The sequence below is a fragment of the Acartia tonsa genome, chromosome 6, assembly GCF_053477335.1.
Source record: "Acartia tonsa isolate MP-2025a chromosome 6, ASM5347733v1, whole genome shotgun sequence".
Taxonomy (NCBI): domain Eukaryota; kingdom Metazoa; phylum Arthropoda; class Copepoda; order Calanoida; family Acartiidae; genus Acartia; species Acartia tonsa.
The window spans coordinates 7,595,073-7,657,964 of record NC_137265.1 but is presented as its reverse complement, the minus strand read 5'-3'; the positions used below and the strand labels follow the sequence as shown (position 1 = coordinate 7,657,964).

General features: G+C 34.1%; 7 protein-coding genes and 1 long non-coding RNA gene across 10 annotated transcripts; 7 read left to right on the top strand and 1 right to left on the bottom strand.

Moving 5' to 3' along the window:
* Positions 1 to 6,937: 6,937 nt before the first annotated feature.
* Positions 6,938 to 9,087, bottom strand: LOC145321708 (uncharacterized). Its single transcript, XR_013880385.1, has 2 exons — positions 8,839 to 9,087; positions 6,938 to 8,407 (listed from the first exon to the last, which is right to left on the bottom strand). It is a non-coding gene; the product is annotated as an uncharacterized LOC145321708 (long non-coding RNA).
* Positions 9,088 to 9,372: 285 nt separating this feature from the next.
* LOC145321707 (uncharacterized) lies at positions 9,373 to 13,381 on the top strand. 2 transcript variants are annotated; one of them, XM_080163253.1, is made up of 3 exons: positions 9,373 to 10,936; positions 11,288 to 11,614; positions 11,867 to 13,381. In XM_080163253.1, the coding sequence occupies exons 1-2, from the start codon at positions 10,782 to 10,784 to the stop codon at positions 11,592 to 11,594; spliced, it is 462 nt and encodes a 153-aa protein (XP_080019379.1). In that variant the 5' UTR covers positions 9,373 to 10,781; the 3' UTR covers positions 11,595 to 11,614; positions 11,867 to 13,381. The 2 variants fall into 2 exon arrangements, with proteins under 2 accessions (XP_080019379.1, XP_080019378.1); XM_080163252.1 differs by lacking the exon at positions 11,867 to 13,381 and having other exon boundaries at positions 9,375 to 10,936; positions 11,288 to 11,661.
* A 12-nt stretch (positions 13,382 to 13,393) lies between these two features.
* On the top strand, positions 13,394 to 16,482 carry LOC145321881 (uncharacterized). Its single transcript, XM_080163525.1, has 4 exons — positions 13,394 to 13,804; positions 14,272 to 14,824; positions 15,315 to 15,470; positions 15,891 to 16,482. Exons 1-4 carry the CDS (start codon positions 13,765 to 13,767, stop codon positions 16,480 to 16,482), a joined length of 1,341 nt encoding a protein of 446 aa, XP_080019651.1. The 5' UTR covers positions 13,394 to 13,764.
* Positions 16,483 to 16,774: 292 nt separating this feature from the next.
* Positions 16,775 to 18,221, top strand: LOC145321706 (uncharacterized). The gene is made up of 3 exons (XM_080163250.1): positions 16,775 to 17,397; positions 17,626 to 17,849; positions 18,064 to 18,221. The coding sequence occupies exons 1-3, from the start codon at positions 17,189 to 17,191 to the stop codon at positions 18,204 to 18,206; spliced, it is 576 nt and encodes a 191-aa protein (XP_080019376.1). The 5' UTR covers positions 16,775 to 17,188; the 3' UTR covers positions 18,207 to 18,221.
* A 189-nt stretch (positions 18,222 to 18,410) lies between these two features.
* LOC145321704 (uncharacterized) lies at positions 18,411 to 20,758 on the top strand. 2 transcript variants are annotated; one of them, XM_080163248.1, is made up of 3 exons: positions 18,411 to 18,814; positions 19,092 to 19,721; positions 20,132 to 20,758. In XM_080163248.1, the coding sequence occupies exons 2-3, from the start codon at positions 19,551 to 19,553 to the stop codon at positions 20,756 to 20,758; spliced, it is 798 nt and encodes a 265-aa protein (XP_080019374.1). In that variant the 5' UTR covers positions 18,411 to 18,814; positions 19,092 to 19,550. The 2 variants fall into 2 exon arrangements, with proteins under 2 accessions (XP_080019374.1, XP_080019373.1); XM_080163247.1 differs by having other exon boundaries at positions 18,411 to 19,721.
* A 757-nt stretch (positions 20,759 to 21,515) lies between these two features.
* Positions 21,516 to 26,077, top strand: LOC145321703 (uncharacterized). Its single transcript, XM_080163246.1, has 4 exons — positions 21,516 to 22,755; positions 23,087 to 23,173; positions 23,660 to 24,001; positions 24,317 to 26,077. Exons 1-4 carry the CDS (start codon positions 21,516 to 21,518, stop codon positions 25,126 to 25,128), a joined length of 2,481 nt encoding a protein of 826 aa, XP_080019372.1. The 3' UTR covers positions 25,129 to 26,077.
* Positions 26,078 to 26,102: 25 nt separating this feature from the next.
* LOC145321705 (uncharacterized) lies at positions 26,103 to 28,003 on the top strand. The gene is made up of 4 exons (XM_080163249.1): positions 26,103 to 26,238; positions 26,464 to 26,595; positions 27,100 to 27,210; positions 27,406 to 28,003. The coding sequence occupies exons 1-4, from the start codon at positions 26,156 to 26,158 to the stop codon at positions 27,488 to 27,490; spliced, it is 411 nt and encodes a 136-aa protein (XP_080019375.1). The 5' UTR covers positions 26,103 to 26,155; the 3' UTR covers positions 27,491 to 28,003.
* A 1,418-nt stretch (positions 28,004 to 29,421) lies between these two features.
* On the top strand, positions 29,422 to 31,829 carry LOC145321702 (uncharacterized). Its single transcript, XM_080163245.1, has 3 exons — positions 29,422 to 29,914; positions 30,148 to 30,215; positions 30,541 to 31,829. The coding sequence occupies exons 1-3, from the start codon at positions 29,898 to 29,900 to the stop codon at positions 30,786 to 30,788; spliced, it is 333 nt and encodes a 110-aa protein (XP_080019371.1). The 5' UTR covers positions 29,422 to 29,897; the 3' UTR covers positions 30,789 to 31,829.
* The last annotated feature ends 31,063 nt before the right edge of the window (positions 31,830 to 62,892 follow it).

The window sequence follows — 62,892 nt, the reverse complement described above, 5'->3', positions numbered from 1 at the left end:
AAAAATTAGATAAACCCTACCATGGACCTACTAGAAGCTTCACCAAAAAGATAATCATATAAATACATTAGTTCACAAGACCCTAAGCTACAGAAATACACCCAGACATCCTTTTACTTTAAAATTAGGATATAATACCAATTGCCGCGCCTACAGAATACTACAGGAACACTTCAAACTGAAGCGCTTATCATGATTTTATTATTTTATTATTCGTAGAAAGTTGTCTAAAATACAATATGAAACATGATTCTTCAGTATGACTGAGAACCGGTTCTAATTCTGCGGATATTAAGCAGTTTCGAAGCCATACTGTAGAAGTGGAATTGATAGAACACTTTATATGATATGTAATATTACAAGCTAATTTGAATCAAGTGCTTCCAATTAAGGGTTACATAGATCAAACAAAGATTAACAGACGCTTTCACACAACATACCCTGGTGAGCACTTTGAACCCCCCACCCCTGATATTCTGTAATGAATTGAAATTAAGGAGAGGGAGGGGGGGGGGGAAGGATTTTTCATATGTTTGTTGGTTGTTACTTTAGGGATAGGATATATAAAACTTCCCCAACCCTACTTCTTTTTCACAATTTTTCTGATCTGAAATTCACTTTGACCGTTTGCTCATCTATTATATTTTGTGCTTGGTTACTTATGGGATGCTGTCTTCCTTGTTAAGATAAAATTTTGATATTTTCTTTATTTCTTTTGTGTGTATGTGTTATAAGTTCTGACATATAATACATCATAATTTGTTTCTTTGCACTATAAACAATAACAACTCTTTACTTTTCTTTTGAGTTTAGCTTTTCTATATTATCTTTATGTCTGTATGTTTAAAGTTCTGAGCCAATCGAGTTCTCCATTTGAGGGAAGCTTCACTAAGTTCCTGGATGAATTAGGCTATTTTATAATTAGATTTGAGTCTTTGGATGAGTTTAGGCTATTTTTCTGACATTACTTACTCCTTCGAATACAAAGCCCCTAGATGCTAGTGGTGCAGCCGCTAGTGTATGTATAAGTTCTGACATATCATACTTCATAAAAAAAAGCCGTTTGTGATATCTTAATGGAAAAAACATACCTACTTGGTCTAATAATTAATAGTAACCTTATTATATTTTTATTAAGCTATGCTCCTTTGGATAATGATATCCATATTTAATAAACCTTATAACATAAAGGAAAGGGTTTTTCAGGGAGAGAGGGGACATTGGACTATAAATTATACTTGTACCCAAAGTTTTATATGCACAGTCTCTTATTTGCTGTATCAAAAATTTGAGGTATTTGCACTAATCTTTAATGGTTTGTATGAATTAGCAGTGTCTAAACTTAGTTTATATCTACAGAGATGGTATTTTTGTTGATTATAATTTGGGGCATAGATCGATTATCATCCAATGTCTTATCCCTTAAGATCCCTGATGTTATCACTCAAAGTTAAGTAATGAAAAACACCGTTATATCATTTTTGTTTTTAAGATATTAGTCTAAATCTACCGAGTTTTAATATATAAATCACGAACTTTTTTGAGAGTTCGAACAATATTATTTTTTATTTAAATGTATTTTTTGATATTTAAGCCTTCTATGAGTATCCCTAAACTACCAATACAGTGATACCCCCCGCCCCCCCCCCCCCTTCTTTATTTTGATATAGATTGAGAATACGCGGGGATGTATTTATTTCTTATGCCTCACCCTAACCCTGTGGGGCATATGATGTGCCCTAACCCTGCAGAGCGACCAAACCTATCATAACCTAAAGTTACCTGACCTAAAATAATAAACAAAACTAAAACAAAAACTACTTCCATATTTTCAATTTATTTTAAAATTGAAAATAATTTAATATTTTTTATTCCTTTAATATCAAAATTGATTATATAATTTTCAGTTTTTCATAATATCTATTATCTAATGTGTCAAAATTTGATAATAATGATGCAAAAAAAAGTGACATGTTAGTTAACTTTAATTGCATTTTCAAACTAACATATTTTATACTCAGCCCACTCTGTTTTTCCTTTCACTCTCTCTCTCCTCTCTCTTTCTCTCTTTCTCCCTCTTACTCTCTCTCTTATTTAACACTATTCAGCCAGCTAAAAGTGAGGAATATGAGTAGTTTATCATTAAATTAATTGGCTTTTTTACTGGTCTCTTTAGAAGACTTAGTTCTTTTTCATATTCTTTAGATCAAAAGCTTATAAATTTTATATTCAAATACAAAACTTCCATTCCATATACAACGACTTTCACATTAAAGCCATAAATACTTTACTGAATTATTAAATAAATAAGAGGCAATAAAGAATCAATTAGATTTCTTATGATAGAAAATAGTTGAATTTTAAGACTTTCTGGTAGTTGCCCATTATTAAAAGGTAAAACAATCTTTTAATTTTAGAGAATTAATATTGACTGCTTTAATTAAATAACAATCCACTCATGACCCCAACCATCTTAAATTCACCCTTTCCTCTCTTTATTCTTGGACCTTTGATCTTTAATGAGAAATGCAGTTCAAGAACTTAACAAATTCAAAGAATATCTATAATACAAAGTAGCTTGATGTCTGTCCGTCCGTCCGTCCGTCCGTCTGTCTGTCCGTCGGTCTGAAGCTTAAGATCTCGGTAACCACTCAACCGATCGGATTCTACTCTTCAGGGTATATACCTATTGGTCCTGTGGTGGTTTTAAGCTATTTTCTTGGGGGGTGGGACACCCCCAACCCCCTCAAAAACAAAAAAATCCCCCCCAAATTTTTTTTTATTTCTTTTTTATTTTTATTTTTTTTTTTCATTTTTTTTTTTTTATTTTTTTTTATTTTTTTATTTTATTTTTTTTATTCTATTTTTTTTTATTTTTTTTTATATTTTTTTTTTATTTTTTTTTTTTATTTTAGAGGCTAGGGGCGAAGCCACTAATAACCATATAGAGTAGTATAAGAACTTAATAAATTCAAAGAATATAACCATATAGAGTAGTGTAAGAACTTAATAAATTCAAAGAATATAACCATATAGAGTAGTGTAAGCACTTAATATAATACAAAGAGTATATATATAGAGTAGTGTAAGAACTTAACATAATACAAAGAGTACACATATATAGAGTAGTGTAAGAACTTAACATAATACAAAGAGTATACATATATAGAGTAGTGTAAGAACTTAACATAATACAAAGATTATCTATATATAAAGTAGTGTAAGAACTTAACAAAATACAAAGAGTGTACATGTAAAGAGTAGTGTAAAAACTTAACATAATACAAAGAGTATACATATAGAGTAGTGTGAGAACTTAACATAATACAAAGAGTATAAGTAGTGTAAGATCTTAATTTAATCCAAAGAATATACATATATAGAGTAGTGTAAGAACTTAACAAAATACAAAGAGTATACATATATATGTTTAGTAGTGTAAGAACCTAATATAATACAAAGAGTATACAAATATATATACAGAGTAGTGTAAGAACTTAACATAATACAAAGAATATTCATATATATAGTAGTGTAAGAACTTAATTCAAATAGTATACATATATAGAGTATTCTAATAATAAAGGTTTTATATAATAGTCTATTACCACCATTGCATCATAGTAAGTATAGTAAGATGTAAGACAAAGTGAAATAGAGAGTGCAAATTCTTGCAAACTATTTATTTCAAATTTGCACAACAAATAATTGAAAGGTTACTTCTGCGGTTTCAAAATAGACTCATTTATTTAGTTTCTATTTAACATTTGTAATTAAAAATAGGTTCATTTAATTCTATTATTAGTTCTATTACAATTTTAGTTCTAAAATTTTTCTATATCAAACTATAAAAAAAAATCTATCCAATTTTCAACAGGTTTAAGTACATTTATTCACAACTTATTTACAAAATACTTATTTAAACTAGTAGTTATTTACATTTTTTTATTGATGTTTTTTATTCCAAATATGTTCAGTTCTAAATAATTTATGATTTAACTCAGTCAACATTTATTTCCAAAACACTTATATACATTTACAGTTTCATTATATGTTAATTTCAATATTATTTATGACCCAAATAACTTTTGTACCATCTATTTACAAAACACATATCATATATACAATTTCATAACATGTTTATTCACATATTATTTTAAATATTCATTCCTTTTCTTTAAGTTATAGCTTACAAATATGTTAATAGAAAATTGTTTATAGTTTAATTCAATTGAATTTTCTAGCTTCTATTGGTTCTGGCAACATTATTTAACAATTTTTATTAACACTTCTTTACATTTACAGTTTCATAACATGATTATTCAAATATTATTTATGATCCAAATAACTTTGTACCTTTGTACTTATTCACAAAACTTGTAGTTTCATTCAATTTTTTATTTACAACTCTGTTAACATTTAATGTTTTAAAACAGGTTACTAAAAATAGTATTTCCCGTTCTATGACAAATGCAGGAGTCCCAACATCAGAGTGGAGAAATGCAGAAGTGTTAAAATACTAATTTAATTAAGTTTTTCTATATAGGTTAGGTTAGGTTAAGATATGAATATATAAATAAGCCCCCTGCATTGGTCAGACATTTTAAAACCTGTAAGATAGTTTGAAATAGGTTAGGTTAAGTTTCCACTCCAACATTTGTCCTATGACTGTATTTCCAACTTATTTAGAAAAAAAACATTTTTATGCAGTTTAAAATTAGTTTCTAACAACATCCATTTACATTTGTATTTGAAGAAAAAATTTCAAATATTCAATAACTTTTTTTCCTATAAGTTTTAGCTTACAAATAAGTTCATAAAAATTGTAAATAGTTTAATCCAATTAAATTTTCTAGCTTCAAACTTGTTCTGGCAATGTTAATTAACAATTTTTATTTACACATATTTAAATTTACAGTTTCATAACATGATTATTCAAATATTATTTATGATCCTAATAATTTGTAGCTTTAAACAGGTTCTGGCAACATTTATTTACACAACACTTATTTATATTTACAGTTTCATATCATGTTTGTTCAAATATTATTTACAACCCTTTTGTACCTATGAACAGGTTGGCAACATTTATTGGCAACTTGTTTTCAAAACGCTTTTATTTAAACTTGGAATTTTAAAACAGGTTCATACAAATATTATTTACAACCATAATAACCCTAGTACCCTTGAACAGGTTAGGGCAACATTTTTTTTACAAAACACTAATTTTCATTTGCAGTTTCAAGAGAAGTTAATTTAAATATCAATAACATTTGAATTTATAGCTTTGAACAGGATGGCAACATTTATTGACAACTTATTTACAAACCCAGGTTCTACGAAATACCAGAAAAAAAAATCGTTTTACCAGAAAAGTGTTAAAGCTGGTCAACCTGGTATAATATACCAGTTTCGTGGTAAATTTTACCAGCAAAAATTTTAGCCAAAAAATTAGTCAAATTTTACCATTTTTTTTGTAAAATTTGACGAAACAAAAAAACCCGTTTTTTGTGTTTTAAATAAAAAACAGCTCTTCATAATCAGTTGTAGTACTTTAAAATAATGACTTTTATACAATGAAGCCTAAATTTAAATTTTTTTTTTTTTTTTCAATTTTACCACTTTTGGAAGTTTTACCAAAAATGTGGTCAATTTTACAACTCTATTTTTCAGGTTAAGTCCGAATTTTCGGACTTAGACAAAAAAACACAATTTGGTCAATTTTTACCAAAAAGTTGGTAAAATTTGACAAGGTATTTTTGTAGGCTAAGTCCAGATTTTTGGACTTTGCCAAAAAAAATGAACTTGGTAAAATTTGACCAACTTTTTGGTAAAAATTGACAAGGTAAATTTTTAGGCTAAGTCCAAATTTTTGGACTTTGCCAAAAAAAAAAACTTGGTAAAATTTGACCAACTTTTTGGTAAAAATTGACAAGGTAAATTTTTAGGCTAAGTCCAAATTTTTGGACTTTGCCAAAAAAAAAAACTTGGTAAAATTTGACCAACTTTTTGGTAAAAATTGACAAGGTAAATTTTTAGGCTAAGTCCAAATTTTTGGACTTTGCCAAAAAAAAAAACTTGGTAAAATTTGACCAACTTTTTGGTAAAAATTGACAAGGTAAATTTTTAGGCTAAGTCCAGATTTTTGGACTCTGCCAAAAAAAAAAACTTGGTAAAATTTGACCAACTTTTTGGTAAAAATTGACAAGGTAAATTTTTTGGCTAAGTCCAGATTTTTCCAAACAAACATCCTTCTACTTAATGATAAAAATCGGAAATAAAATATAATGAGGAAATATTCAGACCTAATACTTTCCAAACAAAGCATCCTTTTACTCAGCACTATTTGCTTTCGTTATATGGAATATGAAATTAATAAAATATGATGATAATGATTTTATTTAGAATTTATTTCATATTATAACATAACAGGTCATATAGATATTATCCAGGTCAATACTGAAACTACAAAAGATTGGCATCCAAGATAACAACAGTCTACTACTGATGCCTAAATGTCGATTGATAACAGTGCCACCTGGAGAGGTAAATTGTAATGCTGCTTTTATGGAGATTAATGTACTGAAGAACAATCAGGCAAGTCTCCTACCTGGAGGTACTCTGACTATTTGGCTGGAAGTTATAAAACCTGGACCTGAAAGTGCAGTATCCTGTCTCTCTGGTGACCTGGAGAATTGTTTTGAGGATCCAGAGTTTACTGATTGTTTGATAGAAACTAGTACCTCCAAATTAAAAGTGCACAAGTTTATACTTGCCTCAAGATCTCCAGTATTTAAGGTAGGTTTTTCCATTCTTACTTGTTAATTAAATTCTTGTCAATATTTTTAGGTAAATTTTTAGGCTAAGTCCAGATTTTTCCAAACAAACATCCTTCTACTTAATGATAAAAATCGCAAATAAAATATAATGATGATAATGATTTTATTTAGAATTTATTTCATATTATAACATAACAGGTCATATAGATATTATCCAGGTCAATACTGAAACTACAAAACTTACTAGTATCGTTTCTGTAAATAACATTTTTTAGAATTTTAGCTTGTGGAATGTTTGGAGCTCTCGAGTAGAACTTAATTAATAAACACCGATTGGGCGGATTGTAATCAATACGCTTTATATGTTAAAGTCAATATTTTTTAGAATTTTAGCTGTGGAATGTTAGGTGTCAACATTGTCGTCATAATAAACACTGATTGTAATCAATACGCTTTATTTAAGTTAATTTTAACTGACTAACAGAATATTCTCTGTTCAACATTGATCGTCATAATAAAACTTATTAGTATCGTTCTGTAAATTATTTGTTAATTTTAACTGACTAACATATTTTAACATATTTTCTCGGTTCAACATTGTCGTTATAATAAATAATGAAATTTTTTGTATAATCTGTGACTGTTACATGTTGAGATGGAACTCTAGTTGTTCTCCATGGAACTGCAAAGCTCCACGTACTTCAAAACTGGTTCAACTCCAAAATCCTGAAAAAGAATATTCATTTTTAAATTAAGCAATTAAAGGATTAACAAATCAAAAAGGCCTTACAAAAAGGAAAGTTAACGGTTTTGGGAAAATTTCATGGAGAAAGTAGATACAGCTTGTGTATGTGCCTGCTTATTAGAGAAAGTTTAATTCAGTTATCAATACATAACCAGACTGAGAGAAACTAAGAATGTCTTATAACGGGAATTTGGAGTTATGGTATGAATTAAATAGTCGTATGTTAGTACTAAGAGAGAGTCTAGAGATTAGAGCCAGAACTGACAATGTCGAGATCCAGAGGGAGGTTTGTAAGAGGTTATATCAACATGGATGGATTACTACACATCTTAATCGCTGCCGTCCTTCCCCTCTGCTGCCCGCCGCTGCCCAGGCTGCCGAACTGGCAGCTGTTCTTCACGAAGTAAACATGCACGAGGATGAATGTAATGCTGTTTAGATTTTAATAATATCCTGAATGTACTGTTTCAATAATATAAAGTAGTAAAATCTAATTTTAAATAGCTACCTATCTAGTACATTATTTTTATGTATTAACTTTTGTCTAACCAGTTTAATATCTATCTAATAAATTTAATAATAGCTTAATTGTTAATATAATTTAGTATACAGTTTCATAAAGGTAGTTCGATGTGTGTCTGTGTATATTAACTTCATATTTGTTATGCTTGTATACATGGAAACTACCTTTTGGGGCCGAGGTGTTGCCGTAGTTGCGTGTAGGATTATTCCAACTATCTTTTATTACAAATAATTAAACACTTACTTTTAACGGATGAATTTCTGATGGCAACAGCTTCATGTTGGTGCAAGAAATGTTCCACGGTCGAATTGCGGTCAGCTTATAATCAGAGAATACACCCAGCTGTGTGCGAAGCTAAACCTGAAAAAGAATATTAATTGAAATATAATTTATATATATTTTTAATATTATTTTACATAAAACACATCTTATAATATCTTTCTATTAAGGGTATAAAACTTCGTTACGCTTAAAACAATCATAAACCTTAAAGGGCGAATATAGGTTGGATATAATATGAGCTTATTTCAAAGGTGCTATTATATAAATTATAATAAATAATTTAAAGATAATGACATATCTAATTGTATTAGTCTGTTTACAGCTTATAAAACCTGTCTAACTCAAGATAATATTATGTAATTAGTGTGGTTCCCTAAGAACTCAAACACTCTACCGGTATCACACAAGGCTTCGTAGCAAGGTTGAATTAAAAAGGTTTCGTTAAAGGATAGTCTTAATAACATGGCCTAAAATATCCATGTTCTTATTAAAATTATTTTAACACTTACTTCTATGTAAACCATTCACTAATTGCAGCGCCCATATATTTTCTCACGAATCTGATTCCTGGTTAAGTCTGAAAAACAATATTAATTGAAATATAATTTGTTAATATTTCTATTATTATTTATATATATTAATAGTAGAATACTTTAAATATTAAGAATAGGATAAAAAGTCGTTCTTATATCATATATCAAAAAGGTTTAAAAAATTATAAAACAAACAGTTTATCGAAGTAGCTTAAAACCATGCGTAAGGTCCTATAAATTATATTGATTTTTTTATTACATTATTTAAAACTTACTTCTATGTGAGCCAATCTTTAATTGCAGCGCCCAAATAGTTATTTCTGATGAATCAGTGTTGCTGAACCTGAAAAACAATATTCAATTTAAATATAATTTATTAATATTTCTTACATTCATATATATTAAACCCGGATTATTTAATATTAAGAATAGGATAAAAGGTGTTTCTTAGATCAAATCAAAAAGGTTTAAAAAAGGCTTAAAACAATTATCCTATTATATAAATATATTAATATTGTTCTCTTTTACAACGAAGCTTTTTATTTATTTTAATCTATAGCTGAAACTCAAATTAAAAATAGGATGAGGCCTCGACTTTTCTCTTCCTACTTTAAGTGCCCCTAGAGGCTTCTAAGGGGCATAGCCGCTAGTAAAACTTAAACCGTTAATCGAAGGCAGCCTAAAACCGTACGCTCAAGGTCCTATATTATTAATGTTTTTATATTAAAATTATTTAAACACTTACTTTTACGCAAACCACTCTTTGATTGCAGGGTCCATATACTAACAGCCAAGACTGAAGGTGGACACGTACTTTTTTAAACATCTGACTATCATCTCTTTGATTGCAGGGTCCATATATCAACACTAACAGCCAAGACTGGTAGACAAGTACTTTTTTAAACTTCTGAATATATAGCTCTCTAGGAGTTCTTAACTGACATTCATATAAATCTTGTGACATGGACCATCTCCTGTCAATCATACTTGGATATAACACGTATTTTCTCTAAGAGACTTGAACTATAACACTCATTGTTTACAATAGTTTTCAATCGGTATAGCGGCATTCATGCACATGCTCTGTACAGGTATACAACTTTATATTGAAAAATATTTCTTTTATATCCATTGCAATATATTTTTTTATATTTTATCGATGATATTTCATTTAAGTCATTGCCAAAAATATATTACATTCACATTAAAAAAAATTTACATTTATTTAACTTTCGTAACCCTGTTTTCAGATGATAAAATCAACGTGCTGGACAAAGTTGCCAAACTTTAAAAAACACCTTATGTATATAATATCATTTTAATATTTTACCGGTTAATTAATTAAAACTGCATAACTTATATAATTCATGAAATGTTATTATTCGTTGAAATTTTACGATTAAAAATATAACTGTCTTGCAAAGTGTTTTGCCACCTATTCAATCTGTATGTTGGCAACCGTAACTTTCCATCGGCGCAATAATTCAACTGGACTATATGACTACGGTGCATTTTTGTATTTTAGTAATCATTTTTAGTGAAATTACAGTGAATTAAGACGTTAATATGTATCATTCTGTTTTATAATTCAAATTTTATCATTAATTATTGAAAATTCTTTCTAAAATATTCTTCGTATTCGTTTTTTCTCCCATTTTTGGGACTCTTTTTAGCTTACGTAATATACAGGACTTTTTTAAATGTAAAATTAATAAATATATGTCTTGCACCGTAGTATAAACGGATTGTCGCAAATATAGGAGTACAATTATAAGAATGAAACTACTATTTTGGCCCAGAGGTGCCGGAGGCACTGGCTAAAAATAACTGTTTTTAATCTTATGCTTTTAGATTTTTATATTCGTAGAAAACCATGCATATAATACGATATGCTAGTTACCTAGTTTTTTGGCGTATGAATGAGAACACCTGTTCCTATCCACCGGATTCGAATGAATACGAGCTATTTTTATTTTGTAATTTTTTATTTCTTAAATATTCTACCTTTTCAGATAGTTCTGAATAACAGGCTATTCAAGTTAATCACCTGGGTACGCGTACATCATAATAACAGGTATGGGTGTATATTAGCTGTATAAGATTTATTTTTTTTCTCCTGCTACAAAATTTGTTCTAAATAAATAGGGGGGGGGGGGGGAAGTTTTGACACATTTGCGTAAACAGGGAGTATAGGCTTTATCTTTGGACTGAGAGTATAGGTTATTAGGGATAAAATCATTCTTATATGATGAATTTTCCCAAGTTTTAATATTTTTTGGATAGGCCTCCAGGTTCCGGAGCTCCAGGCCTTCTCCCCCCCCCCCCCTTGTTTAAGGACAAATAAAATACCGGAAAGTTAAAAAACATTAATCACACCCCTCCCAAAAATAAACAAGACAAACAAAATAATCATTCCTCAAATTAGGATGGATCCATACCAATACCACGAGCTGCATGACAGATGGGACGCCCTCATGGTTAGGATGTTGAGACTCTTCTCCAAGCTAAATATTCGAGTTCAAGAAGAATCATGTGGCATTGATGACGCTGTTGAAATAGTAAAACTGTTATACCATCACGGTTGGGTAGAGACACACTTAAAGAAGATTGAACCTATGCCCGAGAATCTCTACGAGAACGAGAGACCCCGCCTGGATGATACCGAGAGACGTGTCATTGACCATGAAGCCGACTGTGCACCTTTCCTCACCAACGTCAGCCCTTTTTTCTAAATAAAACCCAGAGTAACAAGGTAAAAACTACGAAATTATTGCAGGGGTGTATATTCTGCTCCGGGGGGGGGGGGAGGGGAGGGGGAAAAAAGAAATAAGTGGATCAATGATGGAAGTTGCTTCAAATCACCTGCTCTTGTTCATGGCTAGTTGTCTTTTGTAGCAGGGGAAAAAATTGTCTTTAACCAAAAAATGTTTCAGAATTCTTTGAGTTTCTTCATTAAAAAACGCTTTAGTTTTCTCATTTTTAATTCAATGTTCTTTCCTTTCAGGGAAGAGAAAGGAGAAGCTAGGAGAAGCCGAGCTCGCCGCCGGCGATTTCATCCAGCCTCCGGATATCCATGCTGAAAGCGAATTTTAATTGTAATTTGTGGCGTTATCCTCTTAGAAAATTTTGTTTGTATTATTTAACTCCCCATCCCCCCCCCCCCCCCCAAACTAAATTGCTGGGTTAGGTTAGGCTAGGTTAAGTTATACGGCTAGGTAGAGGCCAGGGGCCGTTTTTCTAGGGGGGGGGGTATTTCCTAAGAGGATAACATCAATTTGTTCTTTCAGAACATTTACGTTAACCTCTCTTTGATTGCAGCGCCCATATATTTTATAATTAAGTACCCATGGTGACAGTGATCGAGCCCCACTGGTCGTGCAGATATATAATTTCCTGCATATAAACATTAATAAACATTATTTACCCCTAAAGCCGACGATTACGTATGCACGTGTACAGTTTTTTAAGCTTCTGGCTATAGCTCTCTAGGAGATCTTAATTGATATGTTTTATTTTTTGTTTTTGTTTTTTGATATTTTTGTTATGTTGTTTTTTATTATTTATTATTATTTATTTTATAGCAAATTAACAAATTTTCTGGGTTCAACATTGTTGTTATAATAAAACTCCATGCAACTGCAGAATTCTGCAAAAGTCACGACCAGTGGGGCTCGATTATATATGCGTTCGTCGGCTTTTCAGGGAAGGCAGGAAATTTATATAGGTATTATCCAGGTCAGGACTGGAACAAACAAAATATTATGTATATTGTATATAGTTATTTTTTTCAAAGTAAAAAAATGTCAGACCAACGCTGGATGACGTATGTATAATTGGATCACAATTTTGATAGGTAAGTTTAATTAATTTTATAGACAATCAAAGAATAAATAAGGGTATTTTCTTGTTTGTAACTCTAACTCTTTATTTTGTGAGTTCCTTTGACATTTAATTTTGGTTTAAAAAAGTGTCACTCCCCCCCCCCCCCCTTTTTTACTTTCTCCTTCTTTCGTTATATGTAAACAAGTAATAACCTTATTATTATAACCAGGGGTGTATATTCTGCACAAGATTTATTTTTTTTCCCCTGCTACAAATTTTTTTATTTTTTTTCCCCCCTAGATTTTTCTGAAAAAGTAGGGGGGGAAATAGAAAAATATTTAAAGAACTCTATACTTCATTTATTTTATCCCTCCTACCACACATTTCTTTAGTTTTTTTTCACCAAGGAGGGGGGGGGGGGGAAAGGGAAAAAATGTTTTCAGTTTTCTTAATTTTTACATTTTTTTTTCCTCCAACCACTTATTTTTTATTTCCACCCCCCCCCCCCCCTGAGCAGGGGATCCCATGCAGAATATACATCCCTGATTATAACATATACTTCTTATTTCAGGAGTTACCTATACACCCCTGTTAGACGTTATTGCAATGGGAGACAATTTGATTGGTACACTCTCTAAAGCTCTACTGAAGCGTATAAGAAGTGGAGATAAGAGGAAAAATGTACAGGTGACTTTTTACAACTAATTATTTCTACATATTTAAGATGAGACCTTACTTTTCATTACTGTACTTAAAGTATAATCTATGCTCGACTTTAATTTCTATTTTTCACTTGCAGTCAGCGCACTATAAACATGCTTGCTCTTACACCAGTATAGTCATATGTACTGTAATCAATTGACACGTGTAGCTTGCCCAAATAACGATCCATAACAACTCCCCTATATTATTTTAAATAAGTAATTCACTAATTATGTAATCTTTTTCCAGTTGCAGCATAAACTGAGGTCCATAAGAAAACTCTTCCTTAATGCAACGAGAAACAGAAAATGGCGCAAGAAACCTCCACAAAGTGAAGACAGTCAGCCATTACTAGAAGAAGAACAGCAGGAGGATTTGATGGATGTGGAATATGAGAACGAAACTGCATCGTCAAAAGGTAACCTACAATATCTGTAATATAAAGTAGAACGATGTCGGTCTGTCTGTTTGTTGTTTGTTTGTCCAAATTCCCACAAACATTGTCTCCCAATTTTTGTTTTTTATTTTCCTTTCAATCTAAATTTCAAACAATTGGTTTGATCAAACGTTAGTTAAGTTTGTCTCAAGATATCCTTGTTCCAGGGGTGTATATTCTACATGGGATCCCTTAACCTAACCCACCTTCACCCACTCTCTACATTTATCTACTTTTTCTGGAATTTTTAATTTTTTAACTTTCTAATTTGACTAGTTTTTCTTTACGGCATTATCCTTATACTAAAGTAACAGGATGTCTGTGTGTCTGTTCAAAAGGATCTTGCTAACCGCTGAACCGATTGGGTTCTCCTTTACAGGGTACCTTCACATAGGTCCCGGGAAGGTTTATAACTATAAAACACCATGTTTAACATCGTATTTTTTTAGGTAAAGTTTGTACAGGCTGCAATACCAACTTCACAAAGGAAACCGAAAGTATATGTTATCAATGCTACGCAAACCAAGTTTTGGAGCGATTAAATAACAATCCTGAAGAAACAAACTACATTAATATTGTTGTAGACAATATTAACAACAATAATACCAACGATAATAATGATGCAGACAATGACAGCATTCAAGATGCCGAGGACTGGGACCACGTCGAATTGTTTGATATACCTGAAGATTATTTTGACCCAGATGATGACGATGACCCTGATGACGAACCTGATGGCGAACCTGATGGCGATCATGACGGGGATAAATTCAAACATCTTACAGAACTTGAGAAAGAAATTGTTAATGATTTCAGAAGCGTTTGTGTTCTAGACAACCCCATCTCTCACAACAAAGTTAGAATCATCCTGGCAATTCTGAAACGCTCGTGTATTTTCAAATTTCCGTCATATAATACATTATTCAAACCCAAATACAAAGTTGAAATCAAAGAAAACAAATATAATCCTACAAATGCTCCTGGTTCACTGATTGAGTGCAGGTATGTTTATATACGATTTAGAAAGCGTAGCATTTCTATAATCATTACCAGAATTTCCGTACGTCCATTTTAAACATGTCGATTTTTCTCCTTTTTTAACAACAAACTTTCAAGTGTTCTAATTATCAGTTTGATCATTCTTTGGTATATTGCTTCCTGCGACAACTTGAGAACAATATTATAAGCGAAGCCACTCTATAATTAATTCCTTAAAATTTAAGTATGTGCATAAACCTTATCCTTCTTGAAGTATTTTTTTTTAACAAATTTACTTACATTCAATTTTGGTTCGACTTTAATATTTTTAAATTCAGTTCAGATACTTCACAATTGTTAATGTCCGTTTGTCGTACCGTTACAGTGCTTTGGTTTTTATGGATGTTGTCATCCTTGTTCCATTACTTTTCATCGTAATATTATTTGGAGCCCGATGGTGCAAAATTTCTTTGAATTGTGCAAGTTTTAGTTAAAAATATATTTCTCTTTCCAGATTCCCTACCTATGAGATCCTCCAAGACGCCATCACAGACTTTAAACGGTTGAATGGACAACAGGCCGTTGATGATCATATAACTTTTGACATCTCGGGCGACGGAGTGAAAGCAGCTCAGGGATCTCATATCTCCTATTATACTGTCTGGATTAGGTAAGTAATTAATATATTGTGGATTTGAAAGGGTTGGGTTGGGATAAAGTTCTTTTCATATACAGCATGACCCTCGAAAAAATATTTTTTAGGATTGGCACCCTATATTTCAAAGGATATCAAAATATTTGTTTTACATCAATTGACAGCCCAGATTTTTAAAGCCAAAGTTTAGGAAACCATTCAATAAAGAAATAAGAAAGAAAACTAAGTTTACAATTGATACTTTTTTCTATTGCATACATATATAAAAATCTGTCTTACTGTATACCAGGACTTAATTAATACCATAAGTAAACCTAGTTTTTACCACTTTTACGGTAAAATTTTACCAGCCTTTACGTTTTATAAATCAGTAACTACAATTTTAAGTCTAAGGTATTAAATGCTATTATTATTAATTCTTCTTTATTATTTCAGGTTATTCTTCAACAAGGATTTCAGTGTTATATTGCCAGTCAGCATATTTGAGAAGACGAGGAGGCGTCCCTACAGTTACAACTTTCTGGATAATGTTACCCGATTCATCAACAAACTAATTCAAGAAGGATTACCTGGACATACCTTTCAATGTAGAACCATCATCCACGATGCCGTTGCGAGAGCCGATGTATTCGGCATTCTTGGCCATGGATCAAAAAATGGATGCCCACACTGTGACCTTCCAGGGATGGCTTTTTCACAGACTTATCTCCGTCAAAAGAACTTGGTATTGTTCGAATCAATGAATGTATTTTACCCCAGTGACAGTCAAAATATGGGTACGCCGAGGTCTGACGAGAAATTCCGCAAGTTAGAGGAAAATAATCAGAACATGAAAACCAGTTTTTCTGAGCTTGACCCGAGCTTGGATTTAATACAAGATACCCCCAGTGATCCGATGCACGCGTTGCACCTGGGCTATGTAAAGAAAGTGATGACGTACCTGAAGAAAGGACGTAATAGTTATCCAGAATTGGAAGAAGAAGACTTAGTTCAAATGGAGAGAATTACAGGGATGTACTGCATTTGACTAAAGAAATGACGCGTAAAATAGGTGTTTTCTTCGCGCATTTCTCGGCACTGCGATAAAATTCTGCATTTTTAGATTTATGTCTATTACACATTATTTGTACGCCTTGTTATGCCGCTTAAAAGAGTGTTAGTTTGAAAAGTTTAAAGAACTTAAATTTTGAAAATTTTCTCCTTATCACCCATATTTTACCATGAACTGCAGTAACTCCAATTATAGATGAAATCAACGATCAATTGAAGCTTGTTGGCGATTTTGATCGCGTTCCCCGTACGTCCATCATGCGCCTGACAGAGAAGAAGCTAGCCCTCAATTTGAAAAGTTCTGAATTCAAAGTACTGGGCTTTTACCATATGATATTTTATGCAGAGGTAGGTTTTTACCATATTATAATCTTTTTAGAATTTAAAGCTTATTTCAGTTTCATTATATTGTATAGCAATAACATTCTTTTTAAATTTGCGCACGTGTGCTATATTATATATATATTTCTATTGAGGAGGGTGGACTTCCAATAAGTATATAGGGCGAAGCCCCTAGAGGCTAGGGGCGAAAGAGCTAGTTTTACCTTAAATTATTACAATGTTTTTTTTTCCAGTTGGCAAATCTTAAAGATGAACAACGTCTGATATGCAAGTTTTTATTCCACATATTGCGCAGTCTCGAAGAGCATATAACAACTGAACGTGTGGCTGAGCTCAAGACCATGATAATGGTCCTGAACTCAAAATTGGCGGAGATGTACGGCGAATCGTGCTTGAGTTACAATACTCACATGCTTTACCATATGCCGGAACATGTCCGCCGATTTGGACCATCCATGGCGTTCAGTTGTTATGCTTTCGAAAGTGCCAATCATGTGATATCAACTTACATCCGAGGATATAATTTTGGCCTTAAAGAGGTTTCAAACAGGTAATACTATTTTTTTTTAGTTGAGTTCCTTTGACTTTTAGTTTTGGTTTCAAGAAGTGTCACTTCTCCCCCCCCCCCCCCACTCTTTACAAATTTTAATGTAATTTTTAAAAATGTAACATAACTTTCTTTCCGTGTATTGCTGATCAAACACTTAAGCTATAACGATTTCACCAGCAACATACCTTTCCGTTTAACAGCCATTAATGACATAAATGACATATTTAGATTGTTGATATTTCACACAGTGAAACCGTACATAAATGAAAAGCTGGCTGTCAGGGGAAAAAGGAATGCCAACAAACGAAAGTTCGAAAGAAATCAATTCTATACAGACTGCCAAGACCTCTACTTTGTCCCAGACTGCCGTCGTGATAAAACAGTATGGTTGGTCCACAAAGTGAGGACATTTTTTCCGGCATACACCTTTCCTGAAGATTCCAGAATAATAGGTAGGGGTGTATATTTTGCACATGATTAATTGTTGTATAGAAATATTTCATGAACTATACATTTCATCTAATTCCTTTTTAACCTACCACAATTTATTTGTAATTCTCTTATCATGCCAGGAGGAGAGTGTGGTAAAGGGGGGAGGGGGGGTCTAGGAAATATGAATTAAGTTTTATGGTTTTAAACACTGAAAATATACACCCCTGGTATTAGGAGTAGGCAAGACTGACGATCCCGAAGACTATAGCCATCCTCCAACACAACTAGCCTCCAACCTACTGAAGTACAGAGTAGCACATATCTCCGTACACCTGTTGCATCAAGATGTCTCCATCGTAATTCCTATCGGAATTTAATTTTGTACATTGAAAGCAGAGAAAGGGGGGGGGGGGGGGAAATGACACTTTTTGAAACCAAAACTAAAAGTTCCATATTGTACCCTTATAAAACAACTGCCATGCAAAATGACAGATCTGTAACTGTTTCTTTAGTTCAGTTCCTTTGACTTTTAGTTTTGGTTTCAAAAAGTGTCACTTCCCCCCCCCCCCCCCCCTTTTGTTATAATATGTATGTAAAATGTTGTAAAATTCAACTGAAGGCCCTTCCCTCTTTATTTGGAATTTATGTGAAATGTACTTTAAAATATTTTTTTCATTAAAATTATTTTTTATAGCTAATTTTAAAAAAGGCATTTCAACTAAATTTAGCAAAACCCTACCTTTTTGGCCATCGATGGGTATGAAGTTAAAGTGTTATAAGTCTAGTCTGTAATTTGAAAGAGTACATGTTTGCAATTTAATTTAATTTTACATAAAATTTTAATTTCTGTCTACACATTTCAGATTTAAAACTATGCAAATTGCCCATGCCAACGACCTGGATACAACAGCGTAATTTCGACTGGCAATTGATCAAGCTAGATCCCAAAATGACGAGGACTGGAAAGAGTGCTAGTTCTGTAAAGGTAAAAATTATATTTAAGGCCTAATTTACTATTGTACAAATTGCTGCTACCCTTCGCTCTTAAAACTTATAAATTCGCATGTTACCGGATCGAAAGGAAAACCTTATCGGTTCATGCTTAACAGACCACAAAAGATTATTGACCAAGTATAATTATTTATTAATTTTCCACAGTGTGTTTAACATTTGATATTAGTAATTAAAATTCTAGGGGCGTAGCCACTGCTATCTAATATCTTTTTATGCATTGTAAATACAACAATTATTTCTTGTTTTAGAACAACAAGCCTACTGGAGGTGGCAAACCTAATGGAAGTGCCAGAGGTGGAAGTGCCAAAGCTCCAAGTGCCAAAACTGGAAGCAACAAATCTACTGGAGGTGGCAAAGGTACAACAGCAAAGGTAGGATTTTAAGTTTTATTGTTATCGGTTTTTGGTTTGTTGGTGTTTTGTTGTTAAACTAAACTTACTAACATGATGTCTGTTTGTGGGTTTGTACCAACAAATCTCGTTAACCGTTGAACAAATTGGGTCCCTCTAACCATATAACTTAACCTAGCCTAACCTAACACAGTCATTTTGTCGGGAGAGGGGGGGGGGAGGGTAAAGTTTTAAAAAATAGAAGAAAAAAATTAGGATAATGCCGGTGTTGTTTAAAACTATAATCCTCGGTAAGTAATGCTTTACAATAATTATCTATATTATTTTTAGAACACAACTAGAACCTCAACATCTCCAATGAGGCCAATAAATATTACCCCACCTCCATCTCCACGGGCACGGCACCACTCCGCGAGTCAACGGACCGCGAGAGTTGTAGTTCCTCCTGCAACATCATCACGATCCCAGTCCCAGTCATCACGACCCCAGGGATCATCTGGCCCTTCTGGTGAGATGGAAGAAAGCGAGGTATTATTTTTATTTCATTTTGTCATCCAGAGGATACAAATTACAATTATTTAGGATATATATCGACTTAGCCTGGAAAAAATAACTTGTAAGATTTGACTAAATTTTTGGTAAACATTGACCAATAAAAATTTACCTTGTAAATTTTTACAAACAAGTTGGTCAAATTTTACCAAGTTGATTTTTTGGTCAAAGTCCAAAAATCTGGACTTAGCCTAAAAATTTACCTTGTCAATTTTTACCAAAAAGTTGGTCAAATTTTACCAAGTTTTTTTGTTTGTCAAAGTCCAAAAATGATGGAAGATGCTTAGGATCACTTGCTCTTGTTTGTGGATAGTCTTCTTTTCTACCACGTAGTTTTTAAAATACCAAGACTTGAAAATATGTGGTTTAATATGTTTAATTTTAAGGATTTGTTCACCGGGGCCGTTATGAACCAAATTCAGAACCAATTTCAGCAGCTACGTACTTTCTTGACCTCACAAATGAAAAATCAAATAGAGCCCATTAATGCGTCCATCAGAAACTTGGTAAACAAAACGTCCACAAACCATGAATTAGTGAAGAATGAAATCAAAGACCTGCAAGACAGTGTATCAAGAGATATGGCTGAAAATACTGTAACCCTGACAACAGAAATGAAGAAAACCGGCAAAATTGTGGAAACCTTGGTGACTGATCTAAGAAGACTGACCAATGTGGATGAGCTTGATGAGGAGGAGGCGAATAAAGGGCCTAGTGAGAATCAGGATGTTGTCGTGGACCAGATTTTCTCACCAGAATTTTACAAAGAAAGAATAAAGAACCATGACCCCTTGGAAAAAGATGGTTATATGAGAAGAGAAGAAATTATCTTTTTCATCCAAAATTTCGAAGACTCACGGAAAGTGGATAAAGGCTGGCAAACCTTACTGAAAGTATGCCGAGACATCATAACCTTCCTATATGTCGTGTTCGAGCAGTTCACCTTTGACGCCCGCATCACCGCTGCCTTTTGGACTGCTCCGGAAGTTATTGATGACGAAACTGGTAAGTAAATATTATTTTGTAAATTTGACATGATGAGAAAACGTTTAAAACAGGGAGAAGGGAGGTGGGGGCAAGGGAAATAAACCGAATAAAAGGGGCATTCCTATTCTTGCTAGCAGGTGACCATGTACAATAATCTTTTTATATATATATTTTATTTGTGAAAATAAATCTTGTGCAGAATATACACCCCTGGTACAATAATAAACATGTACCTATGCATAGTTAATTGAAAATTTCATTATTATTTCAGTGGAACGTTTCTTGGATCATTGTAAGTTAGTGCTTAACGAGACGTACCTACATGAAGCTATCCCACCAAATTTGTGGAGAACAGGAACCTATGTGTCTTCAAGCGACCTTTTTCTAGTGAGGAACCACATACAAGCTTGTAGGTAATTCAATTATTTATCGCATCTATTCCGCGTCTATTAAATGTGAAAGTGGTAGTTTCACAAAATGCATTTCAATGTTCTTTAGTTAAAAAAGTAGTTTCACGAAATGTTAACTGCATATTGTATTCTTGTTAAATTGTTAAACTACATTTCTATGGCATATGTTTCAAAGAATTTCAATTTTGTACCATGTATTTTTTTATGTGGCAAGACTTTTAGTTCATCTTTTCTTGATATATGTTATATGTTATATATTGAGACTGTTTTGATATAAACCCTTTTTTTATCTAGGTTCAAGCGCAATTTCGAACTAACTTTTAAAAAGGACGCGACTGGTTTTTGTGAAAATAAGAAGAGGGCCGAAGATTATATGATTGCTAATGAGGATCCTGTCTGCTGGAGGTTATTTCGAGGGCTGGTAACGCGAAAACAAGAACGCGCATTGTCAACCCCAAACTTCAAGTATGAACAGGTTTTTGAAATCAAGCCAAGGAAGGAGACAAGCAATAAGAAAGGCAAGAAAGACAAGAAAGACAAGAAAGACAAGAAGGAAAAGCCACAGAAACGATCAGCCTTACAGATGTGTGAATTTTATCTGGCCCCTGCAGAGATACAAAGAATTAAGCGGCGTATTAAACCGAAGACAATCACAACTTCAACACCAGGTGTTACAGCCGAAGACAAGAAATTTTACTACATGTTAGGTGCCCACTCAATGGGTTGCTTACCCCACGAAGTTCAAGGAAAGAACCCGATTTACTTGAAAAGAAACAATGACAGGTCGAGTACTTCATTTCAGATCAAAAATTATGCAGACATTGGTGGGAATGCAAAGAAATCCAAGCAATTTTTCAAGACAGTCCATAGTGATAAGAAGGTTATACAAAGAGCTGTAATGTATTATTCGTACGCCACAAACAATTTGAAACCAGAAATGAGTGAAGAACAGACAAAGATTCACAATGCCAGTGAGAAAGCAACAATAATTTCCAGACATAGAAAGATGAATGCTGCTGATGAATCCACTGCTGATGATTCCACTGCTGATGATTCCACTGCTGATGATTCCACTGCTGATGAATCCACTGATGGTGAAGACAATGATGGTGGAGGCAATGCTGTTGAAGACAATGATGCTGAAGGCAATGCTGTTGAAGAAAATGGTATGGAAAACATTGCTGATGAAGAAAGCAACAATGGTGAGGAGCTTGTAATTGATGACGGAGGCGACGACGTTGAAATGAATTCAAATGATGATCAGATTGGGAATGAGTTACGCATACCACCCGCGGAGAATCCAGCAGTAACTCCAGAACCAGTAAAGCAACCAGTAAAGCCACGTAGGTTATATGAAGATCCAATTGTCAACAGCCAGTCCAATAATAAACCCAAAGTAAATGTATTTAAAAACATCACAAGCTCCAAAAGGAAGAAGCATGGAAAGGGCTCGAAAAAGTCGAAGAAGATAATTATTTCTGAAACAGACGATGAGGGCCAAAATGTGGGAAATCTTGATGATACAGTCCCAATGCAAGATGATGAACAACCACCAAACTTTCCACCACTGCAAAGACAGAAAGAATTTTATGGACGAAATAATTCAATCACAGGTACATATTTGTTGAACATTAATTATTATTTATAAGTTTTATCTTTCCTTGTATTGTGTATATACTGCACAAGATTATTTTCCTCTGCTACTAATTTTTTTTAAATTTTTCTTCCCCCCCCCCCCTATTTTTTTTTCACCAAGTAGGGGGAAAATTGAAAAATATTTAAAGAACTCTATGATTTATTTATTCTATCCCTCCTACAACACATTTCCTTTTAAAATTTTTTTTTCAACCAAGTAGGGGGGGTGGGGGGGTGGAAAAAATGTTTTCAGTACTTGCTTTTTGTTTGGAAACGTATAAAATTAATGTATAAATTAATTATTTACAGGCAACAGTAACGAGAGACAGGTGACTGGAAAGGCAACAAGTGTCGTGGAGGAAAGCAGCAGTGATGAGAATGATGAGGATGCCGAAGGTATTGTTATTTATAGTTTGAAAAACGTAGGAACTGTATCACCTAAATTTAAGTTTATTAATATTTTAGTTGAGAAGTAGTCTTAGATAAAAACCCTGTGGATTAATTTTGTTTTAAGGGAAACTTCGTACAGGCCCTGACAGGGTTTTAGGCTAAAATTTGTATGGGCGCAGCCGCTATCTATAATACTAAGTAGCTTAATGTCTGTCCGGCCGTCAGAAGCTTAAGATCTCAGTAACCACTGAATCGATCGAGGTTACGGTAAAATTTTACCACCTTTTAAATCGTATAGGCTGGTAAAATTTTACCATAAAAGTGGTAAAAACTAGGTTTTTTATGGTATTAATTGTATCCTGGAGATCGGATTCTACTCTTCTGTGTATTGGTCCTGCGGTGATTTTAAGCTATTTCCTTGGAGGGGGGGGGGGGGGGGGGGGTTGGGTAACATTTATACTATTTGAAATAATGACTATAATAATTATTTAGATGATGTGGCGATCATTCCAAAGAACCGGGAGCGAAGGCAAACCGCATTGGAAGCCGAAGCAAAAACCAAGAAAAGTTTACAGCTGGACAATGAACCATCATTCGAGGTGGATAACGAAGATGACGGAAACCAGAGTGACGAAATTGTGGAGGTTGAGGACATTGAGGGCAAGAATGACGGCAATGCAAGTAAGGAAATTCGGATACATCCATGTGGAATAATATTACCCAAACTTGCCATTATAATTGAAAACCACACGGGTCATTATGAGGTTGTTGCAGTAGGCTCAAATGTTTCTATATACAACCAAATGGAAATTTTAGAACTCATCAACATTGACGGTAAGTTACAGGTCTTAATGGAATAAATGGGGGGGGGGGGGGGTGGGCGAAAGTGACACTTTTTTGGGGCTTTTATTGGCGGTTCTCGGCGGTGGCGACGCCGTTTCTTCACAGTTCCATATTGTACCCCTATAAAGCAACTGCCAATGCAAAATTCCCCCTTTTATCTTTGATTGGCATATAAATATAGGGTAAAAAATATTGCTTGTTTTCATTTGAATCTGATTAATAGTAACTAATGTTCATATAGGTATGGAAATAATATTGAAGCTACAATTATGTACATTTGCTTTAACATTTTTTATTTCTTTGTAGGAGAAAAAGCAAAGTGGAAAAAAGATGAAGAAGAAGGTGATTTAATTTCTGACATCAAAGAAGAAGCACCAGAAAGTGATGATACAGATCAAGGTCATCAATCAGACCCAGACACTGGAACTGGCAGTAGTAGTAGTAGTGAAGAAGAAGAAGATGAACGCAGGCCAAAAGCAAAAGTGGCCCAAAAGCCAAAGCCTACCAAAGAAGTTCCTAAACGTCCCAGAAAACAAACAAAATTTCCATCAACGAATCAAATTGAAGCGGTGTTGTACAGAAACCAGAGCAGAGCAAGCACGAGCAGAGCACAAAATGAAAGCCGGGAATATGCTGAAAGTTGCGGAGGCACATCAAATCCTGATACAGACGTAAACCCAGAACCAGGTTGTAGTTATAGTCAACTCAGTGCAGAGCCAGGTTGTAGTAATAGTCAACTCAGTGAGCAACCTAACCAAATTAGGATGCAGCAAATGTTGAACAGAACAAATACACATTTGCCCGATTTCGGCCAGCGTGGTGAGACTCGGACAAGAAGAGATGCCAACAAACGAGTAAAGGCCAACATGAAGAAGCAAAGATTGTGGGAACAGGGACACAGGCCTGAAGATGATGAGTTAGAGAAGAAGAAAAGATCAAGCTCCAGACCACCACAGAGAGCAAGTTCTCAACAATGTTCTCAAAACATAAGCAATTACAGTATCTTTGGCAGCTACATTACAGCTGATTCGGGAAAGGGGTGTATATTCTGCACAAGAAATATTGTTTGTCCACGGCTAAAAATTTTTAAAATTTACAAATGTTTTCAGTTTTCTTAATTATTACCTTTTTTTCTTACCTCCATCTATTTATATTTAATGAAATATAATATACATCCCTGAGCAGACTTGGAAAAAATATTACACATCCGAACCATGTAGAATATACATCCCTGGCAGAATGGAGACAAGTATTATCCGTCGGAACTTTCGTCTGAAAACGAAGAACAAGACGAAGAACAAGACGAAGAACAAGACGAAGAACAAGACGAAGAACAAGACGAAGACCTGATTATAGGTCGCAGTCAATCCCAATAATTCCAGGACTTTACGTATATATATATTTATATGTAATTTTTTTTGATTTCATAAGTTTCATCTTCAATTTTTTTTTATAATATCTAGAAAGGAGTCTTTTCCCAAAATGCATTTGAAGTTAATTTAGTGAACCGTATATTTGAACCTGTTTAAATGTGTTTAAACTCTATTTATATGGCATAAATTTGAAGAAAGTTAAATTTTCTACCACGTACTTTTACCATCTTAACAAAGAAAAATATGCAATTCACAAAATTAAGTTCAAATGCATTTTGTGAAACTACCCCTTTCCACCAATTAAGTTTAATGAGCTTAAAGTTAAGAGCTTAAACTGAAAATTTTTTGTTGTATAATCTGTCGCATTTTTTGTAATTCAGTATATAGCAGTTGTAGTTTACCCCCTAAACTAAGGAAAAAAAGTATTCAGAACTAGCTTTTGTTAATTTTATATATTTGTTTAATTTTGTATAAAAATATTATATATATGACAGTTATCGTAGGGAATGTTTTAATTAATACGGTGGTAGATTTCCATGGTAAAATGCGTAATGTTTATGTGCTGTAATTAAAAAAGAGAACGTTTCAAATTTGTATAAACTTTTTGTAAATGAAATTTGTCTATATACTTGTTTACAATATAAGATATACCAATATGTGATCTTGCTGGCCACCCTATTATATTAAAATTCCCTACGTCAGTTTTTTGGACATTTATTAATGAAAATTTAATTACCAGTGATAATTTGTTTCTTTTCAAATTTAATATAGAATGTCCGACATGACAGCCACAGCAGCAGCCGACTTAGAGAGAGACGAACAGCACGAAGAACAGAAGCCGGAAACCACAAGTGGGTGAGTAATATTTTAATATGTATAAAACGAAGTAGAATGATGTCTGTCTGTCTGTCTGTCCGTCCGTCCGTCCCTAGCTATATTTTGGTAACCATTCATCGAATCGGATTCGACAATCCATCACAACATAATTACATAAATACATATTACATATTTTTTGGTAATTACTTCTTTGGGCAAAGGTCCGATTACCTGGGATATATAATATATATTTATATATTTCAGTGATAGCGAAAAACAGAAGAACGAAATGAGTGTGTCTGAGCCTGAGCTGCCTGCTAAGCTGGCTGACCTGCCTGATACCCCTCCTAAATCGTCTGATACAGAAGATTTGAACCTAACTTTGGATTGCACTACGTAAGTTTATTTATTTTTGTTACCATTCTATTTCTGTTCGGAAGGTGGTAGTAGCCGGATTGAAAAGAGTAGGATAAACATTATTGTTATGGCGAATAATTATAGTTTCATTCAGGGGTGTACATTACGCACAAGATTTATTTTGTTCCCGTGGTACAAAATTTTGTATTTTTTTCCCACCTATTTTTATCTCACCAAGTAGGGACGGAAATGGAGAAATATTGAAAGAACTAAAATTTTTGGTCCTACCACACATATTTTAGTTATTTTCCCCCCACCACCTGAACAGGGGATCCCATATAGGATATACACCCCTGATATTTCAAATTAGCAGCTACGCTAAACCCTCTAATATGAAGTATATCTCTTAAAGTTTCTTTTGCCACTCCCTTCCCTTGCCGGTACCTATGAGAAGAACCCGATCTGTTCAGTGGTTATCGAGATCCTTCGGTACATAAACACGGACATCCTGTTACTTTAGTATTATTTTTTTTTATTTTTCAGGGACGACGATGGATGGGAGACAATGCAGAAAATAAAACAAGACCTTAGGGCAGCAAAGCAAAAAATTGCTTCTTTGGAAGAGGAGATCGCTTGTTTGGAAACACAAACAAAGTAAGAAATTTTTTTCACTTCTTTTTTTGGTATTTAATCCGGGCGACTGTGTTGTAAATGATTTTTCGGTACAGACAAATTCACCTTTATATATTACAAAACTAGCAAGTATGCCTCTAGGGGTAAGGTGGGAGGGGTAAATGTGGACCAAAAAAAAAGTTTACTATTTAATTATAATATGATTGCTTAATTCAGGGAGCAATCCAAGAGATGTCCGGCGGCACAAAAGGATGACCAGAAGGTCGGACAAGCCTCTGTTATGGAAGGAGAAGCAAAGTAAGATATCCTATTATATAAAGTAGTAAGCGTTTTTTGTTTGTCCCGAAGGATAACCGCTAAACCGATATTGTTCTCCTTTAAAGTGAAGCTTCTTATAGGTCCTGGAAAGGTTTTAAACTATTTTTGTGCAGGGTGTCTTCACCCCCTCCCCCAAAAAATATTTTTACTCTTCTGAAACTGAAATTGAAAATGGGAAGATGTAGATTTTTCCCCTTCCAACCTTAAGTGCCCCTAGAGGTTTCTAGGGGCGTAGCCACTAGTTTCTTTTAATAATCTTTTTTCATACTTTATCCGGGCGACTGTGTTGTAAATGATTTTTCGGTACAGACAAATTCACCTTTATATATTACAAAACTAGCAAGTATGCCTCTAGGGGTAAGGTGGGAGTGGTAAATGTGGACCATAAAAAGTTTACTATTTAATAATAATATGATTGCTTAATTCAGGGAGCAATCCGAGAAATGTCCGGCGGCACAAAATGATGATCAGAAGGTCGGACAAGCCTCTGTTATGGAAGGAGAAGCAAAGTAAGATATCCTGTTATATAAAGTAGTAAGCGTTTTTTGTCTGTCCCGAAGGATAACCGCTAAACCGATATTGTTCTCCTTTAAAGTGAAGCTTCTTATAGGTCCTAGAAAGGTTTTAAACTATTTTTGTGCAGGGTGTCTTCACCCCCTCCCCCAAAAAATATTTTTACTCTTCTGAAACTGAAATTGAAAATGGGAAGATGTAGATTTTTCCCCTTCCAACCTTAAGTGCCCCTAGAGGTTTCTAGGGGCGTAGCCACTAGTTTCTTTTAATAATCTTTTTTCATACTTTATCCGGGCGACTGTGTTGTAAATGATTTTTCGGTACAGACAAATTCACCTTTATATATTACAAAACTAGCAAGTAAGCCTCTAGGGGTAAGGTGGGAGTGGTAAATGTGGACCATAAAAAGTTTACTATTTAATAATAATATGATTGCTTAATTCAGGGAGCAATCCGAGAAATGTCCGGCGGCACAAAATGATGATCAGAAGGTCGGACAAGCCTCTGTTATGGAAGGAGAAGCAAAGTAAGATATCCTATTATATAAAGTAGTAAGCGTTTTTTGTCTGTCCCGAAGGATAACCGCTAAACCGATATTGTTCTCCTTTAAAGTGAAGCTTCTTATAGGTCCTGGAAAGGTTTTAAACTATTTTTGTGCAGGGTGTCTTCACCCCCTCCCCCAAAAAATATTTTTACTCTTCTGAAACTGAAATTGAAAATGGGAAGATGTAGATTTTTCCCCTTCCAACCTTAAGTGCCCCTAGAGGTTTCTAGGGGCGTAGCCACTAGTTTCTTTTAATAATCTTTTTTCATACTTTATCCGGGCGACTGTGTTGTAAATGATTTTTCGGTACAGACAAATTCACCTTTATATATTACAAAACTATAGCAAGTATGCCTCTAGGGGTAAGGTGGGAGTGGTAAATGTGGACCATAAAAAGTTTACTATTTAATAATAATATGATTGCTTAATTCAGGGAGCAATCCGAGAAATGTCCGGCGGCACAAAATGATGATCAGAAGGTCGGACAAGCCTCTGTTATGGAAGGAGAAGCAAAGTAAGATATCCTATTATATAAAGTAGTAAGCGTTTTTTGTCTGTCCCGAAGGATAACCGCTAAACCGATATTGTTCTCCTTTAAAGTGAAGCTTCTTATAGGTCCTGGAAAGGTTTTAAACTATTTTTGTGCAGGGTGTCTTCACCCCCTCCCCCAAAAAATATTTTTACTCTTCTGAAACTGAAATTGAAAATGGGAAGATGTTGATTTTTCCCCTTCCAACCTTAAGTGCCCCTAGAGGTTTCTAGGGGCGTAGCCACTAGTTTCTTTTAATAATCTTTTTTCATACTTTATCCGGGCGACTGTGTTGTAAATGATTTTTCGGTACAGACAAATTCACCTTTATATATTACAAAACTATAGCAAGTATGCCTCTAGGGGTAAGGTGGGAGTGGTAAATGTGGACCATAAAAAGTTTACTATTTAATAATAATATGATTGCTTAATTCAGGGAGCAATCCGAGAAATGTCCGGCGGCACAAAAGGATGACCAGAAGGTCGGACAAGCCTCTGTTATGGAAGGAGAAGCAAAGTAAGATATTTCTTTTAATATTATTTTTTCATACTTTATCCGGGCGACAGTGTTGTAAATGATTTTTCTGTAAAGACAAATTCAACGTGTTCCTTTATTTATTAAAAGCGAGTACTAGCAAGTACGCCTCTAGCTGGGTAAGGTGGAAGGGGTAAATGTGGAACCAAAAAGTTAACTACTTAATTTAAATAGATTATTATATATATATTGTTTAATTCAGGAACAAAACAGCTGCAGCTGGCTCTCCAGAAAATTCGGATGAGAACGAGGTTAAGGAAGTCACTGTTATGGAAACACCAGCAAAGTAAGATTTTTTAAAAATTGTTTTTACTACTTTATCCTGGCGACTGTGTTGTAAATGATTTTTCTGTACGCTAAACCCTCTAATATGAAGTATATCCTTAAAGTTTCTTTTGCCACTCCCTTCCCTTGCCGGTACCTATGAGAAGAACCCGATCGGTTCAGCGGTTAACAAGATCCTTCGCTACATACAAACAAAAATCGTTTTACTTTGTAGTATAGATTGTTTAATTTCAGGATGAAAGACCAACCGGATTTTGATATAATTTATGAGAACATAAAGAATCCAGGACCAAAAAGCCCAGGTATAGTACAATATTTATACTAGCGACTGTGCCCAAAGCATATAGTGAAACATTTCTGTACTACATTGTATTATTACACTAGGTTAGGTTAGGTTAGGTTAGGTTAGGTTAGGTTAGGTTAGGTTAGGTTAGGTTAGGTTAGGTTATAATAGGCTAGGCTAGGCTAGGCTAGGCTAGGCTAGGCTAGGCTAGGCTAGGTTAAAACTAGAAATATTACTCTTTCTATTAATACACTAGGTTAGGTTAGGCTAGAAAAAAAAACTATTGTAAAATTGAAGTATTTTTTTGTAAAAAAAAGTAATTTTAAAAAATATTTTAATTTCAGTGTATCGGGTGTCAGATGATGAGCAGGAGATGTTTGAACCACCCCCTCCTACAATCCCGCCAGCATCAAAACTGAGTAGGCGCAAAAGAAGTGCAACACCGGGGAAAATCAAGACCTGCGCCCATGGACGCAGTCCCCGAAGCGAGCTGCCATTGAACACGAGACTCATCGAATGCACCTATATGTGCCCAGACTGCCGCGTCTTCTTTCACAAGAGGCAAAAACAAAGAAAAGAAGGACAAAAGTAAGCTGATGTATAATAGTCCTTCCAGTCAGATCATATATAAACTATTTGTGATAAAAAAGTGATATATATCAAGATATCTTGAGTCAAAAATATGTTTAACCACCTTTAATTTGTACGTACATTAATCTATATGACAGTTTGACAGTTTTGTTCTGACGATGAGAATATTCATATAATATTATATTTGAAACCGCTATTCCTATATAGCAAATTTTTGAAAATTTAATAATGGAAAGTAACTTCGTAATATATTTTTCTTGTATATAAAAATGTTCTAGTATAAAGTACAATTAGAATCCAGATCTCAGCAATTAAAACCTATGTATATTTGTGTTAATTTCTCAGCTTAAACCGATTAAACATGCAGTTATATTATCTGTAAAACTATGTAATATTTGGTCATTTAAACCACGTCTAGAATTATAGACTAATTAAGAAAATTTCTGTGAATATATACCTATATAGTATCGCGCTATCGTACCTATGTAAATCATTATGTAAAAAAATATGTTTAAGTGTTTCAATCAATAAAGATAATAATAAAAACAATTTTTTTTTTATTTTTGCGTTTTGTGTACAAGCGAGGTTTTTCTATAATTAAGGTCGTTTTTTACCACTTTCTCGTGATTTTTACCACCCGTTTTTACCACAATTATTGGTAAATTTTTACCATATTTACCCTATTTCTGGTAAAATTTTACCAGTTTAGGGCAAAAATATTACCAGGTGTTGAACAGTTTTACCACTTTTTCGGTAAAATCTACCAGAAATTTGCGGTAAATTTTACCAAAAAAGTGGTAAAAATTGGTCAAAATCTGGTATAAATTTGCGTCCTAAAATGGTAATATTTTACCGGAAATCTGGTAAAATTTTACCGATAATTGTGGTAAAAATCGATGGTAAAAAGCGTCTCGGAGTACCACAAAAAGTGTTTTTACCACGGTTACGGTAAAATTTTACCACCTTTTACATCGTATAGGCTGGTAAAATTTTACCATAAAAGTGGTAAAAACTAGGTCTTTTTATGGTATTATATCCGTCCTGGGAAACACATATTTACATTTACAGTTTCATTATACATATCTTTACAAATATTAATAGCTTTTGTAGATTTGACCAGGTTATGAAAATATTTATTTAAAAAAAATACTTCTTCACATGTGCAGTTTCATATTATTTTTATTCAAATATTATTTTTGACCCCATTAACTTCTGTTAACATTTAGTGTTTTAAAAAGGATTACTATAATATTATTTACAACTTATACAGAAAACACTTAACAGATATAGTTTCAAAATAGTTTCTGACAACAATCTATTTACAAATTACAAATTACCTTAAGAATAAGTTAATACAAGTATTATTTCCTTCTTTTTATTAATGCTTAAGTTTATGTATATGTTTATATAAAAAAAATTATAATTTACTTTTGTAGTATGATGCTGTCACCCTTAAGTTTATTTTAGCATGGTAGTGTAGTTTTTTGAGGCAATTTGTTCAAAAGTAATAAAATCTAGCACATAGTTGGTCATATTTAAGTTTGATGAATCTAGTTATTTCACCAGATGAAACACTCCAATAAACTAGGATATAACGATATTAAATATGTCCTTTGTCTTTTGTCCTTTCCATGATTATTTTTGATTAGCTACTTTTAGATGTTGTCATCCTTGTTATATTAGGAAAAGTTAATAAAACTATTTGATTTAGGGATACCATAGGAAGTAGGAAACGTTGGGTTGTTTTTATACACTAGTCTCTAAAGTCTTGAACTAACGTTTTCTTATTCGTTGGTTAACCAACCTTGGGAATTTGTAATGAATATTGATTGGTTGGTTCGTTTAGTTGGGTGTCCAAACGTACAACCACTAATTGTTTTCTACAGAAGGAATAATTTTGTGTATCATCATTGGGGATGAAAATCAATGTATCGGCCATTGCCTTATCTCTTTAGATCCCTGGATAATATACAGAAACTATGTGAAAAAATTAATAAATTTAATATCTTTCCTGGAAGAGCCAGAAGTAAAAAATCCATGAATACTGACCCAGCATAGTAAATTGTCCTTGAAGGACCCAGGCTATGACGTAAAAAGAACAGGACCAATAGAATGGAAAATATAATCACTGTTGGTCCCAAGTCATATGACTTTACAAGTTTTGATAGACTTATCATCAACTGATTTTGATCATCTTGAGATTGTGTCACAGATGGATAAATTCGATTTCTTCCGAACGAAGCTTTACGATTCTTCCAAACTCTGTAAGATCTGATAATTATTTCAGCTCCGACTATTGTGAGGAATATGAAAATTTCAGGCCGGGTTTCAGTAAAAATGACGGACTCTGTGTTGATATCCATGTCGATCTGCCTGTGAATAAAAACAGTCGGTCCTGAAAAAAAATAATTTTAACGTTGAATTGCATTATTAACAAAAAAAAGATTTAGTTTCAGCTAGTTCTTTAAGGTTGATTATACTTTGTTTAGGTTAGGTAAAAAAGGTTCAGGCCTCCCGGAGGACCTAAGGGCATAGATTTTAAGTCATAAGTCACTAAAAATGTAAGGAGCTGTAAGCATGTAACCCTTATCATCCAAGTCCCATTTTGGCTCATCAAAACCTAACCTAACCAACCTGAAAGCAAAAATGCCATATGTATAAAGTTTGTTTGTGTTCTATTTTGGTTGAAAATGATATTAACCCATTAGTGCCGAGCGCCACTTTTATGGGCCGATCGAGCTGTAAGTTTCAGGGAAGCTTTATAATGGTCAAAACGGAATTCGTATTTTTTTGTTTTGCTCTAGTGGCGTGCACAGGAAAGTTGCAAAAAAAACCGGTTCGGCTTGGCCATAAATACCAACCAGGCATTAACACCCGTTTTTGGTGCTTTCCCCCAGTTTTAAAACCCGGTTGACCTGTATAAACCCGGTTATTTTGACCAAAAATCGAAAAATGTAATCTTTGAACGCCAAAAGTGAGATGAACACTTTTTAGAACTTTGATACGATCCGTAATTGAAAACTACACAACCTCATGTAATCTAAAGAGCTACAAGTATAATACGAAGCGATTTATTTCAAATTTAGTGTTTCGGCTATAGGTGCCGCCGTTTTCGGGTAAAAAAACCCGTTGCTCGAAGTTTTAAAAGACACACACTACAAAAAAAGAACATATAAAATTTGGGTGTTACATATCAGAAAACGAGCATAAAACTATTGGGTGACACCTATAGAGATTACTAGGGTTATTAGGGTGGCTCAAACCCTTACTAATGACGTAAACTGTTATTTTTATTGGTTGAAAAGTTAAAACCGGGTAATAAAAACCGAAACCGGGCAGGGTTTTAAAATTTTCGGGTATTTATGGCCAAGCCGAACCGGGTCATAATAGGGCGTAAAAAAACGATAAAAAAATCATATAAAAAATTATAATTTGAATAAAACGAATTCACAAATAGATGTACTTGTCAATAAACATTAGATTTCACAAAAAAATCAGCGACTTTACTATAAAAACAAAAAAGTTAGAAGGGGTATTTTGAATTTTCATGATTTTCAAATTTTGTTGAGCAATACCAGCAAACGGAAGTAAGCTAAACTGCCTGCTCCAGGGGGAAATGAAAGTCAGGGTAGTAGAGGGGGGATTCATTCTGAGAATGATGCAATTATGAAGCCGGAAACCGGTTTTTTTCCATTTTTGGGAACCGGGTTTTAATACCCGGTTCGGCACTAATGGGTTAATTAAGATCACCTTTAGTGCAAAGTGTTCCATCTCTGGTAAATACAAATATTTGTATAGCTGCAGCTATAACAGGAACGGAGAGAGCTAGAGGGTAAGCCAGAACATCATGGTTTGTAGCTAGGAACTCGTAGGGAAATAATTCAAATACTGCTCGTACCACTTGAAATTCTATAAAAAAAAAATAACAATAGCTAGAATATAATTAAAATATGCAGCCATGCCTGTTTCTAATTAAGCAAGTCTTTATCTCAGCACAAATGCACCTAAATGTATCTATCGCGTTGAATTATAGACATCTTTTTGCGGAAAGTAAAATGAAAAATTATATTATTAATCCTTCGGCCTTTTGGGGCCAACTACTCTAGTATTGTTTTTATGTTTTTTACTTTATTATTCGTGAAAATTTTCTTTATTGCGCTATGATTTTTCAGTATGGCATAGAACTGGTTCTAATCCAGTGGATATTTGTCGGTTTTGCGGCCATATTGGAAAATGATTTGCCTGCAATGGCTGTAGCAGGATACAGCTCCAGCTTGACACCAGTTGGATTCAGGTAACAGGTTATATTTCCATTGACGACCCAAATTTTTTGTACCTGAACATCAAAAATAGTTGTTTTTAACATCTTGTATGAGAGAATACAGCTTATTTGCTTTGTATTTTTTTAAAGTTAATTATTGAGTAGATTTGCAATGTTCAGGAGTATCATGAATCACAAAAAATTTGCATTACAGGAAGACCGATAGACAAAGCAAATTGTGAACTCAATAATCAGTGGTATTATTGGGAATTTTCACACAAAAATTCAATATTGAATAGCAGATAGAAAAACAAATGGAAAGTCATTCCAAATTATGGAGTAGCTTTGCTACTAAAAATATGTAGTTTTATATGTTGATATTGAAAATTTCCAATTTAAAGATAAATAATCAATCTGCAGTACTATTGTAAGGTGATATCAGTATCCGACACTTAAGTTGCATATGTATTATGTATGTAAAGTATTGGACAGGCCAAATTTCATAGTATCATTGCTGGTAAAGTTTTTACCTGTTCCCACAAAGCTACCACAGTGATAAGATATCCATAGAGAACAGCTGTAAAGAAAGAGTGCCAAGCTATCACTGATTTAGCTGCTGTAGTCAGCAAGGAATACTAACATAAACAAATATCAATATAAAATTTTTATTCTCAGAGCCAAAAAAAATGTTGAGCTTTTTGAAATTTTAATATAGAATTACAATCTTTTGAACCAATAATTTCAATCAGAAGGGGTAGATTTGTGTTTCATCATTGGCTACGTACATCAATTTATCACCCATTTTCATATCCATTAAGACCCCTGTTTTGGTGCGACCGATCGAAAAAACGTAAATTCATAATTAAACTATTATTACACTAGATATTTTGATATTGAAATGATTCCTGTGTAATTGAGAAGCTGTTATAGTACCAATAGTTGAAAATAGATGCAATTAAACAGATTAATATTAACAACCCATAAATAACTACAAATTATTATTCTTAAATTGTAATAAAAATTTCTACAGTAGGATCATTTTAAAAGCGGTGAAAACAATTTCTTGTCTATTATTACATTTATTTTTTTGACGGATGAGTAAAAATCTCAATAAATATTGTAAATACCTTTTTATTTATTTGGAGGGGGAAGGGGGGGAGGTGAGTCCCCTGGCCCCCTGAGCTCACCTGGTTACAGCATGACAACATCCATAAGTAGCGAAGCTCAAAAATTATGAATTGATATTGGGGAATAAATTAATATAGAGCAGTGTCATGCAATAAACATTTAAAAATAGGTGAAACAGGAAACCATTAAAATCACAAAAATTTAAAAATTTAGGAATCGATCTAGCACCCCAATTAATAGACAAATCTTATTGAAACTTGATGGAAATATGTATAAACATGATAAAATAGGTGAAACAGGAAACCATTAAAATCACGAAAACTTAAAAATTTAGGAATCGATCTAGCACCCCAATTAATAGACAAATCTTATTGAAACTTGATGGAAATATGTATAATATGAGCATAATCAATCCCTGATAATTTCAGCCGTCAATCCTGAATAGGAATCGAGAAAATCAAGAAAATCAAAACATCTAGGAATCGATCTAGCACCCCAATTAAGAGACAAATCTTCGTGAAAATAAGTAGAATATAATATAGATTAATCCCTGAAAATTTCAGCCCTTTATCTTGAAAAGAAATTGAGAAAATCACGAAAACTTGAAAATCTAGGAATCGATCTAGCACCCCAAATAACAGACAGATGGACAAAACAATGCAATGTATAGATTAGATGGGCATATCTCATAAGAATATTCACTAAAAATTTCAGCTGTCTGTCTTGTATAGGAGCCGAGAAAATCACGTTTCCCCAATAGCGTTAAGGACGGACGGACGGACTAAGTGAATTATAGAGTAGCTTTGCTACTAATAAGTTAGTTTGATAAGAAAGGAAATATGAGAGGTATATTTTAGTCACATTATAATTCCAAAGGACAAACAAGGGATAATGAATTTGAAAAATAATATTTCAATTGTTTTTTTTTTAATTTAAGCCTTTTTATTATGATAAAACTTTTCTAACATCTATCTAAGATTAGTAAACCGCGATCGTGACTAAACACGTAGAGCATCCGCTCGTCGCCGTGGAGGTGATAGGTTCGAATCTCGGGCCGACACTGCGTCATAACTAAAGACGTTAAAAATGGATCCTGCTGCTGCTATGTCTGGTGCGCAACATAAATACTAAGAGTATGGGGAAGGCCTTGGCCCATAAACAGGCGCAATTCACTACCATGCACAGTTAGGACTTCTCAGACACAGGTCGTGCAATCAAACCTAATATCCTTGGGTGTTAGAGTATCGCATCCCATTACACGTGGATAATGCTCTGGATTCTCTAGACGATCACTTAGAATCCCGCCCTTACGAGGTAATGGTAATCTAACATTACTAAAATAGCATGCTTTGATAAGCAAATATTTTTTTACAATTTGTTAGTTAAGACTGACAAAATTTAATGTTTGTAAAATATGTACAATAGTTTTTATTTTAATGCATTATCCCTTGTCATTGTCAGATTAATTAGTATCAAATATTTTCCTTGTGAATATTTATTTATTTTTGATAATATTTGTGTAATATATTTTTAATAGAAATATTAAATGAAGATGCTGCTTTTTAAATAATTCTGTTAAAAAAGTAATGTTTTTATAAAGAAAAATTTTGAAATCTGGATAATTCAAATTTTGATATACTTGACGCTAGGGATTTTCCAGGACAAGGGGGGGGGGGGGGGGTAAACTGGTGATTACTCCACAACCCCTCCTGAAAAAAAAAACTTTGAAACCCTGAAATTTTATTTCAAAAATCAGGTATATTTTTAGCATATTACAGCTAACATTGCCTTCAAAGTTTCAGACTCAAATTTTTTAGTAGGATCAAACTGTATGACAAAAAATATAATTTTAAGAATATTTTCCTGTTTTAACTACTACAGAAAATTCAGGTATATGTATAACACTAAATATAATAATATATCCTAGAGTTAACAAATATTTTCTTGGCATTTTTTTACTTCCTCACTTAATGAAAGTTTAATATAATCTAATTTGATATAATTATATATTAGAGAGTAAATATTGATTTGCCTCTGTAGTTTAAGAGATGTTTAGTCCTATAAAGAAATAACCATGGTTTAATTAAAAATATAAATATAACAAGGATGACAACATCCACAAGAAGTGAAGCATAAAAATCGGTCATAGGAATATGTATAAGTAGAATGATAGAGTTTCTTTAGAATTAAGAATAGATTTATTGGAGAAAATAAATACAAAACCTTATTTTATTTTGTATGATGACTGACATACCAACGGTCAAAGTAAATCACATACTGGATGCTCAGAAAAATAGGAAAAATTTTTATGATACTGTCATCTCAAAAAAGTGTAAAATAGGACCACAAACATCAAAGATATAAGGAAATATGTAAAAATATAAAAATAGCCAAAAACCTGCCAAAAGGCATCCCGATCACCATGGATGTTTTTTTGAAACAACTGGAAAATTAATTTTGATATTCTTAACTACAAAAAGTTTTAAAATCGTACCACAAACACCAAAGATATAGGGAAATATGTAAAAATAAAAAAATTGCCAAAAACCTGCTAAAAGGCAGTCCAACCACCATGGATGTTTCAAAAGTCACAAACTTTCAGCCTTCTATCTGTCATAGAAGCCGAGAAAATCACGTTTCCCCCCCTTTGTCTCTAACAGACGGACGGACAGATGGACGGACAGACGGACGAGCGGACGGATATTTCGAAGTATAGAGTAGCTTCGCTTCTAAAAAGTTAGGTACAACTAGGGAGGGAGGGGACATTGGGCTGTTTATTACACTAGTCTCCAAACTTTCATAATAACGTTTTCTTATTCATTGCCTTAACAACCTTGGGACTTTTGAATTTTGATTGATTGGTTCATTAAGTTGAGTGTCCAAACGTTTCAAAAAATGATTGTAAACTTACACAGCAGGGGTAATTTCATTTAATAACATCATTGGGGATGTACATCAATTTATCGGCCATTGTCTTATCCCTTTAGATCCCTGTTTACAACAATATATCCAATCATTCAGAAGTGCAGATTTTTAGCTACAATACATTAAAGTAGTTACTTTTGTTTGATGCTTATTGGTCAATGAAATATTCCTAAGAAAAAAAAGTCTTTATCTAAATATTTGTAGAAATCACTTAAACCCCAGTGAAATTTATCTGCTAGTGGGGTATTACAGGAAGACAGACGAATGATTTAATTTATAAAGTAGAAACCCATCGGTCATAAGAATATTAGAATTAAATATCAGGAGTATAGCAAGTAACTCACATTTTCCATACAAATCAAAGTGAGTAGATCTCAATTGAATCTTCATACAAAATAGGATTGATCTGAAACAGAGCCAAAGTCATCTCGTTTTAACTCCAAAAAAAGATTCTTACAGACAGAAGAAAATATAGATTTACAGAGTAACTTCATTACAAATAGTTTGGTGTCTTCACACATATTGCTTGTTGTTCACTGCTACCACCCCTTTTTTTAAATCGATTAAAAATAAAAAAAGATAAACACTTCAGGGCTGCCCTAAACTCTATAAAATCTATTTCAACCTGACCTAAAGTAACAATCGAATAACTCTTCCCCACCCTCATTTTCAATGTATTTCAAAATTATTGAAGAAGGGGGTTATTATTATACAAGAAGGTACTATGTGTGAAAGTGCTAATGATTTTAGTTTGAACTATATCAATACGAAATTATCCTAATTATCATGTTATGCGTTTTAAACCATCTAACAATTATTATAATTGCTAGAATGAATGTTTGTTGATTGTTGGTCTCTCTAGAGCAACCAGCTATTTTATAGTTTTAATTTAAAATTTTCTGGAAGGTTTAGCATTGGTCATGTGTAAATGTTTTAAGATTAGGCGGGTGCGCGACATCACACTAATTACTCGCTTTCACCACCTAAAACTTTTTGTTTACTAGAATAAATAAAAGGTTTTTTTTTTTTTTTGGGGGGGGGGGGGGTTTAAGAGTTCCTACCACCATTTGGGGCAAAAACACAAGATATCAAAAATTTACATAACTATTAGTCTATATTTTATAGTTTTTTTTTCCTAATTTTATTCTTTTATTTTTGACTTAAATCTTGAATATTAAGCTATCATATTTAAGCTGAGAACTAAAATACTTTCTTCAACAATAACAACAACCAACCCTTCGATTGAAAGATCTTTATTTTAATGTCCTATCTAAATCAATAATTATCTCTTTTAATAAGTTGTTTTTTCTTATAAGAGAAATTATGAGTCAGTCAAATGGAATTTATTTGAAGTCATCTAATTACATACCTTTCAATTATCTTAGAAGATTTTAACAAGGAAAATAATGTTCATGGTTGACGCATTACTCAGAAAGGGAGGGAACATTGGGCTGTTTTTTACGCTAGACCCCAAAGTTTATAATAACGTTTTCTTATTCGTTGGTTTGAAAAATTTTAGCAATTTTTATTGAATTTGATTGGTTGGTTCATTAATTTAAGTGTCTAAACATTTTAACCATGAATTGTAACTTACAGAAGGAGTAAATTTGTGTATCTTCATTAGGGATGTACATTTTTTTATCGCCCGTTCTCTCATCTCTTTAGATCCCTGCGCAGTCCCAAATTAGATGAAAATTCTTTGTAAATGTAATCATAAACTCATAAACCTTTGTCTGTAGGTGTACGAGAACGTCAATTTCCTTAACCGGGGATTCAGACAAATCCAAGTTAGAGTAGCTATGCAACTTAAAACAAGTAGTCTAAAATTTTGTAAAAAGGTGTTATCTCAATGGTTGCAGAATATACTTGGATATTGTGGCAGGGGAAAAATTGTCGTCAATTAAGCATGCTAACATGGAACTCATAAGTTCAGTTCGTTCATGCAGTAAGACGAGAGGCAATGAGGTAAAGTGGTAGGAAGGGGGAATCGTTATCACTTTATTAGAGAACATGAAAATCTGGTGTAGGATCCAAGTAATATTATATCCATTGCTATCTCAGTTTTAGACAAAAACAAAGCAAGGGGGCGAAAGAAAGAGGTAATGAGAGAGAGAGAAAGAGAGAAAGAGGAGAGAGAGAGAGAGAGAGAGAGAGAGAGAGAGAGAGAGAGAGAGAGAGAGAGAGAGAGAGAGAGAGAGAAAGAGAGTGTGTGAGAGAGAGTGAACAAGAGAGAAAAAAAAGATTGAAATATTGGAAAAGGATGACAATATCCATAAAAACCAAAGCACAGAAAAAAATCTCTTCAATTTTACATTCAGTTAAGTTTTAGTGTTAGCCGGGCAAATCACACTAACTCACCTAGACGCACAGACAAAGTGGGGCACAAAGCAGATTTTTTGTTATAGAAATCTTCATTAGAATTCGTAGAAGGCTATCTCAAATAGCAGCAAAGTTATTCAAGTTACACCTAAAAAAAAAAAAAAATAAACCTTACATATATTTAGGTGAATTGACCAAAAAATCGGACGTATATGATTATAACAGCCGATAATACAATATATATTGATGGCGTTATGGACGGACAAAGTAAGTTATAGAGTAGCTTTGCTACTAATAATGATTAGAAGAACTCGAGAGAATGAGTGAGGTAGGTATGATATTCATGGAGATATGGAGTGGGGTAAAAAGCAGTTAGTACCCAAAGAATCAATTTTATCCCAGGATCTTAACTCAAAAATTGTACTCAAATATTGCAACTATTTTTAAGGGTTCAATATTCATTAGTTTTTTTTCCTACATTTCTTTCACTAAATTTTTTACCTCCAACTTTTTGTAAATAAAATGATTGCATAAACAAAATTATTGGGGAATGCCTTAGCCCATAAACAGGCGCAACTCATTACCTTGCACAGTTAGGACATCTCAAACAAAGGTCGTGGAATCAAAGGGTTGGTTGTCTGTTGGATATTACTTAACCTTGATATCCACAATTAGAGTATTGCATCCCATCTTATGCCCTTGGGTTCTCTAAATGAATACTGAGCCTATTTTCTAAGCGCTTTGGATGAGAAAACTTATCTCGCGGCTCCGTTAAAAAAAGGTGTCAAGTCATTATTGGTTTTTAAGCATCAAGTTCAATCTAATTTGAATTGTATACCTTTATAACCCATCTTATATCTTTACAATTACACTTTGTGTAAACTTTTGATTGGACGACCTTTTCTAGAAGTCATAACTGTACATGTGGCATTTACTTTTGATCTCTAATAACCGTCGAGCAAATTTCCACTTTAAAATGTGATCAGAGCAACTTAGTAATTACAATTTCCCCCTTAGCTTTACAAATTGGGGGACAGACGGACGGACAGGGTAATTATAGTAGTTAGTTGTTTGTAGCGATTTTTTTTTTGTGGGGGGGGGCTTATGGTTCCGCTCAGCATGCAAAGGACACTACTCTGTTAAAAAAAAAAACTTAATGGTCTGTTGATACTTGTGATAAATTAACCAGCTCAATATATTCAATACCAGTAAATTAACTGGTTCACAATTAATCACTGCTTCTTATAAAGGGATTATTTAGGGATCTAAAGGGATAAGACAATGGCCGATAAATTGATGTACATCCCCAATGATTATACACAAAATTATCCCTTCTGTAGATTACAATTAGTGGTTGAAACGTTTGAACAATCAACTTAATGAATCAACCAATTAAAAATTTACTGAAGTCCCCAAAATTGTTAAGCCAATGAATAGAAAACGTTATTATAAAACTTTGGGGACTAGTGTATTATACAGCCCATTGGCTCCTCTCTCTTTGGGATTATTTCTATAGGGCCGAATATTTTGATAGTTGAGCTACGTTATTGTTGTTTAAGCAATATGAAACAATCTATAAACTAGATGTAATAATGTTGTTTTATTTTAAATTAAACTAGGATGACAACATCCATAAAAGCGAAGCTCTGAAATTGTAGGACAAATTAACTTTAACACTTGTAGAGATTAAATACATGATACTGTTTAGGACTTAATTATAGAAATGCTTCACTTTTAACACTAGTGTACCATGTTGTAATAATAAGCAATATTTAAAAATCAAATAAATAGGATAATATATCACAAAAAAATGTCGTCAAAAAGGATAAAAATCAACATGTTTTAGATGGACACACGGACGATCACAGAGCTGCTATGCTTCCTAAATCGTATCTAATTGTAATATGAATCATCATGCAAAGTTTGAAATCGAGAGGACAATTCTAACATGACTAAATTAACAGATAGAGCTAACAGTTACGGATGTACGGACTGACCATAATTGAGAAAAACACTTAATGTTCTAATCGACCTTACAATTGAAATGCAGGAAGCTAAGTTTTATAGAACAAGTTTTGGAACAATTTGAATTAAATAAATATCCAGGGATCTAAAGGGATAAGACAATGGCTGATAAATTCATTTACATCTCCAATGATAATACACAAAATTACTCCTTCTGTAGATAAAATTTAATGGTTGAAACGCTTTAACACTCAACTTAATGAAGTAACCAAACGAATAAGAAAACGTTATTATAAAACTTTGGGGACTAGTGTAATAAACAGCTCATATCTCATACCTCTATTTTGGATTGAACCTGACTTATAATGAAATTAGAGTTTGATGTCCAACCACACACACACAAACAAACACACCCATACACACACACACACACAAACACACACACATACACCCAACAATGTTAGTAGTTGTGCTACTTTATACCTTTGACCTTAAGTCATTCCGCCAGCTACTATACATTCTTGGAGAAATTTAAAATAATATCTTATTAAGGAATTTTGAAATTTAGAAAAACTTTTTTAAAAGCGAAGCTTTTCTATAATTAGGGTCGGTCAGTCCGTCCGTCCGTCCGTCAGTCCGTAACGGATAGCTTTTTTCGTTAATTTAGGCATGTTAAAATTGTCCTATCGATTTCAAATTTTGCAGGATGATTCCTGTAGTAGTTAGGTACGATTTAGAAAGCGTAGCAACTCAATAATCGTTACCAGAATGTCCGTACGTTTATTTTAAACATGTTAATTTTTTTACTTTTTTAACAACAATTTTTTTATGTGATAAAATCATCCGATTTTTCTGATTTTTGGATCACTGATTTCTATTACATTAAGGTACAATATTTTGAGCGAAGCATCTCTATAAGCAAGTTCTAAAAATGTCAGTATGTCCTTAAAAAGAATTTTGTATTTAAGAAGTTTTGTAACAAGTTTACGTATAATTTTGTCAAAACTTATATACTCAAATTTTGTATATTCAGTTCTGACACTCTACAATGTTTGTCTATCATTCCGTTTCAGAGTTTCGCTTATATGGATGTTGTCATCCTTGTTTACATCAAATAAATTGAGCCTTTTCAACCAAAATGATTCAGTTATTTAAACTGTACTATGTGATATAGTTTATTCTACTTTTTTATTATAAAATACAGCGCTACTGTTTAACATAGTAATCCTTGTTGCACCCCAAAGTTAGCCGTTGCAAGTTATAATGCAAGGCGTGATAGTTTATATTGAATAAGCTTAGCTGCGCCAATAAAGATATTAATAATGGATAGATATTTAAGCGTGATAGTTTAGATTGAATAGGTTTAGCTGCGCCAATAAAGGTATAAATAATAGATAGATAATTAGGTGTGAGAGTTTAGATTGAATAAGCTTAGCTGCGCCAATAAAGGTATTGATAATAGATAGATAGTTAAGTGTAATAGTTTAGATTAAATAAGCTTAGCTGCGCCAATAAAGGTATAAATAATAGATAGATAGTTAAGTGTGATAGTTTAGATTTAATAAGCTTAGCTGCGCCAATAAAGATATTAATAATAGATAGATAGTTAAGTGTGATATTTTAGATTGAATAAGCTTAGCTGCGCTAATAAAGGTATTAATAATAGATAGATAGTTAAGTGTGATAGTTTAGATTTAATAAGCTTAGCTGCGCCAATAAAGATATTAATAATAGATAGATAGTTAAGTGTGATATTTTAGATTGAATAAGCTTAGCTGCGCTAATAAAGGTATATATAATAAAGGTATTAATAATAGATAGATAGTTAAGTAATAGTTTAGATTTAATAAGCTTAGCTGCGCCAATAAAGATATTAATAATAGATAGATAGTTAAGTGTGATATTTTAGATTGAATAAGCTTAGCTGTGCCAATAAAGGTATTATTAATAGATAGATAGTTACGCATGATAATAAGCTTAGCTGCGCCAATAAAGACATATAATAAAGGTATTAATTATATATACATAGATGGTTCAGTGGCTCCACGGCTGCAGCTACGGCAAAGTGTTGCTTAGGAGGGGGTTGGATGTGGCAGAGATTGGCTGAGTGTGGCTGCAGCTTGGGATAGATTGGATCAGATTTAGACAGGTTTAGGCTGCAGCTTAAATTTGTTAAAACTTCTTTCAAGAATCCAACTTTCTCGAATCAACTGCTTGGGTGAGAGCGGTAAATGGTTATGTATCCAGGCTACGTGACTGAGGGTAAGGCCGATGGGGTGGCTTTAAAGCCGTGCGGCTAAGAGTAAGGCTGATGGGTGGCTTCGTCTAAGGTTTTTCTGACAGTTGATGTTGTTACAAGGCGTATAAAAAAAGTGTAGTGTTACAAACTTAAGTGTTTTTTTTCATAAAAATGCTTGTCATGATTAAAGCAATTTTCATCATATATTTATTTATAATGTATGAATAATATCCATAGGATTTCTCATGGAAAAGGAGAAACGCTTTAAAACTTTTTTTACTCACTGATCTTATTTTATTTAATTATGAAGTTTATTTCTTTATGAATTAAACTAGCGATCACTAGAGGCTTCATGGGGTACTTGAGGTGAGGGAGGGAGGGGGGTTTGTCGACTCTTTACTTTCAATTCTGGTTTTAAAAAGAAAAAGTTATAAAACAATTTCGGGGGTGGTCATATTTCTCTAGGGACGATTTCTCTTGGGAGGGTGTTGATCCCATCCCTAAAAATAGTTTTAAATCTTTCCAGGACCAATGAGAAGCTATACTGTAAAGGAGAACCATATCGGTTCAGTTGTTATTGAGGTCCTTCGGTACACACATACAGACACACAGAGATCCTTTTACTTTATTATAAGGATTAGATTATGAAGAATCTCTCATCTTAATATTATATATCCATTTATTCTTGATCTTTATCAAGGTCAAGTTCACACACATATTCATTATCCCTAAACCCATGAATGATATTATAACCCAGCCTTCTATTAATTCATTGAAGTTTGTCCAGTAATATCTTGGAAACGGCTGCCCTGCCAAAACTGAATTTTATTCTTGTATCGCAATAGGTCACGATGCCATTAAAATTTCACATGCCCAAATTATGTCAGTCATAGCCATATTTATTCAAATTGTAAATTATTAAATAGAATATTTCTAGTTTTGATATTATAGAGCATAAGTCTACAACTTTCATTTTAATGAGAGTTGTTAAAAAATCATTAGCTTTTGTACAGTTGTTTTTATTTTTTTAGGAAAGGGGGGCTATTTAAAAGGTTTTTAAGTTTTATAGGATTTATTTATGTATTTTAAATCATCTAATGGGAAAAATAAACATTGATTATTTTTATTTTCAAACAGAACGCCCATGATGTTTAAAAAATTAAAATTCATAGTTGTAAGGTTTCCTTCTTTCTTTTTAAGGCTAAACCCCGAAAAAAACTAGAAAGATATTCTTATTTTGGAAGTTTTTTTGTGTAAAATAACTAAAAACTTTAAGTTTTGATTGTCCGAACAGTTTACCTTTTAAAGATTATACCTCATTGTTACATAAACCCTTAAGCTAAGATTGAAATCAATAGGACGATTATAACATACCACAATTAACAATCACAGCTATTGAGGACGGATGGCCCTAAGAAGTCAAATATAGATAAACTTTGGTTTTAAGGAATAGGACAATCAAAGATAAATTATGTGCATTCCAACTGATGGGTAACATTATCTTATTGTAGATTGAAATTATTTGTTGAAAGTTTGAACTAACGCATCGAGATTCAATAAAAGTATCCAAAGTTTTAAGCCAGCGAATGAAAAACTTTGGGTACCATACTAATCATCTATCCAATAATCCCTCCTTCCCTGGTGTAGACAATATATTAAACAAACTGTACCTTACATTTTTTTAGAATAAATTACCATAGGCATGAACGTCAGGGAGGCAGTGGACAATGGCAGATAAATAACTGTATTTTCTTACATACTAATTTTGTCAGAAGTTCCCACACAAGAGTATGGAGAAAGATTGTTTTATAAACTATTGGCCCATCCCTGTATCTGTGTATGAAAGTGGTGTAGATCACATATCACGACCCTTGGATGTGACTACCAAGAAAACACTTTTTAGCACTTGAATCTCAGGGTGGAAGGGGATATTGGACTGTTTAATACATTAGTCCCCAAAGTTTTATAATAGCGTTTTCTTATTCGTGGCTTAATAACTTTGGTGACTTGTATTTTTTTTTGTTTGGTTGGCTTGTTAAGTTAAGTGTCCAAACGTTTCTACCACTAATTGTAATCTATAGAAGGGGTATTTTTGTGTTTCATCATTGGGGATAGACATCAATTTATGGGCCATTGTCTTATCCCTATATATAACTGCTTTTTAACACTTGAATCTAACCAGAGGTGAACTCTTAAATTAAAAACTTTTGCCCCACTAAAATCAGTTTGCCCCACTAAAATTTTAGTGAGGCAAAATTAAACCCTCTAAATTTTTAGTTTGCCTCACTGAAACTAGTGGGGCAAACTGATTTTAGTGGGGCAAAAGTTTTTTTAAGAATTCACCTCAGGGATGCAGGATATCACAGTGAAAATAAATTATTATTCCCTAAATCTTAAATGTGCAAGATTCTACCATCTAAAACCTGAAAATATTTGGTACTAAAAACAGAAACGGACAATGACTGATAATTTTAATAACCTACCAATATTTGTAATAGAGAATTTCTTAGAAAGAGTATTGGGAAAAGATTAATTTATCTACCAATGTCCTCTCCTTCTATGGAATCTAGCACTTAATTTTCGTGCCTTGGTTCACATTGTATGTATTTAGCAACAAAGAAACATGGATAGAACAATGGGATTAAACTTCTCTACCGACCCCTCCACTCATATTTTGTATATCTTGGTTTGGTAGGCCTTATGCGATGGTTGAAGTCGTCAGTTTTATATTTAAATTTTTTTAAATGATTAACTTTTTATTTTGCTAAATTTCACATTGTACAGTAATTGTACAATTAAAAAAGCGTAGCAACTGTAAAATCTTTTCTAAAATGTAAGTATGTCCGTTTAAACATTTTGATTTTAAAAAGTATGTAGTTATCCTACCATGACATTTAATTGAATGTTGGGACAGTTATGCACAATTTAATAAGCTAAGCATCTAAAGTATGTTTTTTGGTTAGTCTGATTAATTCCCTTTCATGAACGTTGTCATACTTGTTTCTATTAAGGATTGTTTACATTTTTAGTTAATTGAGACTGTTCTTTAACAATTTGGATAAAATCTTAATTATTTTCTTTAGTCGCAGAAACAGAAAAGTAATTCCTAAAAAATTTAGTTTGACCCTTTTTAACCCGCTAGTTGTCTGGAATTATGATAGTTTATAACTGCGTAATAAGAAGGATGTTGAAAACTGATTTGATTGTTAACAGTGAGTGGGAATTTCTTATTAAATAAGGATAACAACATATATAAAAGCCAATTTCTGAAACGGTAGGACAAACAAACATTAACACTTGTAGAGTTTCAGAACAGAATAATCAGAATATAAATATATAACAGTCGAAACAAAATTGTAAGTAATTTTCTTAAAAACTGATTAAATACAGTATACTGGACATACTAACATGTTCAGTACTTGATTATAGAGATGACATTATACTTTGTTGTCCTAGGAATCAGTAATCCAAAAATCAGATCAATCGGATTATTATATCACGTACGGACATTCTGATAACGAGTATAGAGTTGCTATGCTTTCCCAACTCCTACAGGAATCACCATGCAAAGTTTGAAATCGACAGAACAATTCTAACATGCCTAAATTAACGAAAAAAGTTATCCGTTCCAGACGGACGGACCGACCCTAATTATGCTTCGCTTTTAAAAATACAAGTAAAATGTTTAGTTTGAAAGGACTTAAAATAATGGATTTATTATTTCTTGGATCTTACACCAGATTAACATGTACTCTAATAAAGTGTAATAAGAATGAAAATCAAAACAAATTTTTAATTATATAAAGCAGACGTTTTATTCGTTCTTCTATACCTTATATTTTTGCGTTTTTTAAAGTTACGTATTGGAGAATTAAGTTTATTATTTTTCAAGCAATTGTGTTACATAAGTATTCTGCACTAAATTAAGATTTTTCCTTTCTTTTTTACAAGGATGAAAACATGTATGTCTAAAAGCGAAACTAAACAAACAAATAAGGAACATTCTAAGAGAACAATCTAGGTGGTTTTCCTCAGGGTGCCTAGTTAAGCATAAAACCCCTCTTGAAATAAGTTGAAAATGCAAGAGAGGGGGGATGGGTAGTTCTTCGAATGTTTATTACTTTAGGTCAGGTTAAGTAAGGTTATACCATGTAATGGGTAGCCCTGGTTGATTGGGGCACCGCAGGTCATTAAGCAACCTGGAGGCGTTGGACGTTTTTACAAATCATTTCCATGTGGGAAGAATTTAGTAATCTAGAGGCACTTTAAAAGAAAAGCACTAGAGTCTGTTACAAGATGCCATATTATGGCTGTTCGAAACAAAACTTCAAACTATTTACTGACAAAGAAACTATGACGTATAGGTCTTTGGGATGACAATTTTGATATTCTAACATTCTGTTACGCCGTCATTATGTTTGTCATTTTGTTTGGACACACGGAAATACTTACGGAAATATCCTAACTATAGTAAAGCTTCGCGTTTAAGACCTTTGTTGTTTACTGAATTACGCTACAAGATATTTAGCAAGGAATTCTGCGCAACATTGTTTTAACTCAGACAAATATTTCTTTCTTTTTTAGTAGTGAAGCTACCCTATAATTCAATTTGTCTGTCCGTACGTCCGCAAGGGAAATGTAATTTTTCGATTGTAAAGTTACCCTATACCCAAGGGAATGCATGACATCATAAAAATACGTCTAAATCCATCTCTTTTTTAGAGGTTTCCTTTCCCACTTCTTCTCTCATCCTTCCTTTTAAGACGTATTTTTATGACGTCAAACATGACACTTTCCTTATCTCCATACCAAAGAGCTTTCAGAAATAGTTTCGCGATTAACAAGTTTTCATATTTTCCATTTTTTTTTTCTTTACCTTTCCCTCTTTCTTTAACTAATAAAAATTTGCTGTATAACTTAATTTGTCCGTTTGTACATACTTACGTCCTACTATAATTGTTACTTGTTTTGTTTAAACTAAATGAATTGAAAAGATACTTTTTTTGTTTCTAAGATATTTTTAAAACTTTAATAAAGATATGTCTTCGTATTCATCATCATTAAAAATTGGATTTAGATTTTACTTTTTTTCTAATCATAATCATAAATTGAAATTAAATAGTCTCTCTGTCAACGTTGCCTTTGGATATTACGATCCTAGATATTCTAAGTTTACTTATGTAACAAGTAAAAATAAATAAAATAACAATGGAAATTTTTAGTTGAAACATTTCTCCATGAAAGCTTGATTAAAAGATTTAATTAGTCTGTTTACTAAAATATTTTTTTTGTAAATGACAACTTTAGACATGAGAAAGCAATTTTGTACATTCACGGGTTAAACGATTGCTTGTAAGTAATTTTTTGCCAAAATTATGTATTACTTATTGTAATCTAGTTGATAAAGTAGAGTCATTTTTCTAGTATTAACTCTACTCTATGATTAAATATGTCCGTTTTTATGTCTGTCTGCATGTCTAAATGATTTTGGGGTATTGTTATTTTCTCAGTTCCTTTTTAAGATAGACGACAATCAGTATATAATTTAGTTGGTTCATTAGTTTCTTGAAATACTAAATATTATCACTTATAGATTTCATGATGTTACATTAATCACTTTCTTTGATTCCCTCTATTTTTATGCCCACTTAATATTTGATCTACACCTCAATCTGTCCGTTTGTACATCCCTGTTTTTTTTAACTGTTAAGGCTTCTAATGAATGAAAACTAAATATTGCTGGCGCCTTTTTTTCAAATAACACATACCTTTACCTCTGTTTATTTTGCAAATAGATTTTTCCCCAAGAATTTGTGATTGTCTGAGACCTGTGTGAAAATGGGGCATTTGCAGGGAGGGAGGGGACATTGGTCTGTTTATTACACTTGTTCCTAAAGTTTTATAATAAAATTTTCTTATTCGTTGGCCTAACAACTTTGGAGACAACTTAACAATTAATTGTAATCTACATAAATGGTAATGTTGTCATAAATTTATCGGCCATTGTCTTATCCCTTTAGATTCCTGAAGCAATTGTCTGTTATTCTTAGAAATAGACCTGTCCATTATTTTAATGTTTTAGTGTTTGACTTGACCAATTTATGCTTGTGTGGTTAAATTTTTGGAAGAACGACAACATCTGAAACATAACATTATAAGATAGCATAAATGAGACATAAAGAGTAGCTGCTTTATAATCTGGAAATTTATTTTTGATAAAATTATCAAAAAATGTGAAAATCGGACCAATAATACAAATTATATTTGGAAATCAGTTTTAAAAGACCAAAAGCTAACTTAAAGGAGTTTAGCAACTATGGATATTTTATAATTAAACAAGCTCCATATAATGAGAATATGGACATTGAATTGCAGCCATCTATCATGAATAGGAGCCAAAAAAATAATGTTTCCTTCTAAATCATTTAAATGGACAGACATTTATATTGTATACATAATAAATATTCAATCATGGTAAAACCGGTAGGGAGTAAGGGGGAGGACAATGGGTCGAATATTCAATTTTTAGGAGTCTCAGACTTTGGGTACTGGCTCAAAGGGAATGTGCAAGAATTTAGCAGGTTCTGAATGACTTTGGGTACTTTCGCATCATTGCTGCTAACTTTTTTTCTTAGAACTTTTTTCTTATTTTATAGTTTTCTAAATTTTATTAACATACCCTTTACAATTTTCTTCAAGTTTTCTGGATAAATCTAGATTTCATGGCCTTTCAGCGAAAACTCCTAAAATGAATATATTGCCCAATGTCCCCTCCCTTGCTCCCTGTAAAACCAGGCTTTTGAATAAAGTTTTAATAAAGGAACTGAGATATGACAATGGACGATAAATTTTGTAAACTCCAAATTACCCTAAACTTCTTGTGTAGAAAAATTTATAATATCTGACAGGTCTAATATTACATAATTGTCTGTGCAACAATTTAGAATTTAGGTTGACCGACTAGACGTTCAATTGCGCGTTGCAATTTTTTTTGCTTAGGTCATTGAAAGCGAGAAAGAAAAATAAGTTTATTGGGGCATTACTTTGTAACAACAGAGGCGTGCATATGTAGGAAGTAGGTCCGGTAGGGGGTGAGAGGGTATATAGCCCACACTGGCCAGATAACTGGTGTTTGGGAAAAATCATAAGATGGGTGGGGAGTTAAATTCCATTGCAAATAGGTACTCAAAATTTCTAAAGCAACACACTTTCAAAAAATAGATTTTATAAGCATTAAATGTCATTTTTGCGCAACGAACTATTTCAAAAGTAACAAGAAATTACTTGGCTAAAGTTATAGTTTAAATGTACTTTGAAAGGAAATATCAACAGTCCATATTAATTTTGAATAAAACGTTCTAATATTCGATATCTTCCTGATTATCTATCTATCTCTCTGATGTGCCTTAGCTTCCGTCAGTACGGCATGGTACCTTTAGCGATAAGACAATGGACGATATATTGATATACACGCCAATTAAAGAAATACAACAAAAATACTTCTTCTGCTGTTAAGAATTATTGGTAATAATGTTTGGACTTTACTTGTAAGTACAACGCATTCAAGATCTGATACAAGCTTTTGAGTCTATGAATGGGAGAACAAACTTAACAAAACTTTAAAGTCAACATAAATATTAGCCAAAATTAAAATTTAGCAGGACATTAGGATATATGAATGTAGTGACAATGGGGGGGGGTATGTTCTAGATATGAAAAATAAATCTAGATAGTGTAGGAATTGACTGTTTTATGACATTACTAGCTTAATTTTTCGTATTTTAGATTTAAAGGAGGGGGAAAATTTATTTTTTTTTTTGGGGGGGGGGAGAGGGTAGTCGACCCAAATTTTAATTTTAGTTTTAAAAAGAAAGAAAATTTTTTTTTTTTGGGGGGGGGGGTATTTGTATTTTTTTGGGGGGGGGGGGGTTGGGGGTGTTCCACCCCCCAAGAAAATAGTTATAAACCTTCTCGGGACCTATGAAAAGCTACCCTGTAAAAGAGAACCCGATCGGTTCAGTGGTTAGCGAGTTCCTTCGCTACATACAAACAGACAGACAAACAGACAGACATCGTTCTACTTTGTATTATAGATTATGCCTACAAATGGACCCTGCTTCAAACCAAAAGACTCGTAGAATATAAAAACAAAAATAACTTAAGTAGAAATGCTTGTACACCATTTATTGAAGTGTTAATGATGCTTAAATGGTCCTAAATTTTGGGTGTCAACTGGTTTTAGCTTATCATTATTCACTAACAATAGACTTACTACGATAAACCCATATTAATAGATATATTACTTACATAGATGATCTATCAGACATAATAATCCATCCAACTTAGAAAGTAATATCTACCAAACAAATATTTTTACGAGAATCACACAGGGAGGGAGGAATCATTTTAAGCTGTGAAGTGTACTAGTGTCTCAACCATGACACTTTGGTTGAGCTTGACTTCCGAATTAGCGGGAAGTTCACGAGATCAGTTGGCGAACATACAAACCCCCAATACCAGGAACCATCAAGTTTCAACAGCAGGTTTGAATATAGATTTATTGATGAAATTATTTCAAAGACCTGAAATTACAATATCAATTAGTTCATAATTCCAGTTATTTATAACCACGTAATCTTATTTGCTTTTTAAAAATCATTTTTCTCTACGGTAAAAATCTTTGGAAACTTTGGCTTTAAAGGAAAATTATTTGGTTTAATAAATCATTGTTAAATGCAAAAATAAGGCACATAAAAATTACTAAAACATATATTAATCATAATTAAGTTTCATGCTTAGCTGGCTAAAGCCTTTTTAAAACTACATATAATCGTCCTATACACCATTCTTCCTTATAAAATTAACAAATTCTACCTGAAGCTCTTATGGTTTCAAATCCCTGATATACTAGGGTCGTTCACACACTATGAGACCAATGATAGGCCCAATTTTGTTCTCCGAAATCTTCACACTCTCATATCTCATTCAAAAGTAAAGAACGTGCGCTTCAAAATAAACAAACAATCTATGCCGCGCCACATTATGAAAGGAAGGCCAAAAAAGACGACATTTGCGCTTAGTTTTTGGTTAATGATAAGGAATTTAATTTCGAACTTGATAAACACAAAGCTTCCTCGAAAAGAGGTTAAGACACACCCCCCGTTTGAAAGTCAAATTAACTTCCTTAACGAGATTCAAGGTTTTTTCGCGCTGAGCACTAGCAACATTTCTCACTAAACTCAACTCACCATAATCACATGAGAATGGCCACATCCCGAAAACGTGACAATTTTGCTCCTAACTAAATGAAACCCCGTGAAATGCATACACAATATTATACTCCTCACTAGGACTCATAATACCTCACATTTTAGGATAGAAGGATGGGGATTGGTTTGTACCATACAACATTCCATGCACATGACAATCACAAATCACATACACAAATCCTAAAATAGATAATCCTATTAATCATGATGTTGTAAATATAACAACTATACTAATAATAATCATTTCATAATCAATAGGTAATAAATCATTATTAATAAATCAATAAGTACCTACGAAGTCAGGTTGAAATGTAAATGTAAACAAATAATGGTAAAATAAAACGAAATAAATCTTAGACAAGAAAATTAAGATTTATAGGTACTTAAAACTAAATTTGTTAAGCATCAAAAAGAGTAGTAAGAAAAAATTTTTCAAAATCCTTGGGCAGAAATTTTTCAAACCTAATGAATAAGAACTGTAATATCTTAATCAACAATAAAACTTTTTAATACTTAAAGAATAGCAAAATAATTATATCTTCGTTAGAATTTTCATTGAAATTATGAAAAAAAATACCAATTTTTCTTTGTAAAAAAATATGAGACTTTAAATATGAATTTTCAATCATTCCTTGATCTGAATAAAAATGTTTTACTTGATTGAAATTCATATATAATTTTAAAAAAAATCTGCTAAAAAAATACTTGATTTTTTCTTAGAATAAATATCGAATCACGCAACCTCGACACATTTATTCCTTTTTGTTAAACTTTTCAGGTAAGTTTTAAAATGAATTGTACTTTTGAAAAGAAATTAAACTCAATAAAATTAAATTTGAGCATATGAAATAGAAGAATATTTAATCGCATTTCATTTGATTCTTATTTTAGGCATAAAAATAGGCATATGAAAAATGTGGCTTTTTACTAAAAAAAAACTCAATTTCCATAAAATAAGAATCAATTATTAATCATAATTTTTAACAACTGCCTGACTGATACAGCATGTTCTTCTAGGGGAGATTTATCTGTCAGCCTGAACAAGACTCTTGCCGTCTTTCTTCCATCCTCAATTCTCGTCACTCGGCCCATCCTCAAACATCTCATCAGCGGATTGGTACTCGTAACCAGAACTATATCTCCATCAGTTAACGGCTCCGCCATCTCATCCTTCCACTTGGACATCCGTAATATCTTCGGTAGGATCTCCTGGCGGTAGGCAGTCCAAAACTGGGCAGATAAATCTTCTAACAACTTCAACCTGGAGGAAATTTGGTCCTCCGGTTTCATCGCCACATTGCACAACGGCTGGCGGTCAACATTTCCCAGCAGCTGGCCAGGGGTAATCAGCCGCCAATTCTCCACGTCGTTTGCAGCTTCGATCGTCAATGGTCTGCTATTCATCAACTTGCTAACCTCCGCCAACAGCACCAGGAGCTCGTTGAAATTAACAGAACTATTCACCAACTTCTTGGACAGCAATCTCTTGGTCAATCCCACCATTTTCTCAGCTTGCCCAATGAAATGGTGGGCTCGGGCAGGAATCTGAGACCAAGAAAACTCTACCTGGCTGCCCAACTTCTGCTCTAAAACCTTGCGAGCACCGGATAATTGTGTGCCCATGTCGCTTACTATGATCTTCGGCAGACAATGAACAGCTTCCAACTTGCGCAGGGACAACAGGATACTGCTGGTATCATACTTTTCCAAGGCATCCAACCATAACGCCCCTGAGAACCTGCAGACCACCACGAACACCCACACCTTCTTCGTTGCTGTCTGACTCCTCGTTTTGGCGGCAGCTCTCCTCGTAACCAGCGGACCCATCAGGTCGACCTGCACAGCTTCAAAAGGCCTGCTCGGAACCAACTTGTCTGGTAACACGTCCTTCATGGTAGTACGACATTCCTTAGCCCTCTCAACACTGCAGGGCCAACATTTCTTCACTTCCATGATGGCCAACCTCCTTGCCTTCACAATCCAGCACCAACGGCGGCTCTCAGCTAAAGTTCCACGGACACCAGAGTGAAGCTCAACATGCGCTTCTCTCATAAAAACAGCAGCTAACCAATTACCAGGCTCCAAAATTATTAAACCTGGCATGTCTTCAAATATCATTTTACGGCCACCAGTAATGGCGTCAATGACTGGCTGTCCACGACCAACCATTTTAAGAATCCTCATCTCCCTGGTCACATAATTTCCACCGGGACCAACGACAGGCCAGGTCAATGATACTTCATGCACTAATGGATTTAATGACGCATAATTGCCTTTAGCGTCATTTATCCACTCATTCTCTTGGCTTCGTGACACAATGAAAAGTTCCGCCGCCGCCATATAATTGTACAAAGACGGCTTGTACACAGAATCTGCGGCTGCTACATGACTACCAGCGGCTGTAGTCTTACCTTCTTGTCTGCTCTTTAGCTTCTTCAACCAGGTGTTCGCAACTTGCAGGACAGCTGCCATAATACGTTTGGCCTGTCCAAATGATCTCCTGTGCTTAAACCTAAAGACATCTTCAGCGGCTTCTCCGGCAACTTTCATTGAACATAACTTAACCATTTTGGTATTCAACTCCTCTGGGGGTAAAACCTGCTTGACTTCTTCGGCAGTTTTCACCGGCCACGCACTTTCATCCTGGCGCAACCATTCTGGGCCCAATCTGTACCTGGAACCTGGTCCCAAATCTGATACCTTGCAGGTGCTTCTGGTGCCCAAATCTGCAACGTTGTGCGTCCCCGGGACCCACCTCCAGTCATCCTTGTTGGTTGCAGATTGAATTTCTCCAATACGATGAGAATTAAATGTGTTCAGCATAGCACTGTTGGAAACTATTTGTGATAAAACACACGATGAATCAGTAAAGTACATCACTCTGATAATATCAAAGGGCAGGGCATCTCTGACGGACTTTGCCAACCTTGTGGACATCTGGCACCCCATCAACTCAAGGCGTGGAATTGATTCACACTTGACCGGCGCAACTCTTGACTTGGTGGCTAGCAGAAACGTTTCAAATCCTTGTCTAGTTGGCCACCTCAAATATGCATTAGATGCATAAGCCTCTGATGACCCATCCGAAAACATCATCAAGGATGGAAGGCCAGTTGGTTCATCCGGGACCACACAACGGTCAAACTCCAATTTAGCGACCTCAGCTCTGTCCTCCAGCGACTGAACAAGTTCATCCCGTAGACTTTTTGGAATGAAATCTTGCCAGCCCAAATTCAGCAAACATGTTTTCCGCAGGACAAGTTTAATTCTCAACAGAATAGGGCTGCAAAGCCCGATCGGGTCGAAGGTTTGGGCGGCGAACCTGTGGACCATCTTCTTTGTCAGATTCTCGTCCAAGGCGTCCTGGAGGTTGTACAAATCAGCATCCTCTTTCACCTTCCTTCCCTTGACCTTACCATCTTGGTTGACTCTTGTGGCGATGGACAACACATCGGTGGCTGGCTTCCATATCAGCCCGAGAACCTTGGTAGGCTGGCAATCATCTCCAGAATAAATGACTTGTTTGAAGGAAAAACTACCTTTGCCGATAATTCTGTCGGCCTCTTTCATCATCTCCTTGGCTTCTGGCTTCGATCCTGCTCCCGAAATAACGTCATCTATGAAGCTGTGCTTCTCAAGCTTGACTGCAACTGGAATCTGAGGTAACTTGAATTCCTCATCAGGGTAGGTAGGTATTTGTGGCTCCTTCCATAATTCAGGTTTAGCAACAATTTCACTACCGTTTATCTGTCCCTCTCCATACATCTCCTTGACCTCTGCTTCACTCTTTCCGCCGAACAGACGGGACGTCAACTTCAGGGCTGTAACTGCCAAATTTCCCGCGGCTAACTCGCCGAAATTCACAACTTTGGTCAGGTAAATTTCAAGTGGACCATCTGGCGTCGGGGAAAATAAAACTCTCTTCATCTGGCTGTCGAACTCTGTGGCCAGGATGGAGTTATAAAACTTGGAGATATCCGCGGTTATACCAACCTTGTAACCGCGGAAAAGCATCAAATGATAAAAAATCTTCTGCATTGGCGGCGGGCCTCCCAGCATTATGTTATTAAAACTGGTACCCTTGAACGTCAGAGAACTATTTGCACACAATCGCATGGGTGTGGAACTTGAATCCTCCTTGAAAGCAACCACTATTGATGAACAAGACTTAGGTCCTTCATACTGCAATTCTTCAGGCGTGGCTTTTTGAAAAACGCCTCTTCTTATGGCGTCGTTGAATACCTCCACATACATTCCATAGGTACCTTCCTTGACCATCCTGGCACGATCCTTTTCAGCAATTTTGCGGGCTAAACTCTCATTGTAGGGTAAAGTGTGAGGATCTTCAATATAAGCATATTGACCTGTCCACTTGTTGGACTGCAAGTCTAGTGTTAAACCTGCCTCAATTATCCTCTGCCTCTCACGCTGGTCCCAGGTAGTGCCGTCGGCCATAGCCTTGCACTCTTGACAAGCAGTACATCCTGGACAAAGTGCCTGCGGCTGTACGCCAAACGATTCAGACGTCAGAAAGTCTGGCAAAGTGCCTCCACTGACACTGACAGCCTTATAAGCCGACTTTTGATCTCCAGCTCCACCATCAGCACTCGTACAGATAAAACCACTACCAAAAATGGTTCGCCACAACATAGACTGGCCCACTTTCTGGTAGGTTGAAGGAAACACGTCAGGATGTGTATTTCCAATGATGATATCTAAGCCTCCACTAATATATGTAAACCTTTCTGGCGGCATTTTAAATATCTCGGCGGCAGTTTCGGGGTGGACCGAGCGCATCTCGTTGGCCCCGCCGAGGGTAGGCATGACAGCTGCCTCAAACTCCCTCAAATTGCCGTCCCTATCCTTCAGATAAAACACAACATTGCGGCAGGAAGACTCACTGCCATCAGCTACAGAAATAGTTGTATATCTGCCGGTAGATTTCAGCTTCAACTTGTTGGATAACTTCTCAGACACAAGTGGCAAATTTGCCCCGGAGTCAAACATTACCGTGGCGTGGCAGGTGCCGCCGCCAGGTGCTACAACAGGAACTAACTGAAGTAAGAAGGTACAGGGGCTGGGTGCAGAACTTGACTTGTAAACTGTATTCACACCAGCACTAGCCTCATGGAGTAACCGGGAATGGTATCTGTCGCAATTATTGGTACCACAAACACCAAGCTTATCCGATTTATTACATTTGTCAGCAGTATGGCCGTCACATAGGCAAAGCTCACATAATTTCTTCTGCTGGACAACTTTCTTTCGGTCAACCACATCCATCTTCTTAAACGTGAGGCAACGGAAAATCGGGTGTTTCTCCTTGCAGCTCTCCACAGGACATGCACTGTTCCACTTGGAAGCCTTGTCCTTTCCAGCCTTTCCATTCTTATTGTCGTTGCGGCCAGATACTTGCGCGGCGGCAGCTCTGTCACGATTTCTCTTGCCGGCGCCAGTGTCATAGGACATATCACCGGCCAACATGGCACCCCTGGTCCTCTCCAGCAGTTCTACAATCTTCGGGATGTTTGGTTGGTTCATGCTACCTAGCTCCATCATAATTTTGTCTCTCAAATTTTCAGGGCACTTGTCTTTAAAAATATGAATAAGAGTTAGGTGGTTGTAATCCTTAGCTGCAGAACCAACGATGGCTTCTACCTCCTGCATCATGCTCTTGAAGGTAGCAATTGCGCTAACCACGTCCACAGGTTTATCCACAGGTTTCATCTTGTTCAACTTAGTTAAAATCCTCATGAACCGGCGAGTGTTTGATAAAAACATCTGATCAAGAAACGCCCATTGTTCATTATGATCTCTAATCGCTGACACTTGCTTGCGTAGTTCCGGGTTGGTTATCACCTTCTCCATACACAACATCAGACTTAACCTCTGGTCAGCAAATCCATAACCAGAACATAAATCTTTAAAGACCTGTTTAAAGTTTGGGTAATCCGTGTCAGTACCGTCGAACGACGGCAACAAACTGTTGTCCCAGCGCCCATACTGCGGGTTGGAACTCCGAATATCCACGGCAGACATACTTCTGGAGAGCATGGCAGGTGTCCCACTCTCATCCAGGTTAGATGAACGACGTTCCATCTCTCTAAGCCTTCGGTACATATCACGTACTTCTTGGCGCAACTCCACGGAAATTTTAAGCACTCCCATGTCCATCTTCACCTTCTCAATGACGTCGAGGTTCCTGGCGACAGTGCTTGACCTCGCGTCATCTGAATCATTGTCAAGCCAGTACAGAATTTTTGTACACTGCTCCAACGACGCATAAACTTTATCTGCAACAGTTTTCTGCTCACTAGCTTCATCCAAATCACGCTTAAACTCGCGCAGCTCACTAGTCTCCACGGCAGGTTTTAGACTTTTTATTAGGTCAGATTGGTCCTTGACCTCACTAAAAATGTCACGAATTGATTTTACAGTCACATTTTCACATGAACTAAAACTTTGGCAGGCTTTTAGATTGTCATAAAACACTTTTAACTGTTCATCAAAAACTTCTAGCCTTTCACTGCCAATAGCGATAGCTCGCTCAATTTTCTGCTTTTTGGTTAGTGGCATATTGATTCACTAGGTACTTATTTCACAGAAAAATTGTCACAGTTTATTGCATCAATAATTCACTGGATGCTATTGATCTCTTGATGAATGCTAACGCCTATTCATCAGATACTTTGAAATTGTCTCAACCATGACACTTTGGTTGAGCTTGACTTCCGAATTAGCGGGAAGTTCACGAGATCAGTTGGCGAACATACAAACCCCCAATACCAGGAACCATCAAGTTTCAACAGCAGGTTTGAATATAGATTTATTGATGAAATTATTTCAAAGACCTGAAATTACAATATCAATTAGTTCATAATTCCAGTTATTTATAACCACGTAATCTTATTTGCTTTTTAAAAATCATTTTTCTCTACGGTAAAAATCTTTGGAAACTTTGGCTTTAAAGGAAAATTATTTGGTTTAATAAATCATTGTTAAATGCAAAAATAAGGCACATAAAAATTACTAAAACATATATTAATCATAATTAAGTTTCATGCTTAGCTGGCTAAAGCCTTTTTAAAACTACATATAATCGTCCTATACACCATTCTTCCTTATAAAATTAACAAATTCTACCTGAAGCTCTTATGGTTTCAAATCCCTGATATACTAGGGTCGTTCACACACTATGAGACCAATGATAGGCCCAATTTTGTTCTCCGAAATCTTCACACTCTCATATCTCATTCAAAAGTAAAGAACGTGCGCTTCAAAATAAACAAACAATCTATGCCGCGCCACATTATGAAAGGAAGGCCAAAAAAGACGACATTTGCGCTTAGTTTTTGGTTAATGATAAGGAATTTAATTTCGAACTTGATAAACACAAAGCTTCCTCGAAAAGAGGTTAAGACACACCCCCCGTTTGAAAGTCAAATTAACTTCCTTAACGAGATTCAAGGTTTTTTCGCGCTGAGCACTAGCAACATTTCTCACTAAACTCAACTCACCATAATCACATGAGAATGGCCACATCCCGAAAACGTGACAATTTTGCTCCTAACTAAATGAAACCCCGTGAAATGCATACACAATATTATACTCCTCACTAGGACTCATAATACCTCACATTTTAGGATAGAAGGATGGGGATTGGTTTGTACCATACAACATTCCATGCACATGACAATCACAAATCACATACACAAATCCTAAAATAGATAATCCTATTAATCATGATGTTGTAAATATAACAACTATACTAATAATAATCATTTCATAATCAATAGGTAATAAATCATTATTAATAAATCAATAAGTACCTACGAAGTCAGGTTGAAATGTAAATGTAAACAAATAATGGTAAAATAAAACGAAATAAATCTTAGACAAGAAAATTAAGATTTATAGGTACTTAAAACTAAATTTGTTAAGCATCAAAAAGAGTAGTAAGAAAAAATTTTTCAAAATCCTTGGGCAGAAATTTTTCAAA

What these genes read in the sequence shown, in the direction of transcription:
- LOC145321703 (XM_080163246.1), top strand. Translation starts at nt 21,516, where the DNA reads ATGATTGCTAATGAGGATCCTGTCTGCTGGAGGTTATTTCGAGGGCTG. An exon ending in ACGAAATAATTCAATCACAG is followed by an intron (nt 22,756 to 23,086) that starts GTACATATTTGT and finishes AATTATTTACAG; the next exon opens with GCAACAGTAACGAGAGACAG. An exon ending in GAATGATGAGGATGCCGAAG is followed by an intron (nt 23,174 to 23,659) that starts GTATTGTTATTT and finishes ATAATTATTTAG; the next exon opens with ATGATGTGGCGATCATTCCA.
- LOC145321702 (XM_080163245.1), top strand. An exon ending in TCCAGGACCAAAAAGCCCAG is followed by an intron (nt 30,216 to 30,540) that starts GTATAGTACAAT and finishes TTTTAATTTCAG; the next exon opens with TGTATCGGGTGTCAGATGAT.
- LOC145321706 (XM_080163250.1), top strand. Translation starts at nt 17,189, where the DNA reads ATGATAATGGTCCTGAACTCAAAATTGGCGGAGATGTACGGCGAATCG. An exon ending in CTTAAAGAGGTTTCAAACAG is followed by an intron (nt 17,398 to 17,625) that starts GTAATACTATTT and finishes TGACATATTTAG; the next exon opens with ATTGTTGATATTTCACACAG. An exon ending in TGAAGATTCCAGAATAATAG is followed by an intron (nt 17,850 to 18,063) that starts GTAGGGGTGTAT and finishes CCCTGGTATTAG; the next exon opens with GAGTAGGCAAGACTGACGAT.
- LOC145321704 (XM_080163248.1), top strand. Translation starts at nt 19,551, where the DNA reads ATGAGGCCAATAAATATTACCCCACCTCCATCTCCACGGGCACGGCAC. An exon ending in GTGAGATGGAAGAAAGCGAG is followed by an intron (nt 19,722 to 20,131) that starts GTATTATTTTTA and finishes TTTAATTTTAAG; the next exon opens with GATTTGTTCACCGGGGCCGT.
- LOC145321881 (XM_080163525.1), top strand. Translation starts at nt 13,765, where the DNA reads ATGGATGTGGAATATGAGAACGAAACTGCATCGTCAAAAG. An exon ending in GGTTCACTGATTGAGTGCAG is followed by an intron (nt 14,825 to 15,314) that starts GTATGTTTATAT and finishes TTCTCTTTCCAG; the next exon opens with ATTCCCTACCTATGAGATCC. An exon ending in TATTATACTGTCTGGATTAG is followed by an intron (nt 15,471 to 15,890) that starts GTAAGTAATTAA and finishes TTATTATTTCAG; the next exon opens with GTTATTCTTCAACAAGGATT.
- LOC145321705 (XM_080163249.1), top strand. Translation starts at nt 26,156, where the DNA reads ATGTCCGACATGACAGCCACAGCAGCAGCCGACTTAGAGAGAGACGAA. An exon ending in AAGCCGGAAACCACAAGTGG is followed by an intron (nt 26,239 to 26,463) that starts GTGAGTAATATT and finishes TATATATTTCAG; the next exon opens with TGATAGCGAAAAACAGAAGA. An exon ending in TGTTTGGAAACACAAACAAA is followed by an intron (nt 27,211 to 27,405) that starts GTAAGAAATTTT and finishes TGCTTAATTCAG; the next exon opens with GGAGCAATCCAAGAGATGTC.
- LOC145321707 (XM_080163253.1), top strand. Translation starts at nt 10,782, where the DNA reads ATGAGAACACCTGTTCCTATCCACCGGATTCGAATGAATACGAGCTAT. An exon ending in CGCGTACATCATAATAACAG is followed by an intron (nt 10,937 to 11,287) that starts GTATGGGTGTAT and finishes TCCTCAAATTAG; the next exon opens with GATGGATCCATACCAATACC.